The sequence below is a fragment of the Strongylocentrotus purpuratus genome, unplaced genomic scaffold (assembly GCF_000002235.5).
Source record: "Strongylocentrotus purpuratus isolate Spur 01 unplaced genomic scaffold, Spur_5.0 spur5_scaffold_21, whole genome shotgun sequence".
Taxonomy (NCBI): domain Eukaryota; kingdom Metazoa; phylum Echinodermata; class Echinoidea; order Camarodonta; family Strongylocentrotidae; genus Strongylocentrotus; species Strongylocentrotus purpuratus.
Genome location: NW_022145607.1, coordinates 27832787 through 27904875, shown reverse-complemented (window position 1 = coordinate 27904875; position 72089 = coordinate 27832787). Strand labels below are relative to the sequence as shown.

The 72089-nt window shown below is 36.7% G+C and overlaps 2 protein-coding genes across 4 annotated transcripts; both read left to right on the top strand.

Annotated features, from left to right (window-relative positions):
• The first annotated feature begins 17134 nt into the window (after window positions 1–17134).
• On the top strand, window positions 17135–39294 carry LOC100888628. The gene is made up of 8 exons (XM_030994297.1): window positions 17135–17280; window positions 31407–32081; window positions 32793–32953; window positions 33430–33695; window positions 34805–36378; window positions 37077–37232; window positions 38466–38639; window positions 39226–39294. The coding sequence occupies exons 2-8, from the start codon at window positions 31422–31424 to the stop codon at window positions 39292–39294; spliced, it is 3060 nt and encodes a 1019-aa protein (XP_030850157.1). The 5' UTR covers window positions 17135–17280; window positions 31407–31421.
• A 4272-nt stretch (window positions 39295–43566) lies between these two features.
• LOC105441706 lies at window positions 43567–68596 on the top strand. Of its 3 annotated transcripts, XM_030994101.1 has the most exons (11): window positions 43567–43803; window positions 49612–49779; window positions 51221–51388; window positions 54272–54439; window positions 55882–56049; window positions 57497–57664; window positions 58982–59149; window positions 60439–60606; window positions 61923–62090; window positions 66971–67359; window positions 68440–68596. In XM_030994101.1, exons 1-11 carry the CDS (start codon window positions 43717–43719, stop codon window positions 68543–68545), a joined length of 1926 nt encoding a protein of 641 aa, XP_030849961.1. In that variant the 5' UTR covers window positions 43567–43716; the 3' UTR covers window positions 68546–68596. The 3 variants fall into 3 exon arrangements, with proteins under 3 accessions (XP_030849961.1, XP_030849963.1, XP_030849962.1); XM_030994103.1 differs by lacking the exon at window positions 57497–57664; XM_030994102.1 differs by lacking the exon at window positions 58982–59149 and having other exon boundaries at window positions 68440–68595.
• The last annotated feature ends 3493 nt before the right edge of the window (window positions 68597–72089 follow it).

Genomic DNA, 72089 nt, shown 5'->3' with positions numbered 1-72089 from the left:
TGTAGGGGACTACACAAACACGTGGCGTAAAAATCTGTCCCAATTTTTACGATGTTGCATGCCATATTTAGAATATGAAAGCATTTGAAGACCCATGCTTTTCAGGGAACATGTTTTATCTGTTGTTCTTCCACACTTGCAAAATAACAATGATAACGTACACAAATTATTTTTCACCTCTTCCCAGAACTCGACCTTCTCTTTATTGAAGGAGGTTTGAAATTTGGTGTTATTTTTACTGTAAGCTTAAAGAATATCCTAGATGCAAAACCTACATTGTAAACAAAAAATCATCATGCATTCTTTTTACCTTTAATCACTATTCACCTTGACTTGATTTATTGAAAGATTTTATTTTTTGTGAGAGAATATCATGTTTAATTGAAATTTTATTGAAAAAAGCTCCTTTTGAAAAGGAGTAACAGTGATGATATGTATATACTAAAACTGTACTTAATTGTAGAGAAATAATTATTTAATCAAATGAAATATTTTACTTAATGTTTGTGTTTGTTGTGCTCTTGGTGGAAATAGGCTTGTATCGTGTGATATTTCTGAATGTTTTGTATTTGAGTATTAATATTCATAATCATATACAATGTACATGTATATATAGAGTAGTTGCGTACATGTACATTACAATACCAAGTTGATATGCAGCAAAAAGGATCGTTAATTCCAATTTCTGCCTGCATGCTAACTCCATGTATTTTTCAACATTTCATCAACAACAAAATATATGTTGATAAGGTTGAGTTCCTTCAATATATAAACAGAGGCTTTACTTATTCTGGCATAACTTCTTTGTTTCCGATCTTGATATCAGCCACTATGCAGACTATAACTTTGAAACTTTTGAATACTTCTGCTTTAGTAGCCATACCCGTCACAGTTAAAAATGTAGTTCCATCTACAATTTACATTACGATTTGAAAATTTAAAGTATTTGATAGCGCAAAGCTGGTTGAAATTTGCAAAAAAGGATACAAAATTTACAGATATCAAAATTTGATACATGTAATTATTGAACAAACCTTATAAATAATTTGTCAATGTACATGGATCCACCCAAATTACATTTCTGATGATTTCTCCCATGTTATATTATGAAGGGAAAAAAAAAGAACTTTTGTTTGATAGGTTCATAAGATTGCTGCCTGAATAATTCTATATGATTCTTATTTGAGACTGAAAAATTCTTACCATCTCTGCATTCTTACATATACATTTGATGTGAACTTGTGAAGTGCTCTTTCTCTTTAGTGGTGTTTTGCATCAAACTAGCAAAATAGGCTGAATTAACTTTTTGATATCAAAGCATTAATAAAACGTCTACTTTACCTGTCTCCAAGATTCTCAACATGTTATGTATTTTATTAGTAGCCATTTTTAGTTTTTGATGAAAAATATATTTTATTATCAGAAATGAGACCTGTCGAAATTATAAGAAAATGAAAGGAAATGCTCTTCTTGAAATCATGATTACCATTGAGTTACATATAAAAGCCATTGGGTTGTGTAAACATTGTTATGTAAAAAAAAATGGTATGCATGAGGGTGATTTTAAATAATAACTGGGTGTTCATCTTTCCCATTTCCACATGTGGCTTGCTTTAATAGTAATTTTCCTGTAGTCTTAATGTTGAACTGTAAATCCTGTAAAGGGACATCCAACCTTTCTAGCAAACTACTCTTAAAGAAAAGCAGAGAAGCAGACTATAGTCTTTCTGTGAAAGTTTGCACAAAATCAGTCAAATAGATACATATGTGCACTTCAATAGGCTGAATCGGTAATATCACTGTGATGCAGTGCCGGACAACTTTTCCATCTGTCTCAACATACAAAATTACTAAAATGTAAATTTTTCAGAAATGTATGACTTGAGAGGATTTTTTCTTTTAAAGGACCTATAATAATATGATATCCATTCATTGTTTTGAGTAGTGCCCCAAGGGAGAAGACACTTAGAAGAAATTAAGAAACTATTAACTAATGATACTATTTGTACATAATGAAAGGGAGAGACTAAACTGACGAAAATGCCAATTTGAGATTCACATATGTTCATTCGCACATGTAACTAAGTTATCTCATATTTCAAATATTCATAACTTTTTCATTATTGGTCTGATTTATTTCAAAATTTCACCATTCTGTGTTTCTTATTTTTGTTCTGCTTTCATACAAATAAACTTATTCCAAAGGTTGGATTACCCTTTAAGAAATTAATGCACAATATTAAATGCTGCATAGGAAAGTGAGTTGACAGTCCAGTCTCTTTCACCTACTGTATTTACTAAATCACATTTATTATTGAAGCAAATGCATACATCTATGCTATGGCCTGTTTTGTGTATAACAAATGATTTTTGTACTGTAAAACCATTTAATTGATGAAGCACAAGACATATAATTTTGCCATATAAATTATGAAATAAACGTGGCAATTGTTATTTTTCAAAACCATGTGTTCTCTGCACTGTTAAACGAGACATAAACTTGTACAAACATAATGTATAACAGACTGTATATGTTTTTAGCATTTATACAACCTTACAGTACGTACATGTAGCTTGATTCCCACTTACAATGTACTGTATATCTTCTTTTTGTCAACTCATATTTCTTTGTATTTTAACACATTTGCCTTTGTTTACCAAGTCTTTTATTTGTTTATGTTTGCTTTCTACCAACTTCGGGGAAGGGGGGGGGGGGGGGGGGGGGGGAGGGGTGGAATAAAATATGTATTTTATTATCAAGAAGAACTTGCATTGCAAGCTATACATTTTTGGGAAGGTTTTGATAACGTATAACATGGATTCTCAATTGATCTGACTGAGTTGAAATACATGTAAAGTCAACATAAGGGTATTCTGTGGTACAACTTATGGAGTAGAATTCATTATGGCAAACCAATTGTGGTTTTAGTAGGAGCTCTTATCCATTGTACTATTGAGTTGAGGTTGAATTTGAGTTTATTGGTTTCACATTTCATACATGTACGCAAATACAATACAGATAACAAAATATACATTGTTTCATAATCTAAAAAAATGATTATAGTAATTGACAAACTAATCAGATTACAAAGTTACACATATCATCAAAATTTGTTTGACAACTATTATCATTTCGAGCAAACCCAGACAAGAAAAGCACAGAACTGTGAAATGTGCAGGAACCCATAGAAAAGCATAGCATGTAAAGATTTGGTTCCTAGGTTCTATGAACAACAATTACCATTAATTTACTGGATATTCGTTGTTATGTCTTAAGTCTGATATTTTTCGGTGACATATCCATTATCTTTGTTATACTAGTAAGTTTTGAAATGATTCACCCTAATCCTACCTGGTAATGGAACTTTGCAGGAGAGCTACAAAATAAGTGTGTACTAAAAAGTTAGCTTTAATTTTTTTTTTCATTTGATAATTGATTTACTTCATGCATACCTTTTAAACCAATCACTACGTAGAGTTGTTGTTGATGTGATGTCTTATGTTTCTTTTTCTCTCAAACATTCCATCCAACTCGGCCATGCCTATTTCTCTTTATCGTGTGTCCATTATATTATATTATGTATATATTGTTTGAGAGTGGCAGCATTAAAATGTACACTACTATCAGCTAAACAAAATTGTAGAAATGTGTCTTTATTTTCAGTCTCTTATTATCAACACTTTATAGGCCACATCAATTATCTCTCTATGCCAAGATGTATTTATCATATTCATGGGATTAAGTAATTTGATCGTTTCCTGTGCAAGATTAATCCATACCAGTATTCAAAGGGTCATCATAGGGCAAATCAAGACCAGAAATGGGTAGTTTTTGCAAAGCCATTGTGTTGCACAAATCCAACCTAACGGCAATTACTACCTATTTTAGGTGTTCAAAAGTGTATGTGTGGCAAACGGGCGATTATGCAGAGAGGCAAAGGAAGCGAAAACGTGCTAAACTCTTAAATTAAGCAAATAAACTTCAGTAACTTTCCTGGAACTGAAACGCAGAAGACAACATTTTAGAACATGGTAAAGTGCACTATTACATGAAACTTATATTTCAGATTCTCAATCTTTCAAATAATGGCATATGTGTTACGCTGATACCTCTAGTAACCACTGGATAACATTTCACCTACGATAAGTATAAATAGTAGGGGAGAGAAGTAAAAGTGTCTTTTCATTGCTCTTACATTCATACCACACATTGTAAAAGTACAAAATTACCCTTCAACAAAATTTGTATTCTCCATATACACTGTACGAATTTAATATGAATACAAATATTTAACCAAATGTCAGGTGATGAGGAAATCATTTCACAATCTCTAAAGTAACATCATAAAAAAGAAAGGCAAACTCCGTGGCAACGTAACGTGTAATAATCTTTGGTATGAAATGAACTCGGTTAGAATAAGATCTAGGCTACATGTATACGATAGAACATATTCATAATACATTTCAGTTAGCACAACATGCAATAAACATACAAAATAAGCATGCAAATATTTATATAATGGTCCTACAAGGCTATATCAAAATTTTGCATTTAAACACCAATATTATACTCAAATTTCAGTATGAAATGATAAAAAGTTTGCTTTACTTGGTCGAGCTAAGTGGGAGGGATGGAGAGAGAGAGAGAGAGAAAGAGACTGAGGGAGAACTAGAGAGAGAAAGACACAGAGAGAATTAGGAGCCTGGGTGAAAGTACATCGAGATGAAGAGACAGTGTTGGACAAGACTTTTACGATCGCTTTTACGGAACTGAATCCACAAAGTGCCGAATCAGTCGGAAGCTTTTGCCGACATGCTTGACGATGCTTCCGTGTGTTTACTTCTTACATTTTTTTGCCGGGGGCCTTGGTTAGTTTCTTTCTTTTTCTCTTTAACATACTTTTTCAAATCCGCGCCTGGGTTCGGGGGTGGGGGGGGGGGGGGGGGGGTTAGGCATTGAATTACGATCAGATGAGCATCCAGAGGCCGCCTTAAGCCCCCATCTCACCAAACTAGTTCTCACTACGTTCTCGAAAATGTTTCCAATTAAACGGGCTCAAACAGCTGTGTGCGAACGGAGTTGAACGTAATAGCAACTGTTTGCGACCTGTTTAAGGACTTTATGGACGGGCTCGGACTGGACTATGATATATACGATCCTAGTTCGTTCATATAACAGTCCACAATACGTCCAATTCGTCTGTACCGCCCGTCCACAGTCAGTTCATATCAAGTTTAGATCAGATAAATTTGATATTTCCAAGCAGTCCAAACCATTTTTACTAGTTCGGAACTTGTTCTAACTAGTTTATAACCCAACCACCCCGTTCAGAGACTGTTCAACTCGTCCTCATCTCGTTCTAGTGCGTTCGAACGCGCTTCTATCGTGCTTTACAATCCCGGCCGTCCTGGTTCGAGTGCTATACAAACCCAGCGCGTTTTTCCTCATTGATGCTCGACCACATCAGCCGCCGGCAACACGTTCCTATAGGATCGAAGCACGGCAATTCCGTTCATAGTACGGCAATTCCGTTCGCCCGTCCATCTCGTTTTAAGTATACGTTGTCACTCCGTCCAATTGCAGAACGGGGAGAATTTTGAACAGGCAAACAGTATGTTCTAGACCACCCTTCCCGTCCAAGCCAGTCCGAGCCCGTCCATGAAGTCCTTAAAAAGATCGTAAAATAATAGTTGATAAGTGACGTTCACTCCGCGTTCACACACAGTTCGAGCCCGTTCGGCAACATTTTCCGGATCGTAGTGAGAACTAGTTTGGTGTGATAGGTGCTTGACTTGTACGTCTTCGCCGCAATGCTAAAGCGTTGAAGTTAAACGGGAATGAGGAATGGCGAGAACGCGCTGCGTTTTTATACCTCCCGAGTACGAGTCAGGACAGGATTTCACACGCTCTAGGAGCGCGTTCAAACGCACTCAGAACGAGATGGAGAGTTGAACTGCCTCTGAACTAGCCTTTTGACAAGGCCTCGTGACTCTGGCTAAGCGGCTGAGATGAGTCTCGATACCCGGAGTGAATGCGCGACCGAGTGACGAATATCTTCTCGCTCTTTCGATTTCGTTCACTTGGGTTTTCGCAATTAGTCTCGTTTTAGTCGCTCGGCGTCTATCAGACAAGTGGCCTTGTTTAAAGGCTACCTCTGAACGGGGTGGTCGGGTTAGAAACTGAACAAGTGGCGAACTAGTTAGAATGGGTTTGGACGTATTGGGAACGAGGTAGAACTACACTGTTGGTCGGTGGAACAATTATTTTTACCCCAATTTATTGAATGATTTTGACAATGATTTATTACTAATAGATCTAGATAATATAGTATACATTCTCAGATTGTATTGAATGGCAATTGGGGAGTGTTTGTTTTGCGTGACTGCTAAAGCATATGCTAATCAACTAGGGGACCAATAGGAAACATTCCTCTGTAGGACCATGCATTATGGTTCAAGGCATGCCCACATAGAAGATTTGTTTATGTTGAGGGTCGGGGCAAAATGCAATGAATGAATGAATTGAAAATTTATTGCATTTCCTTTGTTTTTTTTGTCGTTGTGGGGGCGTCGACGTACCCTAGCGCCCGCTGCGTACAGTCATGATTTATTGGCTAAGCAATGGCCTCGTTACTGTGAGCCCCCATGATCAAAACCGTGTCGATGTGCTATATTAGTACACTTTTATGAGGCATTAATCCCCATTACAGTCAGTTATGACTTAAGTACGTAGGTCCCCTAGTTGATTAGCATAGTACTATACACATGCTTTAGCAGTCATGTTAAAAAAACACTCCCCAATTGTCATTCAATAAACTCTAAGAATGTATACTATTATCTAGATTTATTAGGAATAAATCATTGTCAAAATCATTCAATAAATTTATTGAGGTAAAAATAATTATTCCACCATTATGACCAACAGTGTAGTTAATAATGGGTTAAAACCGACTACAGACTGGCTTGGACTGCCTAATCTACCCGATCTGAACTTATGAACTGGCAGTGGACCTGGGTACAAACGAGATGGACGTATTGAGGACTGTTTACGAACGAACTAGGATCGTATTATAGACATTTTTTACACATTCTGCCCCGACCAGGCGACCACAACCCGTTTTACGATTTTCTAGGACGGTTCTAGAACGTAGTGAAAACTAGTTTGGTGTGATGGGGCCTTAAGGACCCTTGGTGGGGTCCAGGGGGAAGAGCCCTCGGAAGCTCAAGGGTTGTAGGCATTTAATTACAGTCAGATGAGCATCCAGGGGCCCTGGTGGGTTACAGCCCCCGGAAGCTCAAGGGGTTTTAGGCAATTAATTACGGTCAGATGAGCAACTAGGGCCCCGCCTCTTGTTGGGTCCAGGGGCAGAGCCCTCGGAAGCTCAGGGAAAAATAGTTCCATTTCAGCAACATTTGTAAATCACTGGTATCTTTTAAACCACGTTTAATTTTGTTTGTTGGGGGGGGGGGCGGGGGGCGGAAGCAACTGCCCCAAGCCCCCTTTACCAGTACGCCAGTAGGAAGGAGCGTAGTGAACGAGAGGGGTAAAGGTGGAAATGTATTTTTTTTGCCTCAAAATTTCTTTTTATAAATCAAATACTTTGAAGTGCATTTCTTTGAAGTGCAATTTGTTTTGCCACAAAATTACTTTTTGTGAATCAATTTCTTTGGAGTGCATTCCCACCAACTTGGATGAAATAACTTTTTTCAATTACATTTTTAATTTGTCTTATATTATACCAGCTCTGTGTTTGTGTTCCTGTCTCTCTTTGTTCCTCTCTCAACCTCTCTCTCTCTCCCTCCCTTCGCTCTTCACCCCTTTCCTTCAACATTCCTTTCCTTTTCTCCTTATTTTCCCGCTCCACATTTTTCCTTTACATCTTTCTTCCCTTTTTGAGTTTAACTGAGTTTTTTCGTTGAATTATTTTGGACGTTCCTCCCCCCCCCCAAAAAAAAAAAATGAGGAGGGGGACGTGTGCCCCCCCCCCCTCACCCCCTCCCCGTGCCTCTACCCCTGTGTGAAAAGGCCGACTTGGCGCGGTAAACTTTGCAAGTTAGAAAACAGCCTACTGGGGCGGTATTCTGAACCCTGTGTTATCTCTAATACTAGTGTTGTATCTTTGAAGATAAGATAAAGTTGGTATTCTGAACATTGTTGTAACTTTTGTGTTATCTTTTGTTGTATCTTTTCTCTCATCTCATTGGCCGCGCCTGCGCTCCTACTTAGGTGCGCTTGTTATTGTGCGTATTATTAATAAAGTGGCATTTAATCCTCATTTGCATATGCGCACGAGAGATAATATGTCGAGATAATTGGTATTCTGAAAGTTGTATCTTTTATCTTATCTTATCTTGCATGGTATTTACAACAATATTTACAACAGGTAAGGGGTTGTTGTATCTTTCATGGTGACATAATGGCGGCAATATTTTTTGCTCAGACGGAACCAACTTCGTGCCAATAGACGAGTTAGAAGAAGATTGTGTGTTGACCGGAAACATCACAGATGAGAACTTTCTAAGATATTACATGCTAGGATATGACGATTTTAATGCTCTCATCTTAACCAATATAGTAAAAGCGTGATTTGTCTTCATGATCCACATTCAACAGCGCATAATGATGACGCGCGTAATACGTGCTCAAATAACTAATTACGCCCAAGATTAGTATGCGCGAGGCGCATCTTCAGATATGGCATAAAGTATTCCTATTGGTTGACCTACTTATCATGCTTATATAAAATAGATTTTGATTGGTAGGGTTCATAAAAATGGGCGTGTCATCAATGGTCAAAGATAAGATAGAGGCGGTCCTTCAAGAGATAACACAGGGATAAAACAATGTTCAGAATACCAACTTACAACAATATTAGCGCTGTGTTATCTCTGGAAGATACAACAAAAGATAACACAAAACTTACAACAATGTTCAGAATACCACCCCTGAACATCATTTTATCCCTGTGTTATCTCTCGAAGGACCGCCTCTATCTTATCTTTGACCACTATTGACACACCCATTTGAATGGACCCTACCAATCAAAATCTGTTTTATATAAGCATTTTAAGTAGGTCAACCAATAGGAATAATTTAGGCCATATCTAAAGATGCGCCTAGCGCATACTAATCTTGAGCGTAATTAGTTATTTGAGCGCTTAGTACGCGCGTCATCATTATGCGCTGTTGAATGTGGATCATGAAGACAAATCACGCTTTCACCATATTGGTTAAGATGAGAGCATTAAAATCGTCATATCCTAGCATGTAATTTCTTAGAAAGTTCTCATATGTGATGTTTCCGGTCAACACACAATCTTCTTCTAACTCGTCTATTGGCACGAAGTTGGTTCTGGGCAAGAAATATTGCCGCCATTATATCACAACGAAAGATACAACAACCCCCTACCTGTTGTAAATACTGTTGTAAATACCATGCAAGATAAGATAAGATAACAGATACAACTACTTTCAGAATACCAATTATCTCAACATATTATCTCTCGTGCGCATATGCAAATGAGGATTAAACGCCACTTTATTAACAATACGCACAATTACAAGCGCATCAAACTATGAGCGCAGGCGCGGCCAATGAGATGAGAGAAAAGATACAACAAAAGATAACACAAAAGTTACAACAGTGTTCAGAATACCAACTTTATCTTATCTTCAAAGATACAACAATATTAGAGATAACACAGGGTTCAGAATACCGCCCCTGAATACCAACTTTACAACAATATTAGCGCTGTGTTATCTCTGGAAGATACAACAAAAGATATAACACAAAACTTACAACAATGTTCAGAATACCAGTTTTGTATTGGTTATTATAACCATATTGGTTAAGATTAGAGCATTAAAATCGTGATATCCTAGCATGTAATTTCTTAGAAAGTTCTCATCTGTGATGTTTCCGGTCAACACACAATCTTCTTCTAACTCGTCTATTGGCACGAAGTTGGTACTGGGCAAGAAATATTGCCGCCATTATATCACAACGAAAGATACAACAACCCCCTTACCTGTTGTAAATATTGTTGTAAATACCATGCAAGATAAGATAAGATAAAAGATACAACAACTTTCAGAATACCAATTATCTCGACATAATTATCTCTCGTGCGCATATGCAAATGAGGATTAAACGCCACTTTATAAATAATACGCACGATTACAAGCGCACCAAAGTATGAGCGCAGGCGCGGCCAATGAGATGAGAGAAAAGATACAACAAAAGATAACACAAAAGTAACAGTGTTCAGAATACCAACTTTATCTTATCTTCAAAGATACAACAATATTAGAGATAACACAGGGTTCAGAATACCGCCCCAGGGGCGGTATTCTGAACCAGGGGCGGTATTCTGAACCCTGTGTTATCTCTAATATTGTTGTATCTTTGAAGATAAGATAAAGTTGGTATTCTGAACATTGTTGTAACTTTTGTGTTATCTTTTGTTGTATCTTTTCTCTCATCTTATTGGCCGCGCCTGCGCTCATACTTTGGTGCGCTTGTAATTGTGCGTATTATTAATAAAGTGGCATTTAATTCTCATTTGCATATGCGCACGGGAGATAATATGTCGAGATAATTGGTATTCTGAAATTTTATCTTATCTTATCTTGCATGTTATTTACAACAATATTTACAACAGGTAGGGGGTTGTTGTATCTTTCGTGGTGATATAATGCCGGCAATATTTTTTGCCCAGAACCAACTTCGTGCCAATAGACGAGTTAGAAGAAGATTGTGTGTTGACCGGAAACATCACAGATGAGAACTTTCTAAGATATTACATGCTAGGATAGGACTATTTTAATGCTCTCATCTTAACCAATATAGTGAAAGCGTGATTTGTCTTCATGATCCACATTCAACAGCGCATAATGATGACGCGCGTAATAAGTGCTCAAATAACTAATTACGCCCAAGATTAGTATGCGCTAGGCGCATCTTCAGATATGGCATAAAGTATTCCTATTGGTTGATCTACTTATCATGCTTATATAAAATAGATTTTGATTGGTAGGGTCCATAAAAATGGGCGTGTCATCAATGGTCAAAGATAAGATAGAGGCGGTCCTTCAAGAGATAACACAGGGATAAAACAATGTTCAGAATACCAACTTACAACAATATTAGCGCTGTGTTATCTCTGGAAGATACAACAAAAGATAACACAAAACTTACAACAATGTTCAGAATACCACCCCAGGACACAACCACAAGCCGCGCCCACTTCCGATAAACGGGCCAATCAGAATCCTGGACCTGCGGACACGGGGCGGACGCAGCATGCACAGTACTCGGCATGACAGCGGCATGTAACGCACGTGAAAATCTAGTCCAGCCTCTGTACCGTTTTCGTTTAGCGCACCCAATCAGCTGATAAAATAACACACCCTCAACGTTGAAAGTAGACCTAGCCATTCCTCTAAATCTGGGTCCTGAATACGGTCCAGACGAATCTGCCATTCTCCCCCGGAATTCCGGGGGAGATTAACTCCGCCCACAAAGCTATACACGTTCGATGTACGCTGATTGGACGAAAAACCTGACAATCACTTTGGCGCATTACGTAATGTTCCGCCGCCGTCACGAAGCTACTATTCTCATTATAAGGATTCCATACTTATTTAAAAAAATTAGGGTGGAGTGTTTATTACGTTAATGCATTTCAAATGTTTCTATAAATAAAAAATCCTCTGTTTGTTGAAAGAAATTAAAGTTTGAAGATTGTGGAGCAAAACATGAACTGACTATTGCAAATTGAAAACAAACTGAACTATAAATACTGACGTCCAGACGCCTGATATCGAGTTTACACAAACTGTGCTCTTCGGGTTGGCTTTATCGAGTTGGTTTTCTGAGATTTACATTTACATTTCATGATTTTTGGAACTGTTGTTATCATCGTTTGTTAACCATAATCTGTAAGAACGTCTGTGGATAATCATCATCGTTTTACGGAGGAGAAGATTGCCGAAGCTTTGAAATATGGAGCTATACGAAACTGGGACTGAATGACTCTCGAATCTAACATTCATTTATGTTTTATTTATTACAATGGATAAAACAGTGAATTAAGGGTATTCCGATTCAGTTAAAAGAACTGCTTTCCAACGGAGCCCTCCCTCACCACATGATACAATCAAAATCAGTCAACATAAAAACAAAACATGAATGCATGAAAACATCAATACAATTCAATATATAAAAAAAAAAAACATTTGTACATTTTGATTAAACTATACATGGAGCGCACATGAGATGCACGGCGAGAACCCCCCCCCCCCCCCCCCCCCCCACAGTAGTCAGATTGTCGTGTTTTTTTAAAGCATGTTAGAGAAATGTTTACATTGTTTCTTGAAATTGTGATTTGCAATTCTGGACGGACAATGGCAATTTCCGGTGAATAAAAAGGATCAATTTTTTGTATTCTGTTTTAGGAAATGGTATTTGTCGAAGGTTTTGGGTGCATGGTATATATGGCGAGCATTATATACGATAGGTCGCATAACAGACAATGGTCATCATATTACAATTAAAGTCACCAAAAACAATAGTGACAGAATTTGTGACAGAAAATACATCATTAATATTTTGTTATAGTATATTAAAGAAAATTGAAGAGTTGCATCACTGGATGGATCTATATCTACAAAATAGGACTGCTTTGGTGCCTTTTTACTTCTAAACACATCAGTTCAATCTTGTGACATTCAGTCCAAATCCGTTCTTCTTAAAGATGAAGTTGAGTTCTGGTCATGCGATTGCATTGTGAAAAAGACGGTGTGAAATCGACCAGAAAAGGTTGATCATCTAGCATATAAGAATTTGAGTGTATTGCTTCTATTGTATTGTTCTGGAATCATCAAAATGATAAGAAATTTGGCCAAGTCTTGGTAAAGTTACAAACACTGTACACAGAAAGATGTATATTGGACTACACGAACACGTGGCGTAAAAAACCTACCCCCGAGTTTTACGAGTTACATGACATATTTAGAATATAAAGGCATTTGAAGAGCCATGCTTTTCAGGGAACATGTCCTATCTGATGTTCTTCCAATCTTGCATAATAAGAATGATAACGCTCACAAATTATTTTTCACCTCTTCCCAGAACTCAACCTTCTCTTTAAGTAAGATATATTTCCTTTATGTGGCAAGCCACTCCTCCTCCAACTAACCGGCCTCTATGTTTAACCACACTTATCCAGGCACATAATTGATTTGATTCATACAATGTCATCGTTTAACTATGTTTCGGACTAACTGAACAAATCGTATGTTTTATTTTGTCAAAAAATACTGAACATCGTTTACCTAAGTTAAGCTTCTGATATTAACATGGGTAATTTCCATCCCTTTTCAATATGGAAATTTACCATTTCTTGTTTCTCCTACCCTTTACCTATATTTTGACCATATTTATCACAATTATTGTTTCCTGCATAATTATGTAGATGACTCATCATTTTAATTTTGGATCGGCGTGCGCTCTGCAACTAAAAACGTTATAAAAACAACGAGACCTTACTTCGCGCACGGGGCTTTACAGCTGATTTATCAAAAACGCAATTAATAAAATAAAAAAATAATAATATCGTAATTTGCAAGGCAATATATCATACAACCAGTTTGGGAGCACTTTTTACTCACAATTTTGAGGATATCTGCTCTCAAAATGTAGATTTCCAGACCCTTATCGGTAAGTTGATAATTTTTCGGAACGGACACAAAATAATGACTGCAAAATTTACCGATCTTTTCTCAATTTCGCACCCAATTCCAAAGAAAATTTCATCTCTGGTTAATTTATGTTCCTCTTTCCACTATAGGCCTATATATTAGATTTTCGAAATCTTACCGATTTTTGAGATAGCGAATTACTGAGGGCACACGCGAACTATGGTCACACGTCCATACCGGCCTGTAAGGATTTTTATCAAGGGGGTGTTTAGAAATTGGATGGCATCGTTAATGTGACCCCGCGAGGTAGCGAAGCAACCGAACAGGAAAGTGGTCGGAGGGGGTAATTCCATCCAACGTCGTGAATTTCGATATCCTTGCTTTAAAAAACCTGTGGTTTTCCTGCATTTCAAGTTTTCAAGTTTGTTTGTTGTTGCTCTCTCCACATTTTACAGTATAGAGACAGACATATGAAATAGAAATCATATAGCTATGGTAATGGTATATAATCAAGTTACAAAGAAACTCAATTCACATGTCCGATTAAGTACGGGAGCCTATTCACATACAAGCTATGCTTTTTATTTAGGCTCCCCACATTTTACATTGTTCTACCTTGCCCGTTATATCTACATATTTTGAAATTTCGTACTTATTTTCCGTACATTATATTTGATTTGAAATCTTTAATTGTTTTTCTTCTTGTGTGAAATCTACTCTTATAAAATATACGCCTGTATAAAAATAAGAAATTGAAAGAATATAAACTGTTTTTCTGTAAAATGTGGAATAAATAAAACTTCAAGTAAAATGTGAGGAACCTATATTAAAAAATGGTGCTTGTGGATTATAGGTTCCTAATAAAAATAGACATTGTAGATTATAGGCGTAGGAAGCTTTCTTGAAGTTGGGGAAGGAGCGTTGACTCGGAAGCTCTCACCCTGAAATCACATCACCAGCGCGATGTGTGAAGTCCCTTTATGCTGGGGTCCAGGGGCCTTGGAAGCTCTGGGATCCTAGATTCTCTCCGGTGCAATATAAGCCTAATTTTAGTGCATTTTATGACATTTTTTCAGAGCAATTTACAACCAATTTATGAATTTAAAAATACCAAATGGAAATTGTAGACATTATATGGGGAGTATAGCCATGTGAGATTATATAGTTTTTGTTCTTCGAGATTTAACAGTTTCCTCTTACCGTGGACAAGTGCCTTGCGGAGCAACTTCCAAAGTAGGGGGGCACCAACAAAAAGGGTACTTTACGGAAAAAGGGCACCTACAAAGGGAAACCTCAAAGCACAAATATACAATTATTGCCATATTGTACCCCTACATTGTGATTAGATTATTAGGGATGATTTCATCGTTTGTTTCTCTCTTTAAATTGCCCAAGATACTGCTTAATCATCATACTTTGCAGTTGAGTGTGATGGTATGAACATGACTTTTTATTCGTGGAATTCTGTCACACTTAATGTGAACCCATTCCCCATACTTTGAACATACCGAAGAGCTTTTTGATTTCGTTTCACTGGCTTACTACAACAAACACATGGATACTTGATGCCCATATCGAAACATGCAAATCAACATTGATTAAATAAAGAACAATATTACACCATTAAGATAAATGATGAACATCTATCATTATCATTGTTATTACTATCATTACTTTTTTTTTAATCGTTTTTTGTTGTTGATGTCATTATTATCATTATTATTAATAATCCTATTATTATTCGCAATTTAGGTTTATTCCACCTTTTAATTGGAACATGAACTATGCTCTACGAACGTCAAAATAAACATGTCCAAGATAGATATGATTTACATATTCTTCCTTCTCCATCCGTCTCTTTCGTCCGGAGATATCTGTTCGTTCCTATTTTCACCACTTCCCACTCAATATATTGCCTCATAAAAGTCTAAGTGAATGAAACAAGGCAACACTTACAATACTGTTCACAGACTAGGTTTTCCGTTATAATATTAACATGAATAATGCTCTACAAAATAAGACTTATTTCTAAGCGCGAATGGTTTATTATTTTAAGTCGAAGAGATTTTTCAACCGGGCACAAACCTTTCAGATTTAATAACGAATATCATGAGGCTCAATATTTCAGTATCGCATACTCTCTTAAGTTCTAAATCCTTCTTCAGACTTAAACTGTTTTAAGTATTTAAAGCTTCATTTAATCGAATATACGGTTAAAAGTTTTAATGAAAGTAACTTTTGCAAATAAATCATTTTGGACTTAAAAACTTCTCATACAATCTGATTGATGTCACTTGCGCGCTCACAGCCAAAAGTAAATCGTATCGGACCATCCATTAGACTTTTTGCCGCTCTTTGCACTCTCTATAGATGGAAATAAAATAATAAGCCAAAAGAATTGGGAATAGGCCCACTCTTTTTCTTCTTAAACCACGAATATCTTTCGTCCACTGATGTTCGTTCTTATTTTCCCCTCCCGACACCTAAAGTATTCCGACCCCCTGTTCAGATCATCATGTTCCCAAACAAGATTTCCCCTTTTCCCGTCCTTCGGGAAAAAAAAACACGTAAGAATGGTCCAAATTCCTAATACTAGCTCAATATACCCCAAAGAAAATATGAAAGTTTGCCCCGTATAACAAATACATATAAATAAAATTTGTCTGTGGCTCATCATTCCAACGAGTACGAGTCATGAACGAAAGAGAATTGTATAGAGACATATTTATGTGCCGTGTCAAATACCTGAGCGTTTTTATGTTGAATTAAGTGACCTTCATATCATTATAATTGATAGTATCATTATTTCGTTAAACGAGGTACTTTAATAAAAGTCAAAATATATATAGGCCTATGATCATATAATATAATCAAAAATTATATAATAATTCTACCTTTATTCAACGGTTTACAAATCATTTCAACTTAATTGACAAATGCAGGAGACCACCATCTTAAATTTACTGCTGATTTATTCATGCAACGAGAGATAATGGCAGTGATTGCAAGTCAGAATCTTATTGAATTCAGACAAGAATACAGTTTGCATGCATGTGAAGAGATCAGGGAGTTGGGCTCCCTGGTAGTAGGCCAAACACCAGTAAGTGGCTAAAACCATGGACTTCCACCCAATGTGTTTTCCACTGCATCGGGGCAGTGCGTGTAGAGTTTCAGCATGGTCCAAGGTTTCAGGCAGGGCTGACCTAATCCTAATACAAACAAAGCTCGACGATGTTACTAATGCATATTCATTGGGGCATAAGCGAAGGCACTACGTCAGCATACATTAGCGCGAACTTTTGACCCCCGACACTGGCAGATTCGTCTGGACGTTCGTGTGGACGGAAATTTGGGGATTGCGCGATCAGTGGAGAGACCGCGATGTGTGTGGGGGATAAAAAGAACGAACGGACTGAATCTGGACTAGTGAAAATCAAGCTCCAGTAGTACGGAGATCTAGCTAGCGAACGAGCCCGATCAACCATGGGGGAAAGTTGTGGGATGTTCGAAAGAGGTTTCACTCGCCAAGTGGACCTCGATGAGATGACATAGAGAGGCTATTACTCATCGATCACAAGGTACGTTACTGCTGAAATAATTAGCCGAATCTAAGCAAGAATTTGGCGAATGGGGAAAGAATATCTTTCAGAGGCATAACTTGAGCAGACAGATACTTTATTTGCTCCTAGAGGTAAGACCTGGCAATTAATTGTTGTATCATTCTGCCCTATCACTAACATTAAACAGGGAGCTGTTTTAACTCACCTGCATTAACATGACTGTCTACCTTCTCGGGCCCCGCGGAACGTTTTTCAAAGTGTGTGTGTGTGTGTTTTGTTTTTATTTACGTTCAGGTGGAGCGAAGCGTAAATTGTCGTGGGGTCCAGGAGGCGAAGCCCCCAGAAGCTCAGGGGTTTAAGGCATTCAATTACCCCTGTCAATGATCATGTCTGACTTTTTCACATTTCGTCCTTGCAGTAAATCCCTTAATTACGCCTAGTTAGCAGGCACAAACCCTGGTCAATCGTAAAAGAGAGTCTGCACTATACAACTACCATAGGCCATGCACTAAAGATGTTGACACAACCAGTAGGTATCTGGGCTAGGCTTCTCTCAAGGCACAATGATTTTTGATAAAGTGTCAAGTTAGGGTCTGTGCTTGCAGACTACTTTACGCCCACGCCTTCTTAAAGATAAAGTTGAGTTCTGGTCATGCGATTGCATTGTGAAAGAAAATGTGCGGAATGGATCAGAAAAAGTTGATCATATAATGTAGCATGTAAGTATTGGTGTGTAGACTTTAGATCTACTGGAAGATTCTGAAGTCATCAACAATCATAATAAATTTGTCCCAGTCTTGTAAGTCACAGCACTTTATACACAGAAATATGTATATAGGACTACATGTTGTCAGGCCTACTTACCTTGATTTCTGTATCTTTATATGCTCTTTACTCAGTCAGTTTACATTTTCTACCAAAATTGTTTCGCAAGTGACATTTATTTGTAATCTTGAACATTCAGTGTAAGACTGTAAGTTCCGTTTGATTCTGTGAGAATTCATATTATTATTTTTTTAACCAGAACTCAAGTTTATTAGATTAATTTATATTCTACTCTCAAAGCTAAAGACCAGTTATGGTCATGCAATTGCATAGTGAATGAAACGTTGTGAAATCGATCAGAACAGGTTGATCATCTAGCACAGATGTACTGCAAGGTCCTGGAATCATCACAATTATAAGAAATTTGGCCAAGTCTTCATGCATAAAGTTAGAAGCACTGTACACAGAAAGATGTATATGGGACTACACAGTATATACAACAGTATATCGATATACTAATTTACCAAATATATCAATTAGGCGGTTTCCCGTCAAAATTTGTATCGTCATGTAATATTCAAAACATATTCTTTCACATGATTGGTAACAAGAGCTTCCATTTCATTTTTTGAAATTGGGGCGTTTCCAATACTGGTCTTTACCTTTAACACCCAGTCAGTTTAGTAAAGCATATCGGCCTCCACCCAGATAAGGGCATTTACCCCCATCTACCATGTCTTTGACTTGCTGTGCACACGGCCTGCCTGTACCTACCATATTCCTTTGATATGCGCCATATGCCTTCCATTATAAATTTTCCGTTTCCAGGATCGCCATTTCGGAACATCAGGGCTCGGAGAGCTCGAGCCCTCCCCCCCCCCCCCCAGTCCCCTTTCCCCACTTTTTGACAAATGTATGTTTAAGAGAAATAAAAAGAAAGACGCTGTATCTTTAATGGTTAAATGGAGAACAACTGATGGTGCTGAAGGGGATTTGCACATTCATGTACCTTTCCAGAGTCAGAGAGTGCGTAGTAAGAGAGAAGAGACAACTAACAATTAGTAAGTTTGTAGAATCACCCACTGAGAAAAGCATAGGCATATCATTGAACTTGGAAGGAGTCACTCAAAATATCTCACAAATTAACCCAGTTAAAAAGGCCAAATTCTTAATCCAAGAAAGAGGATAAATCGGTAAGGTAAAAAGGAGAAGAAAACTTCTAAAGATAGTGGGTAAATTAAGATGCAAAACAAGTGGCAAAACAGGACATACGGTAAACTTTACCCTATAAGACCCACACGAACACAGAAACAAAAATCATAAATAAGAGTAATAAGAGTAAAGTTGTCGCCGTTAAAATAACAAAAAATACAATCAATGGTGAAAGGATAATCTTCCAATCAGTATTATTGAAATTTAAAAGAAAAGGAACTTGGAAGCGACATTAAAAATCAAATGAAATAATTTCCAATGGAATGCTCAATCCATAAATGCTTATGGCTTTAAATTTTAAAACAACATGATTACAAAAACACGCTTGTGACGAAGACAATTAGCCAGCTGGCCTTTGCCCACAGAAAACCTGGTGTGATGATTACAACAACATTACATTTCCAGACTATATATCGGTAACTAGAAACAGACAAGAGAGCTAGGCGACAAGGTTGAGCATTCTTATCAAAGACATTTACGTTTCAAGTTTGGAAAACACCAGAAGATACACAATCGCACCTTCTGACTTAACTGTGTTCATAACCCTTACAGGAAAATACTAGCATCTAATTTAGATGTAGTGTTTTACATTCCCAAAATCTGTTAATAATACAAATTTCCCTATGTATTAGTGTTGACATACATGTATAAAGAGGCAAACGGTGGACTGCCAAACTGCACCTTGATGTTTCGCTAGGACACGAGTATCTCTTTTTTCCTACCAAAAATGACAGGTGTTGTCAGAGAAAACCCCTTGTAAAAAGTAATTGCACAGGCGTCGTTGAGAGAGAGAGAGAGAGAGAGAGAGCGAATGGCTGAGAGGTTGAGATCACGTCAACTCAAAAGTTTGATTAATATTTTATCCTACCATTTTCATTTAGGTCATTGTCTTATTGTAAGTGAGCAATCGGATTTTCTGAATAGTATATATTATCCCCGCATGATGGTATACACCATTAGCGAATGAAAAATATTATGATTTTTGACCTTTCTACTAGGCAAAATAAGTCTTCCTCTCTCTTATTGAACCAATGATAATGCATTTGTTTTCCAAACAGTTTAGGTTTGTGTTATTTAACCTATTTCGGATTTCGACATAGATCTACTTGTACATTGAATCGACTTCATAAGCTCTACTGTAGAAAATATATTATTTCCTTATAAGCTCCCAAGGTTTTGGTCATTATCAATAATCTGTTTTGTATGCAATATCCCGCATCCGCTTGAACAATACAGGGTGAGTCAGAAAAAATGTCCCACTTTTTAAAAGTTGTATTGTTCGAAGTATGAATATTTAATTATGGTTTTCATGATTATGTCTTGAAAGAGTTATCCTCCCAGTACATTTAGGTACCATTTTCAGTTAAATCCCTTCATGCATGACTGAACATCAGACAATCTTTACAAGACTGCCATATTTCACTTGCGCCAACTTACTGGACGAGGAATAAAACAGTTTATATACCTCACTTAAGAAATCCAGCCATCTGATTGGTCGAAATTGCATTCATAAACTTTAACTATTCCTGTAAAATTCCCGGTAAAATTCCAAACCCATGTAATAGTTCTAAAAAATAGTTCTGAAATCCCAGTTACCATGGTTACTGGGAAAATAGTTCAGTCATGGTGAAATACCCATAGGTTTACATGTTAAAAAATGGTTTGAGCGATTGAGGATACCGTACGTGTGCGAAGAATTGGTCAGTATTTTCATACAAGACAAGACAATTCCAAACAAGACAAAAATGGCTGAAGAAACTCTCCCAAGATTTCAACTTATCAAATGAAATTATCCATAACCATGTTCGTCTAGTTGCTGAAAATGCTTGTGATCCTGAAGGTGATACTCAATAAGTGAGGTGTCATATGAAAGCGCATGTTTTTCTCCATATTCCTCATAGGGCCGGCCTACCCTCAAAATTGTAAAAATATCTTGCTTAGACTACAATCTAGATCTAGTACTCTCAAAGGGAGTCGGGCTAACTCGGACCAGGGGACAACTCGGCCCAGGTACAAAAACGGTCAGTGTTTGCATGTTTAGGTTTAGGGTAAGGTTTAGGGTTAGGGTTAGGGTTAGAGTTAGGGTAAAATGACAAAAAATGACCGTTTTTGCAGCTGGGCTGAGTTGTCCCCTGGTCCGAGTTAGCCCGGATCCTCTCAAAGACACACTCATAAAAAACAACCGTGCAGATAAACTAGAGAAAGGCCAAGGTGGTGTCATAAGTTGACTTTTTTTTTTGGCATATAAAAGTATTAATGACTGCTTTAATATTCGAGAAATGAGTTGTTTTTATACGCTCAAGGGAAGATTACAATTGGGCTATTGCCGTCGGCACGCCTCGGGCAATAGCACAATTGTAACCTTCCCTTGAGCGTATAAAACGCCTCGGGCAATAGCACAATTGTAACCTTCCCTTGAGCGTATAAAACGCCTCGGGTAATAGCACAATTGTAACCTTCCCTTGAGCGTATAAGAACAACTATTTCTCTCAAAGCAGTCATTAATACTATACTATTGAACGAAACAGTCAAACAGACATACACACACACACACGCATACAAATACAGACAACACACACGGCTACGATTGTCTCATAATTTCCCCTTTTCTGATTAAGCATGATTTTTATCAAGATCCCTGATTGTTTAAGTGGCATTTCCCTGACAATTTTTCCCTTTAGTACACATTCACTACCACCATCATATCATGATCATTGTCATCATCTTAATCTTCACTATCATCATAATCATCATTATTATCATCATCATCATCAACATCATCATCATCATCATCATGAATCCAATGCGCTATCTCAATACGTAGGTACAATCGTTGGTTTTTGTTGGTTAAAAATTACAATTTACAATGGATATATGTGCTTTTGTTGCACTTGCCTACAAAAGGGTTTGCCTGATTTGGCAGCAGACACTTGAGCCTCTGTTCAGTAGCAAAAGTACATACATTATGGTTCGTCCTCAGTTTACACCACAGCATAGGTCATTTTTGGCCACCGAGTATGCAAGAACTCAGAGTGTAGCAGTTGTGTTGCAAGAGTTCCGCCGCCGTTATGGAGCTCTCACACTCTGCCGTGTAGGCCTACCGTCCACCTGCCGGGCTATTAAAAAAACAACAGAGTCCAGAACGTTGGGTTTTGAGCGAACTTGTCCCCGGCCGCAAATTCATAAAATTAATCTTTTCACCGTTTCGTTGCCATCTTCTGACCGTTCTCACCGGGCGCATACCGGGTGTTGAACGTGCTTCTATCGTCTTCACCGCCCAGATTAACTTTTGTTAAAAATGTTGGCCGTTTCCATACCGGGCCCATACCGGGTATCGAACGTGTGCACCGGGTTTGTAGCAGCCACCTACCAGTCACTTAGCGTCCCCTCACCGCTCGGAGCGTCCTGTGAGCGAGTCCCCGGACTGCTGACGTCATGACACGACTGCCATAAATACCCCGATTTGAACGGCAACGGTCAGTCCGCTCTCCATTTTTCATCACCGTTCTGTAACGGGTTATGAGCGTGTTGTGAACGTATTCATACAGTGTGACCGTTTTCATAACGTATTCATACCGTCCTCATACCGTTCAACACCGTCCTCTTGCCGCTTACTTGCGGCCGGTGCCAGCCGGCCAAAGTTTTGAACATGCCCACAGCTTTCGCCGGGTCCCACCGGGTGTAAATAAGCGCCAACGCCCTATTAACGTGTTGCCCGCTTTGATAACGAACCACCGTGTGCCCTCGCCGTTCGCCACCATCCGCAGACATTTTCGCGCACGGTGGCACATGGTAGGCCTACACGGCAGAGTGTGAGAGTCACTTTACCCAGATATTCGGTGTCCGGCAGAAAGACTGTTCTTTTCAAGGAATGCTGCACCGTGCACAACTGTGCATCACTGACGTTTGCGGTATTTGTGTGTGAGTGTGTGCCTGTGTGCGTGTGCGTGTGTGTGAAAGTGCGTGTGTTTGTCTGTGTGTCTGACTGTCTATTTACAATGCACTGTTTTATTCCTCACCCAGTAAGTTGGCGCAAGTGAAATATGGCAGTCTTGTAAAGATTGTCTGATGTTCAATCATGCATGAAGGGATTCAAATGAAAATGGTACCTTACTGTACTGAGAGGATAACTCTATCAAGACATATCATCAAACTCACCCTGTAAAATTGCAGTTTTCACAGAGATTACGTTTCCATTCTTGGTGAATAGGTCCTTCCTCTAAGGAAATAGACGCATGGGATACCACTCAGCCAGTGGTTAAGAATATATCATTTGTGAAAGGCAATGCACATGTTTAAAGGGCATACAAATCTACATCATGGATCTGTTAAAAGTACTGTTATTAACAACCGTGATAAAGCAAAGGGGCGTAGAAGATAATTTGTTTGAAAAACATTTCGTGGATGAATAAAATACAACCTTACTGATAAAATGGGTCTCCAATCTCAAAACCTAACTATTCTTCAAATGGTAGGACGTATCTCACACACGTTTTCACAAAAAGCATTTGTTGCATTCAGGGAAAAGTAAGTATCTCGAGATTCAAATCGATTTGTCAAACAATGTTTGGCAGTACCGGTAATTGCAAAAAGGGCGTATTTTGAAGAATCGCATATAAACGCTCTTTTTTCTGATTTTTCCAATTTGTTTGTTGTTCATTGAATATCATGGTTGAACTAGCATGTATCTGTGATGATGTGTAGGCTATAGGACAATATGAGTAGGAAAATAATTATGAATAAATATTAAGAATCGATGAAGGAAAAAAAAGAAAACAGAAAATACATCTTTTGAACTATCAGATGCGCATCCCCGCTGAAGCGGTGTTACTTTGAAAAAAGGGGGTATCCATTTCCCCTCAAAGAAGTTTCAGTTTGCCAAAAGGGTGTATTTTTAGTTACAACCAGGAGTGAACACCTTCGATACTAATTTGAGAAACTTGCTGATTATTTAGTCTGAAGGATATTGTTGTCCGCGTTACAATTATTTTCGATGAGCGTCAATATTTTTTCCTTCAAAACATGCATACTTGCTTAGAGTATGAATATAAGCTTCAGTTAATACCTGAATTAGATTCATCAAACACTGTAACCCATCGATCGTCGGGAGTATCCTGTTCAATGATAATAATAGCTCTTACTCAACTTTGCCCAGAGGACGGGCATGAATGTTGCACAACCTGCTAATAGGAGACGAGGCTGTAGGTCCCGTGACCAAATTCTGGGAAAAAAGGTTTGAAAATGTTTTTGTGACCCCTGATGAATACTGAACAATTTTGACTAGGGCTGCCCCCTTGAAAATGTCAGGCATTTGTGGGAGGGGTCAACAAAGGTCAAACAGAGGTCAGAATTCAAATATATTCCAATCGTGTCCATATGCATCTCACATTACTAGTCTGGTCATATTATACCTCCGACCTGAGAAACTTAGAAACTATACATTTTTGGAATCCTCATGACCGGACGAGTAATTTGATATGCAATTTGATGTTAACTGTGTTGGCGAAATTGACCACCACTCAAAAGTGCGTTGTCCTTTCGACGTTTTTGACCATGGCGCCCTCATTTGAGGTCGAAGGTATAGCAAACTAAACATCCTTTGAATCCTCATGACCAGACGAGTAATTTGAGATGCATATCGACACGATTGGAATATATTTGAATTTTGACCCCTCTTTGAAATTTGAATAAATTGAGCTTGGTTTATTTAACTGTTATCATAATATGGGATATAAAGACATAATACTTTACTGAATCCATTATACAAACTTGTGTTTTCTACCCAGGCTACCCGGGTGCCAGTCAGTACAAATAATCTTTGACACCATTGCCCAAGTGGTACAGTATTTATTATCCCCACATGATGATGAACATAAAAGTGTGTGCTGGGTCTACAAAATAGGCGAATGAAGAAAGATATCATGATTGCTGACCTTCCTACCAGGCAAAATTAGTCTTCCTCACTCTCCCTCTTACTGAGCTATTGATAATTCATATGTTTTACAAAATGCTAAGGTTTGTAACCTTTAAACTATTTCGGGTTTAGACATAGATCTACGTGTACATCGATTCTGCTTTATCTCCGGTACAATTTTTAATTTTTTTTGTTACATCTAGGCTCCCCAGGTCTCGGTCATTAAAAATAATCTCTTGATACAGTATCCGTCCGCGTGAACAATATAATAACAGTTTTCAATGAATGTAAGTTTCCGTTCTGTGTAAATAAGTCCTTCCTTTCAGGATATAGACGCTTGTGATGCTTATCTGTACTAGTTTATAGGAGGGATTAGAGCACCCTGCAAGGTCACTGCACAGGTGGTTATCTCATCAACTCAGCTCTCAAATAACATAAGAAAAAGAGGATCATGGGGGACCAATGGTCACCGATTAGACATAGTTTTCAATATAGAGGGAGCAAGTAGCTACAAGTAGGACAGTGTGTGTGTGAATATAATGCAATCTTCCTGATAAAATAGGTCTGCAATCTCATAACTTAACTATTTGAGAGATAATAGAACGTATCTCACATTCTTTTTCACGAACAGTTTTGGTCGTATTCAGGAGAAAGGGAGGTTTTTCTAGAGACGTACCAATTTGTCCAACAATGTGTGGTAGTAATTCGGCAAATAGGGCGTATCTTTAAGAATTACATACACACGTCCTTTTACCGAATTTACAGCCGAGCATTATTTTGACAAATTGATACGCCCTTTTGCCTGACCGACATTTGCTCTGTGAAGAAAAAAATGTGTTATTTTCCAATTGTTTTGTTGTTAATGGGATATCGTGGGTCAACTATAGCATGTATCATTCTGATGATGTGTCATATATTTCAGTACAAATTGAGCACGAAGAGAATTGTGAATAGATAGTAAGAATCTTTTGAACAGAGAAAAAAAGAAAATACGTCTTTTCAACTATAGGATGCGCTCTCCCGCGTTAGCCCGGATTACATTTGCCCCGGGCGCCGTACGATAAATTAGTCTACGATTTTTCGTAGACATCGTATGAGGCTACGGGCTACGATGTTTGTGTTTACATTATCTACGAGCATCGTACCATTTATTGTATTGGCCCTCGGGTGCAGGCCGGGGCAAATCCGTACAGAGGCTGCTCAGAGATATTTGCAAGCAGTAGCCGTGCAGTCTCCGCACGGAAATCGTACGGAGCCCGTGCATCTTCCGTGCAAAATTTGCGCGGAGAAGGTGCGGTGACCGTAAAGCAACCTTGCGATAGCTGTGCGATTGCCGTGCGAATGCCCCATGAGTCTACGATCTCCGTACGATTTTTTTTGCCCCCATGTTTACCGAAAAATCGTACGTTTGCTACTCAATCAGTGCGAGGCCTCCGGGCGATGCCCGTGCGGGGATTGTGCAATGCCACCTACGACATGTATACGGGCTACGGGCTTACGATTTTTTTCAAATTTGTTTAACTTCTCGCGAAACAAAATCGTAAAGGCTGCGGAGCCCGTGAATCCGTACGAAAATCTCACGGCCGCCTCCTGCCTCCGCACAGAGGCCGCACGGAAAAGGGGATACGAGCAGGATACGGGCTCCGTAGACTAATCGCAGGCCAAATGTAATCCAGGCATTAAGCGGTGTTACTTTGATAAGAGGGCGTATCTTACTTACACCCATTTCTCTCAAAGATGTTTCCGTTGGCCAAAAGGGTATATCTTTAGTTACAACCAGGAGTAAACACCTTAATTTGATACTAACTTGAGAAACTAGCTGGTTATTTTTTCTGAAGGTAAATTTTGTCCACGTAACAATCATTTCCGATGAGTGTCAACGTATTTTTGGACATTTAAAGACAAAACAACCATAGAAACATTAACATATGCTCTCACACAGGATAAAGTTCACTTTAAAAAAAATATATAACGTGCATACATATTAGAGTATTTAAAACAAAATGACAAACAATCGTGGAAGTAAGAAATGCGAAAAGAGATTATATTCTTGTACGTCCCGGAAATATTTTATTCCAATATTTATGAAGTCGGGGAGACAGTGCATTCAATACAGTGTTAACTAATTACAAACAGAATGATACAAAAATGGGAATTTATCTGGTATTCAAAGCCCAAATTTATTTTTGAGTTCATCTAATTACAATATCATTTTAAACCAATTTTAGGTTAAGTTATACATTCCAGCAATTGCTTTATTATTATAGATTATAAAAAACTCATTCCGATGAAAATCCTAGATAAATTTATTGTTTTATAGATTGCCAGTTCAATTAGAGTTTTCACAAATCGCGCTGTAATACGTCATACACTGTTAAAACTATACCATGCCGTGCAACACTAATTGATCAAACTTTATGCAAGAATGATTTATGTATTATTTCATACATGAGTCGTGAAATATAAACAAAATTAGTTTGACATTTATTGGGAATCGTTGTTCAATACGTGAACAACATAACCTTTCATACAAAATAATCAACTAACTTCTCAAATTAATATCAACGCTGTAATTTAAGATTTAAACAATTCAAAATTAATTCCGAAGAGAATACATCGGTTGTGTGTTTAGATGTATCATTCTCACCAATAATATGGTAATGGTAGAAAGGGGGTGGGGGGGGGGGGGGGTCCTGGCTTTAAACAAACATACGCCCTTTTGGTAAACTGGAACTTCTTCGCTGGAAAAGTGCACGTGGTGTAAGTGAAGATAAGCCCTTTTGACAAAACAACATCGCTTAAGCAGGAGATCGAATTGGTTTGTTAAAGAAGTTCAAGTTCAAGTTCAAGTTCGTTTATTTATTTCATTTCCATAAAAAACACAGCAAATGCGAATAAACATACAAGTATAAATACATACAAGGAATGGTCAGTTATTACAATAGTTTAAAATGAAATTGGAGAACATAGGAAAGGCCCATGGTGGCTTTGTATAAAAAGTTCCCCGAATATTATAATTTATATTATTTATATTATTGAGCATATATGAGTTCGAGATATCACAAAATACAGCGATAAACACAAAATACAGCAATAAACACAATATAAAGACAAAAAACTACAAACATATGTATGAAATAATCTAAAATTGGAGGCGGGGGGGGGGGGGGGGGCAAAAAGGTTTGGAAGGTAAATTTAACGGTACTCAGAATAAAAGGTCTGTTTCATTTTTGTTTTAAATATTGAACTGTTTTTATAAAAGCGGAGGACTTGAGGAAGAGTGTTCCATATGTTTGGCAATTTTTTTTTTTTTTGTTCAAATGGATTTCTATATCAAATTAACGATTCTTTTCCTGCTCAAAGTTACCTGAAATAAATCCTTTAAGTCCTTAAAGAACCAGACAATAACATTCCAACCACTATCTTCCATGAATAGAAAGAAAGGAAAACAAGGAAAATTCAAACTCATGTTTCTGCGAATGTGATGTTTCAAGATTCACTCTTTTGCCGCTTGATTACTTTATATGTTGTGGTGTGGCTGGACAAGCGATGTTATCTTAAACAAGTCAAAATGTTGATATCCCCCCATCAAAGAAGCACCCATTAAGAGAGATAGATAGAAACAGAGATGAGACAAGGCAATGGCAGACACGATGTAAAGTAGCGTACTATGGGGTAAGATTGGAACTTGCTTTCCCCTCAAGTGATGATAACAATAAGAGGAAGAACAGTTAAAAAAATAAGAGATAAATGAAAAATGAAAACGGAGAAAGGACGAGAAAAGAAAGACTGATACTCTTGTCACACTTGTTTTGCTTAAAACCCCGTACTTTGCTTAGCCCCGTACTATCCTTAACCCCGGACTACCTTGCGCACTCTCTCCCTATATCAGCCTTGTAAATAGCCATTTCATTTTCCAAGTAATACCGTTGCCCCCCCCCCCCCCTGGGTTTGAGATTTGGTTGTTGATTCTTATCTCAACCCCTCACTTTTGTGTGTGTGTGTGTGTGTCTCTCTCTCTTTTTTAATTTTTTTTAAACAATTTTGTTTTATTTCTCCAAATGTGTAATACAAACCATAACATACAATTGAATAAAAATAAACGTGTTCAATATTGATGCTTTTACATAAGCATAATTAAACACAAACTTATTTTCAGTATATATACCTTAGCAACAGAGTAAACGTAGAAGTACCTAAACATATGTCAATTGTAATTGTAAATGTTATTCATTTATATAAAATTAAAAAAACTTAAACAAATCTGGAGATAATTTCTTGCGCACACACGCACACAGACACACAGACACACACTCATCTCTATCCCTCTTTCTCTCTCTCTGTCTCTCTCTCCCTCTCTCTCTGTCTCTCTCTCTGTCCTTCACTCTCTTTTATACACACACACCCTGTCTCTCATGCATACCTCTCTCATTTGCGCTTCAATATCGTCGGTAGTCTTTAAATGGTTATGGTCACATGACGTCACATTGCCTTAAAAGGATGTCACATGTAGCAGTCAACGTTCTCGTCGTGCAAATCTGAAATTTGCTATTGATATGTAATGCTTTCTCCGTTTCACGTGGAAAGAGATTTGCATTCACTCGTCTAGTTCTGTGGCAAAGCCCCTCAAGTGTTTTTCTTCTCGGACCTACGCTCGACGCACTTTTTTCATAGAGCGCGAATCTTATAGCAAACAAATGCTTATCTTATATTAACTGTAGAAATTAGACAACTTAATGCTCTATTATACGTTATTGTATCACTTAGACGTACTTCCTCATATTTGATGTACATGTCATTGGATTCCTAGAATTCTCAACTACAATTACTCTAAGCCTACAAATCAGTGTGCCTCCTTCAACCTATTGTTCATAATCATTATCAAGAACTAAACAAGAAACCTATCGGAATAGAAGCATGTCGAGGCATAGCCCCCCCCCCCCCCCCTCCCCAACTCTCTATCTCTCCTTCCTTCTCTCTCGCCCACGCATACACGGAGAAATACACACACAAGCGTTATCGTCGCTCTCACTCTAGGGTGCGTTCAATCAACATTTTTTCATCCTAGAATCATGACTTTTAAAGACGTTTAGTTTAAAACACGTTTCGTTCAAGCGATTTTTTCATCGGTCGTAGAAATAAACGTGTTTAAAAACACAAACATGAAACGCTGAAAAAAAATGCGTTTTGTATCACGATTCTGCAGAATCACGGTCGCTAAAATTCGATTGAACGAACGGAGATCTCAATCATGATTCTATGGCGTCATAGTCGTGAACTGCTCCGGTTTGGGCAAAAACCGCGCGCCTGCTTTTCATGCAATTTGCGTTCATTATACCATGCTCTTTATCGTGGCCTGTTCCGTTATATTATTCTTTGTTTTCCTTCTATCATTTTCTCTTTCTGTCTGTCCTTATGTTATTCTTTGTTCCTTCTATCACATTTTCTTATGTTATTCTTTTTTTTTTTCCTTCTATCACCTTATATTATGTTATTCTTTGTTTTTCATTATAATGATTCTATCACTTTCTCTTTTGTTATTCTTTGTTTCTTCCTTCTATTCTGATGTTATTCTTTGTTTTTTTGCTTATATCACCTTTTCTTATGTAATTCTTTGTTTTAAGCATTCTATCACTTCCCCTTTTGTTATTCTTTGTTTCTTCCTTCTATCACCTTCTCTTATGTTATTCTTTTAAAAAAAAATAATTCTATCACTTTCTCTTATGTTATTCTTTGTTTTAATCATTCTATCACCTTCTCTTATGTTATTCTTTTTTTTTAAAATAATTCTATCACATTCTCTTATGTTATTCTTTTTTTTTTAATCATTCTATCACTTTCTTTTATGTTATTCTTTGTTTTTTCCTTCTTGTACGAATATTTCGGGTACATGTCGTTTTTACAAAAAGTCATTATTCTGGAAGGTTGGACATTAAGTAAGTTTGTAGTAAGATTCATAATTCCTATTATGAAGAAAAAATGTTTTAAGAAGAGGCTGGAGCTCAAAGCGGTTTATAGACAGATTGAATCACTGAAATACAACCCCCACCCCGCACAGTCCCTATTATGGACAGGCACTATATTCTTGAAGATTATCACTTGATCATCTCCAACTTTGATTTGTACTAGAGACTCAAAAGTGTTAGTCACTGCTAATATAGTAACTATATATATATTCAAAAGGTCTATTAATTGTTATCCAAATATGTTCAATTTCACTGATTTCTGTTGTTTCTTTAAATCTGTCGTACAGCATCTGGATGTCACCATGCCTGTGTCTGTCGGTGAGTGGCGTGTCAGGATTGGCACGTTTATACGTCGGCGGAAGAAAAAATATGACTACAATTACTTTTGGAATAAACTTGTCAACTTGATCAAAAGAGCCAAGAATGTTCAGTCACCCGAAGAAAACAACTCAGAATGTAATACTTCGCCTCGCTCTCCTAAGACTCGGTCACAATGTGACGGTCCTAAGTGTGATGCTGTCAAGGAGAGTGGATCCTCATGTGATGTAAAAAGCCCCGGACCTGACGAGGTTTCTAACTCTGAGTCTTCGTGTGCTGAAAACAATGGTTCTCCAACGGCAAACGAGATCAACCCTGTCCCTGATACCACTGAAGTGCAAATTCCAATTCCCCGACCCTGCGTAGATGATGAATTGGACAATAGACACATAACCATCAATCTAGTGTCACATGAATACCCCCCTAATTCTACTCAAATAACAGACCAACCTGAAGTTGCAACATCAGAGTCATACTCATATGTACATGTAGCCATCGCAGGTGAGACAGATCGTATCCAAATATACAAGGAGAAGACATCCACCTCTGCACCGTCGGGGATAGAGAACCAATCACCGGGCTTGTCACCTAAACCCAGGAAAGATACAACTAGAAACTCCGATCAAACAACAACATCTAACATGGTATAATTGAGATTTATTATGTATTTTCCCAGAACCACTCCATCCCCCTTTTTTGTTTTTGTTTAAGAAGACAAAAAATGAGATAGACTAATAAACGAACAAAAAACAAACACCGAAAATGTAAACGACAATTCTTCGTCTAAAATTGTTTTTTTAAACGGGACATGTAACTAGCAAAATTGGAGCTATATAAGATGTTTTTATAGATGACAGTTTGATTATTTCAATTGCTGTAGACATTTTTAATTTGACGTTCATTGCACTATAATCATTCGTAAAAGTGTCCTTTATCCTTTCACAGAATTCGTATTCTCTCGCGATTCTACTTTTAAAAAAAATAACGTCTACTTTTTCTTTTGAAAATTGTATTCTTTTCATATCATGAATCATCTTGTCCAATGGCTACATGAACACTATTCCATCACCTCTTTGTGATATTTGTTGTTTTATAAATGTTAAAAGAAACAAGAAACCATTGATAAAAATCCCCCGTCAGGAATATAATGTGGCACAAGGATATTATCTCAGTATGGCTTGTTCATAATAATAATAAATAATAATAATAATAATAATAATCTTTTAAAATCCACTTATTAAGTTAAACCGAAAATGAAAATTCTTTTTGCCCAACTGATCGTGAGCCCGGCAGCCACTGAGCAGCGCCAGAGTTAAAAGTTTGTCTTTTATTCGTAATTTTCCCTTCGTTCTTAGGAAGTAAGGGAGAATCACGGGTCATCGACTTATCCGGTCCTCCGATCAGGGACAACCACCAGTGAAGCATATGCAATCAAAGGAAATGACTGTCCAGACATGACCAACATACTCCTATTGAGATCCGGTGACGTAGAACGAAACCCTGGTCCAAATGATAAGTAAGCAGCATGAACGAGCAACTTTGGAACATTAAAATCCATTGTTTCATATTCGGTTGAACCCGAATCCGAGTCTACGATTACGTTTAATGAAGGACAACTTAAAAAGACTAATTTTCTTTGTTAAACCCGATTCTGAACAAGCCTTTAAACTAACCGTCGGGTTTCAATTCTCGACTATAATACAGGTCATTGAGTTTGCTGGTAAAAATAATTTTTGGATTTGATGAATGAAATCAAAAGGGAAGAAGTTTTGCATATTCTTGTTATATTTGACAAGTACATGTCGTAATATTTTGCAGTGTTTGTCTTGTAGTTGCATTACAGGTGACGATATCAATTATTATAATGCAATGCAGTGAAACACTGTATTCGCAAGTCAAAGGAGCAAAATGAAAGTTCTTTTAATACTAAATTTCGCAAATATCTAATAAAGCGCTATGAAATTAATCATTCTTCTTATGTCTATAATTTAGCCCTGGAAGTCTGACCGAGCTCGAACTCTATCTCCTTGCCGACGGTATGGATTCATCAGATTTCAGGAAGGTCGGACTAGCTTTAGGATTCTCTGAGGCTCAACTAAGTCGGTTCGAGAAAGACAAGCTTGGCGACTCCATGCATGCTACCTATCAGATGCTTTACGAATGGCGGAAGACAGTACGTGATAGCGAGGCGAGGGAGAGATTGGTCGACACGTTAGAAAGCATTAAGCTGTTACAACTTGCTGATAGCGTACGAAAAGGTAATACTAATAATGGTGGGTTCATGTATAGCTATAGAAATGTATGTACAATTTCCACAATCAACCAAGGAGAGATATTTGGGTACCTGGCAGGAATTAACTCCTTAAAATGATAGTGCACTGTAAAGGCAACAATATTAAAGAATGGGTAATAATTATCGAGCGTGTCCAGTTAGACATGAGCGTTATACAAGTACCCATTTTAATTATTAGTATTTTTGCTATTATTATTATTCAGCATTATGTGCTATAAAGTTAATAAGTAAAATTGCGTCTTCTATAAAAAAAAAAAATTGCAGCAAAGTGAGGAGTTTTGGAATATTGGATTAATTTAACATTTACTATAAGGGTGTCCTCACTTTCGTTGGATACTGTATATATATATATATAGAGAGAGAGAGAGAGAGAGAGAGAGAAAGAGAGAGAGAATGTATCACGTTTGTATCCCCACTAGAGTTTGGATCAGATTAGATATGTAAAAAATTGCACATTTACTCTCAACTCCAGAATACGCGCTAACGTATGGGACCAAATGCCTTACATTTTCATATCCATATGGATAAACAGTTAAAAAGGAGGAATCTCCGTCAAGAAAGCACGTTATTATGAAAGACGCATTTGATTAGTTCATGGATTATACGAATATCAATCCAGGAGCGTAGCTTTCCAAAGTAGAAATCGTTTTCATCTTCTTTAATTATGAAATATACAAGATGATGCACATTTCAATAGGACAGTTACCGCAATATTCGCTCAATAAAAGATGATCTAAAACCCGACCAATTAACCAAAAGGCCTGACATTTTAGTATTGACCCGAGTAACCCTTCCCTGGGGCAGTGGACATCAGGGCACAATGTCAATCCATTACTCACTGTGAGAGCCCCTATCTAGGAAATAAATAATTTCTCAGCCATTGATCATGATCCACTTGCAAATTTAAATTGAGATTTGGGATGTAACGTATGCTGATATTACATTTTCTGTGATTCATGGTTAATGTCCTTTTTTTTTTTGCTGCCGCTTTTTATATTTGTTTACGTTTAAACAATAGAAGCATTATTTTTTAAAGTAATTTTAGAGACAACGTTCTTCACCATCTCATCACAGGTCAGGTTGGTGATGACATACCCTCAATGACAGAGGCGGAAATCAAGCGGGTTGCTGAAGATGTCAAACGCTATTTGGCAATTCACCTCTGTCAGATTCAAGCCGATCCACTGAACAGCGAGCTCCTACTTAAATTTGAACGGATCTTCACTAATCTAACGTTGATGGAAGAAGACAAAGGTACCAACCACAAGACACCGCTTCTATACGGCGACCTCCTCAAGACGAAGGTTAACGGAATCTATCCCAAACGCTTGTTGTTGGAAGGTGAGGGCGGTGTGGGGAAGACCACTTTCTGCGCCAAGATCGCTTGGGACTGGATCCACGGAAAAGGTTACCAAGATTTCAAACTGGTTTTTGTCGTCCTATTTCGCGAGGCAAAGGACAAGACTGTTGGAGAGATAGTCAAGTCATATCTCCCAAAAGAAAATCCTGTCACAGCCAAGAAGCTAAACAAGTACGTCCTCTCAAATCCAAAGGACGTCTTTCTGGTCCTGGACGGCCTGGATGAGTTTGCTGTCGATCTTAACAACATTCAGCAAATCGCTCTGATCACTCTCAATCAGCTGTTCGAGTCAGGGACAGTACTAATCACATCACGGCGGTGGAGATCAGATGAGATAAGGAAAAATGCCAATCTCAGAAAGGTGTTTGCTTTCATTGCCGTAGAAGGTTTCTCTGCTGAAAACCTCTCTTCCTACATCACCAAGTTCTTTCATCAAGACACAGCTTCCTCTGAAGATCTGAACCGATTCATATCGAACAACGATGTGATCAGAGAGAACATGGCCCCCTATCCCATATACACAGCCATGCTGTGCATCATGTGGAAAGAGTTTGATGGAGAGCGCCGAGAGGCAATGTCCAAGCTGCAAACATTTTCCCAGCTCTTCAATGAGATGATTGGCTTTCTGGTTGATCATTATCTATCGAAGCACATTCCATCTTCAGGTATCGTTGAAGGCGAATTGAGGGAGAATCGTTCAGATATTCGTCATCACCTGCTTCAGATTGGCCACATTGCCATCAAGGGACTTCTCGAGAGACGGTTAGTATTCACAGAAGAAGAGTTTCAAAGTTATCCCGAGTCCATCGATGTAGGTTGTAAAGTTGGTGTGCTCACCAGAGAAAAGAAAGTTCTTCCGAGGAGAGACAGAAGAGCTAATCAAAATATAGCAGTTCCATTGGTGCAGTTCCCTCATAAGCTCTTCCAGGAATATCTATCAGGAATGCATCTTGCATCTCTGTACAACCCAAACCGTAATGAGTATGACAGGTTGATAGCGAAAATCATAACGGATGCAGGGGAATACCGGTACCTACTGTACTTCACATCGGCCCAGCAGAAGGAGGTCGGATTGGATATCGTATCTCGTCTCACAGCAGGAAAAAGACAGCGTAGATATGATGATAACTTCGTCATAGATGTAGCATACGAGAGCCAAGACCAAGCAGTGGCCAAAGCAGTGGCGGATCATCTCTCCACTGAGTCCAGCAAGACACTGAAGATCACCGAGAAGATGCAGGCACACACAGTATCAGGGCATATCTTCATTATGAATCATCGTGAAGTGGTAAGGAAAGTAATGTCGAATTGTAGCAACGTATACATATCGTCTTTGTATGATCTCTTTGACTCAGTCATAAAGTTTCTATTTGATTTAAATTTAATTCTCTCAGACTTAGGATGACGTCGTTTGCTTTGAACACTTGACTGTATACATATACCCTGTATACGAAAGATGCTTTGAATCCCGACATGCGCTATGAGGCAATGCATTCTTTACAAACTTCTGTTAATTCTAAATGTTGGAAAGAAGCTTGATAGAAGAAATTTTATTTAACCATGGAGCATATTTCAAAACAAACTTCTATGGATTTAGCATGAGTTCAACTCTGATAATATTTTGAATTTGAAAACTGCAATGTACACGAAAAAACATTTACTATTATTATTTACTTTTTTGATTAGTATTAGGACTTGAATCTGTAAATAGGACTTGTGATATATTGCAGCACAACCCGTATTGCATGTACATGTTTTTGCAGTAAAACCTTGCTCAATAATATAACACTTTTAATACCTCGAATCCCAAAAGAATTTGTACGTGCATACTGTTCAAACCAGTATGATAAGGACACATACGGAAAATGGCCAACAAAATAAATGGAAATCAGTATCAATTAAGTTAATTATTTAGGATAATTCAGTATCATTTTCATGCGTTTATGTTTCTAGCCTTACAATCTTAGTTATGCATGTACCTTGTAGGATGATCTGATTATTGAGAAGTCATGTGGACGAACGGCTTCAGAGGACCTGGCTGAATTCATGTGCTCATCAGGATCACTGAGATCTGTTAAGATCGCTGGTACTATGCATGATGTCTTCTACCCGGTGCTTGCGAATAAAGCAGTCCATTCCAAGGTCATTATAAATATGTGTATTATCCACGTTGTCGTATTTTTGGTACGTTATTCTTTTAAAATAATTAATGCCATATTCAGTCAGGATAATATTTTTCCTGATGTCACAAGATTGGATTGCATAGGCGAATAATGGGAAACATAATTTTTTTTTTAACAATGCATGTAAATTTAAAACGTCTTGATGTTACTCTTTTTTTTAAAGAAGAAGAAATATTTCATTAAAACTATTCATATAATTTTATGTTTGATGTTACATTTCATGATTTGAGCAAGAGGGTTTCCAAATAAATTATTTTCGTCATCTTTAATGGCTCTAATCGTAATTACCCAATTCTTCCTTAGTTTAATAGAAGACTAACATCAGTGAATGGAAAAGAAGGAAGGAAACAAAATATCAATAGTCGAAATATTTTTTTCTCTATGGTCAGCAAATATGGGAGAGCTTGTGGGTTTACCAAATCTAAAAAGACCCCCTGCTCTCTGGCAATCCTGGATCATCCTCCACTATATTACAATGCCGTCGTAAAGTATCACATTAATAGTGTTTAATGTACGATAACACAACAGCGTTTTCAGGCTCTCACCGTAAATGTCGCCTGTTTATCTTCAACGGCAACTGCTTCACCCATCTATACCCCTTCTCCCACAGTCAGCCGGTCATAATATGATCCAGATCACGATGTCTCATTTGTATCTCTTATCCGTTTATTTAAACTTCAATGACTTTTCATTATTATAACCGTGGTGTCATACCATACAGTACTGGTTCGTGTTGAGTCTTTATATCATACCGAATGATCACACAGTTACGAGGTTAATATTACTATTACGATGTCTCATTTGTAACCGTTCAGTGACTCCCATCCTTAAAACCGTCGTGGCTTACCATACTTCTTATAAGCTATTCTACAACCCCTCCCTTTGCTCAATAGTACAATCATATTCCTGACTCGATCAGTCAAAAATCTTTTCACCTAGCTTTGACTAAACATATCAGTAATGTATAACCACTACATGTACTACATCAGTCTAAAGAAGAAATCAGTAACTATTTAAATGACAGCTTATTGAGGTGTCAAGACTTGTACATCATTACAATATAAATGTGTATTATTTTTTAGTTTTTTTTTTTTTTTTTTTTTTTTTTTTTTGGGGGGGGGGGGGGTTGTTTTTCATTGTTAGCAACGATATTAGTACAATTTCATTTGACATAATGTTACTATCATAATAGATTGAGACTCTTAACATCGCGATCCGGGATCTCAGTGAACGTCCCTCTGCATCACGTGATCTCGCTCAGTTCATCTGTAAGATGCCTCATTTGAAGGACCTGATACTCGGTAATAATGACGAGGTCTTGCTTCACGATGACTTCTACTCAACATCTTCGTCGATGGCATCATCTGCAAAGGTATTGATTTAAATATATTTTAGGTTTTTTTAAGCAAATCGCTACATGTTTTTTTTTTATACTGGAGGCAGTTGGGTAATGAGCAAAAACTTTGTTGGGGGGCAGAGCACTTTTTTTTTTCTCTCGAGTTTTTGAGGCAAAATTTAGCGCCGATTCAGTCGGTCGGTGAATAAACGATGGGGTGGGGGGAGTAAGAGCACATTATTATTTATTTATTTTTTCGGTCAAGGGGGTGGGGGAGAGACAGGCATTTGTTTTTGTTTTAAAAAAAGTTAAATTTACGTTATTATCCTATTTCTTTTAACGTTTTTTTTTTGGGGGGGGGGGCCTAGGGGGGGGGGGGTCGGCCCGGGAAAAATCGCCACGTGGCTCTGCGCCTGCATTTCAACAACATTTGTACATCACTGGTATCGAATTAGTAATAAACCACATTTGAATATTATGGGGGGGGGGGGGGGGGGTCTACAGCTCACACAAGCCCCCTATCAGTACGCCGGTGACTGGAGGTGTACTCTTTCCTATATACCGTAGTCAAACGCAAGTTTACAATTTTACTCTACCTATTGGTACACCGTTTAAGAGGAAGCAGGTAGGAAAGGTTGAACGTTTCAGGAAGTGGATGCGAAGAGCTTATACCAAAACAGAGTGAAGATTATAAAATTGATAGTGAATAATACCGTGCGACCCAGAAAATAACAACCGAGAAATATCAATGTTTTATCATAATTTAGACATATTTATAATCAATAAATGACACATATTAGTAAAGCTTAGATCCTCCTCTTTCATTTGATGCATCTCGTATGATGCATATTTATCACATGAGTGATTAAAAGTATATTGAAGGAAGGAAACCAAAAAGTCATTTGGCGGGCGGTATCTGAATTTCAAAGTGAAATTCACATTTCTAGAAAGTTCATTTTCATATGACACCTCTGATCAATCAGGAAAAGGAAGCCAGGAATAACAAAGTTCTGTTTGTTTAAAGTGATGCTTGCATTTCCATAATTTGATTAAACGTATTCGTTTTTACTGGCTGCCTGTCATAATACAAAAACAGAGTGAGAATTATAAGAATGATAGTAAACAATATACTATTTGGTACTGTGCATGATGTCTTCTACCCGGTGCTTGCGAATAAAGCAGTCGATTTCAAGGTAATTTTAAATATGTGTATTATCCACGTTGTCGTATTTTTGGTACATTATTCTTTTTAAATAATCAGTGCCAACATACAGTCAGGATAATATTTTTCCTGATGTCACAAGATTGGATTGCATAGGAGAATAATGGGAAACATTATTTTTTTTTTAACAATGCATGTAAATTTAAAACGTCTTGATGTTACTTTTTTTTTAAAGAAGAAGAAATATTTCATTAAACTGTTCATATGATATTATATTTGATGTTACATTTCATGATTTGAGCAAGAGGGTTTCCAAATAAATTATTTTCTTCATCTTTAATGGCTCTAATCGTAATTACCCAATCTTCCTTAGTTTAATAGAAGACTAACATCAGTGAATGGAAAAGAAGGAAGGAAACAAAATATCAATATTCGAAATATCTTTTTCTCTATGGTCAGCAAATGTGGGAGAGCTTGTGGGTTTACCAAATCTAAAAAGATCCCCTGCTCTCTGGCAATCCTGGATCATCCTCCACTATATTACGATGCCGTCGTAAAGTATCACATTAATAGTGTTTAATGTACGATAACACAACAGCGTTTTCAGGCTCTCACCGTAAATGTCGCCTGTTTATCTTCAACGGCAACTGCTTCACCCATCTATACCCCTTCTCCCACAGTCAGCCGGTCATAATATGATCCAGATCACGATGTCTCATTTGTAACTCTTATCCGTTTAGTTAAACTTCAATGACTTTTCATTATTATAACCGTGGTGTCATACCATACAGTACTGGTTCGTGTTAAGTCTTTATATCATACCCAATGATCACACAGTTACGAGGTTAATATTACTATTACGATGTCTCATTTGTAACCGTTCAGTGACTCCCATCCTTAAAACCGTCGTGGCTTAACATACTTCTTAAGCTATTCTACACTATTCTACACTATTCTACAGTGAATAATACCGTGCGACCCAGAAAATAACAACCGAGAAATATCGATGTTTTATCATAATTTAGACACATTTATGATCAATAAATGACACACATTAGTAACGCTTAGATCCTCCTCTTTCATTTGATGCAACTCATATGATGCATATTTATCACATGAGTGATTAAAAGTATATTGAAGGAAGGAAAGCAAAAAGTCATTTGGTGGCGGTATCTGAATTTCAAAGAGAAATTTACATTTCTAGAAAGTTCCTTTTCATATGACACCTCCGATCAATCAGGAAAAGGAAGCCAGGAATAACAAAGTTCTGTTTGTTTAAAGTGATGCTTGCATTTCCAAAATTTGATTAAACGTATTCGTTTTCACTGGCTGCCTGTCATAATACAAAAACAGAGTGAGAATTATAAGAATGATAGTGAACAATATATACTATATCTTTTATTTCATATGCAAATTCAGAGTGCTACGGAATTGCTGATGGAGGGTCATTTTTTATCATTTGTGAATACTGATGAGACTAAATAGAATAATTAAGAAACCTACACAAAAACAATCGAATCTGTTCGTCCCTGTTTGTATTATTTCTGTAACCCTTTGGAAACTGCAATGTGTTCCATGGATATGTGTTGTTACACTTTTCTGTTATGTAATATTAGTTTTTCAAAGTACTATTTTAATCAAATATAAGAATAACGTATTGCTTTTGTGAATAAATAGGAGGGGTACCGTAACATTGTGTAATGTTGAAAAATATGTCTAAGTATAGTGTAATGTCAGCAATTGTATATCCAACATACCGTTACTATTGTAACAGATCAGGACTTGACATCCACTTGTGTATCACACCCCCTCCCCTGATCATTTCGATGTGCAAATGCAGTAGAGTCACTTAGATTTCATACCGAATGGGGGAAATCCCCTCCTGTCTGACAATCATGGTCCCATCACTGTATCATGATGTCAATAACATAATCAGGGTGTTCATGTTCCCGCCGATTAAGCGCACACATTTTCCTTCAAGAGTAGTCTGTTTAAAGGTACTATGTCCTATCTGTGAAATCTGAACGTTAGCAGTGTCCTCATATTCAAATTATGCAAGGAAACCCATTTACTTGCTAGACTTTACTGTCAGACACTATTGAGTGACTGACTGGCTTTTTTTCTTCTTTGGTAATAACATACATGAAAAGAGTTGTAAAGGGTACATGAGCATTTGTCTACATCAATAACCCACTTCTTTTGATGGCCAAGATTAAACTGATTAAATCTTTGCGCAGCATAAAACATATGACCATTCGGTACAATTGTCTGAAAATCAAGACTATTACTTTTGGGCTCTATAGCCCTAAAGTCGATTTGACAACGTTATTTCCCCATTTGAAAATTTAGTTTTAAATTAGTATTATCTTTCTAAATGCAGTTGGAATGTAACTTTTTCACTTTTGGGCCTGCAAATGGGACATAGTACCTTTAAGGACTAATTAGCGACCGTCCTGACTTCTTGTTTTATTCTCCTTTATTCTGTAAGACTCTAGATTATGAACCAAGTCCTTCATTCATATTTCACCACTATTTCCTCAGTCACAAGGTCAATATGATCTAGAAAATATCATTTTCTTTATCCATTGTGCCCATCACTACATCTTTTGTATTACTGAAGGTGAACTCTTTCCTATATAGTCAAACGCAAGTGTACAATTTTAGTCTTCCTACTGGTACACCGTTAAGAGGAAGCAGGTAGGAAAAGTTGAGCATTTCAGGGAGTGGATGCGAAAAGTGACCTTTAATACAAAAACAGAGTCCAGGTTATAAGATTGATAGTAAAACAATATATACCTTTTTTCATTTCATATGAAAATTTGGAGTGCTACGGACGTGCTAATGGAGAGACAGCTATTTCAACTATGAATGCTGATGAGACTTAATATTTGAATTTAAAATCCTACAAAAAAGAATAATCGAATCTCTTCGTCCCCGTTTGTATTATTTTTATAACATGTCAGAAACTGCAAAGTGTTCCATGTATATTTGGTGATACACTTTTTTGGTATGTGAAATTAGTTTTTTCAATGTACTATTTCAATCAGATGTCAGAATAACATATTGCTTTTATAAATGAATGAGGATGGCAACTGTATCATGATGTAAAGCGTAAACATATATTTAAGTAGCGTAATGTCAGCAATTGTGTATCCAATACAATGTTATTATTATTACAGATTAAGACTCGACATCCAGTATGTGGATCATCCCCCCCCTCCCCCTTCACCCATTTTTACGTGAACATGTTATAGGGTCAGTAAGATTACCAGATGATATGCCAGGGGAAAAAAATCTCATCCTTTCTGACAATCATGGATCACCAACTATTATTTCGTCGATAACAAAATCAGGATGTTTAGGTTATTCCCTAAATAAAGCTTTCTTCATGAGTAGTGTGATTAAGGAATGGTTTACGACCGTTCTGCCTTCTTGTTTTTTCTATTTTGTTCTGTAAGACTTTAGACATGAGCCACGTCTTGTATTCATATTTACCCACAACTCCCTCTGGCAACAGGTCAATATGATCTAGAAAATATCATTTTCTTTATCCGTGATATCCAAAGTCCAAATTGGATCATTACAGAAAAACCTATTGATCACCTCTGTCATTACCTATCAGTTATTACTCAATACCATTAATGCATTATATGGGTCTCAAAAGATTCCAGGAACTATTGAGAAGTGTGCTTATTTCAGGTGACAAAAATTGTAGCTCATTACAAGATACAATGTGATTGTTTTAAGATGTTTTAATAGTTGGCAACGACATTTATATGATTTTGAACAAATTGCTGAATGTTGAGTATAGTTTTGATGGGTGTTGTTAAATATTCATTCAACATAATGTTGGTATCATAACAGATTGAGACTCTTGTTACCCCTGGTTGGGATCTCAGTGAACGTCCCTCTGCATCCCGTGATTTCGCGAAATTCATATGTAACATGACTCATCTGAAGAACCTGACACTTGACGGACGGTATCACGATGACTTCTACTCAAAATCGTCTTCGATGGCATCATTCGCAAAGGTATTGATTTAATCATATTTATTAGGACTCTTAGCAAATCACTACATTTTCTGTATACTGGAGTTGAACTCTTTCCTTTATAGTAAAACTCAAGTATACAATTTAAGTCGGCCTATTGGTACACCGTAAGAGGAAGCAGGTAGGAAAAATCGAACGTTTCAGGGAGTGGATGTGAAACGTGAACTTTCTGTCATAATACAGTGTACAAAAACAGAGTAAAGATTAACAGATTGATAGTGGGTAATAATTATATACCATTTTTGGACAACATTTTCAGGCAATTGCATTTTGATGTATTAGGGCAGTTGCTGGACACGGAACAGTTGTCATATTTCAGCGCAGAACGTAAGATCATTCCGAATTTGAGTGTGAGTTTTTGGTTTGAAGTCTTCCATTGAGCATGCATATACATGCCTACACATGTTAATGGAAGCATTACTGCACTGACTTTAAATTTTGAATTTGCATGTGAATGACATAACGTTTTTGTGACAATGGGGATACACTGGAAGCAAAGGATGGGCTTTCACATTGCCTGCATTCTTATCTTCTTGGGATTGGTAGCAGCTATTATCATTAATCCAAAAGAACTCCCCACTACCAAGTCGTTGGTGAATGTAGCTCGTGGGTTGCCTGGCAACCATAGACGATACTTGAAATCCTGTATTTCATACTACAGTAACTCTACCGCTTATTTTAACATTGAGATTATGTGTTGTGGTGATGTCAAGTCGAACCCAGGTCCTCTTGAAAATAAGCAATTTGAAGCTCGACCTATCAGCCAGTCTGTAAATCGTACCTATTCTACCTCGTCTCTACTAGATATTCGCGCTTCTGCTCATGTGCCTAATAGGCTCCCTGCCCCCGTTTGGAAACGAATTAATGACTTGGGAATTTGCCGAAAACCTCCAACCCACAGAGGTGTCCGTTCTGGTACAAAAAAACAACGTAGAATCACAGTGCTCTTGTCAAAGAAGAGAAACACGAATTGCCATCAGTCCGAGGTTAATAACCAAAATTTGATAAGAGTAAAGATAAATAAATGGAACACACCTACACTAATGAACACGAATGCCAGATCGTTAATCCCGAAACTTGATGAGCTATCAGTTATTTTATTAAACAAGAAAGTGGATGTATGCTGTATTACTGAAACCTGGTGTCAATCTACTATCCCAGACTGTTCGTTAACTATTGATAATTATCACCCCCCGATCCGTTGTAACAGGGACCATACCACTGGTGGTGGAGTCGCTTGTTATATCCATACATCTGTGCCCTTTAGTGTGCTTTCTGAATTGTCGGAAAATCAAGTAGAATCGATATGGATCAAGATGCAACCAAAGCGCTTACCAAGACGGTTTAACCCAATCATTCTAGGTACTTTGTATCTTCCGCACAACTCTAAAATTGAACATGACCAAATGTTGCAACATATTTATTCTTCCTTGGACAGTATTTTATGCAGATACCCTAGCGCAGGTATCATCCTGATGGGTGATTTCAATCACATGCCTGATGTATACTTGAAACGAAATTACAAATTAAAACAAATAGTGAAGAAGCCTACACGTCAGGGAGCAAAACTTGATCTAATCTACACCAATATGGCTGAATACTATAAGGATCCTGAAATAGAAGCTGCTCTTGGATTATCAGATCATAAGGTTGTGATTTGTTCACCTAAGCCGTCATTCTCGGCACCGTTCGCAAGGAAACGGATAATGAAAGTTAGATGTATTAGTGAAAATGCCAAAGCCTTGTTCGAGTCTGACCTCCAGAAGATAAATTGGAACCCATTGTACCGAGCTTTGACATGTCTTGATAAGTATGAGAAATTCGAAAGCTTGCTTATCTCATTGATTGAAAAACATTTCCCATTCAAGACTGTTTCGAGGGTTGAAAGCGAACGACCGTGGGTAACTGACCATTTCCGAGAATTGGTCAGTAAGCGTCAACGAGCTTTGTTTTCCAATAATTTGAGTCTATACAATTTGCTGAGGAATAAAGTCAATCGCATGAGAAAAACCTTACGCAAAAAGTACTACCAAACTAAAGTTGATCAGATAAATAATAAGCATCATCACAACTGGTGGGAAGAAGTTAAGAACCTCACTGGTCAGAAGTCTTCGTATGACCCATTATCCAACCTTTCAAATGGCATCGCAAACGGTGACAGAAGTATTTTAGCCAACATGATCAACTCCTTCTTTGCTTCGGTCTCGGAAGACCTTCCGCCGTTAGAAGCTACTGGTACGTCATCATTCCTCGAGCATAATATTTCACCTGATGCATATATCATTCCTCCTCATGACGTAGAAAGACAGTTGAGATATATTAACGTGAGAAAAGCACCTGGTCCAGATGGGATTCCTTCCTGGATTCTCAGAGATTTCTCCCCTATTCTAGCGGAGCCGGTTTGCTCCATTTTCAACGCTTCCATTGCCGAAGGGTTTGTACCGTCTATTTGGAAATCTGCAGATATAATTGCCTTACCCAAGACAAACCCCCCTGTTTCCATCGAGAGCGATCTGAGACCGATCTCCCTAACACCAGTGTTAGCAAAAATATTAGAAAGTTATGTGTGTAAATGGGTTTGGAATGATTATCTCCCCCATGTTGATCCAAACCAGTATGGGAACATACCAGGGTCCTCAACTGTACTTGCCTTGATCAATCTCCTTAACAATTGGTCATTTGAAACAGATGCTAAGAGAAAGGCTGTGAGGATTGTGTTGGTAGATTACAAGAAAGCTTTTGATAGGATAAATCACGATTTACTTCTTAGAAAGTTGGGAAATTTGCAGGTGAATCCTACACTTGTTAATTGGATAAGAGCGTTCCTCTGTCAAAGAAAGCAAAGAGTTAAAATCGATCAAATAAGATCTAAGTGGCTGACAGTTAATGGGGGTGTCCCACAAGGGACTAAAATGGGACCACTGTTGTTTATAATTATGATAACGGATTTAGGTTGTAATCTTCCCGTTGTCAAATATGTTGATGACACAACATTGTATGAGATATGTCCATATGGTGAAAATGGCACGATTCAGAATACCCTCAATGAACTTGCACACTGGTCTGACTTAAATGATATGCAGATAAATCCAATGAAGACCAAGGAAATGGTTATTTGCTTCATGAAAGACGATCCAAACTTACCATATCTTACCATCGGTGGAAATCAAGTAGAGAGGGTTCAGGATGTTAAGCTACTCGGTTTGTACCTCAATAACAAACTTAACTGGGATACCCACGTGAAAGAAACCTACACTAAAGCAGCAAAACGCTTGTACCTTCTTGTTCAATTACGAAGGGCAGGTTTAAATCAGACTGATATGTGCAGATACTATGTGGCATGCATTAGATCGGTGTTAGAGTATGCTTGCCAAGTATTTCATGGAGGTCTGACCAAAGAACAATCCGAAATGTTAGAGTCAATCCAAAAAAGGGCAGTTAGAATCATTTCTCCTGGACTATCATACTCTGACGCCCTTGTCTCTCTTAACCTCCAATCTCTTTCTGTACGTAGACAAAAACTATGCCTTAATTTGTTTACCCAAATTCGTAACCCCAGTCACATGCTAAACCATCTTCTTCCTGCTCCAAGAGAAACAAGATACTCTCTTCGGAACAGCAAAGACCTGTACCCTCCCAAATGCAAAACTAATAGATACAAAAATAGCTTCATACCCTGGTGTCTGTTTAATCTACAATGATCTTGCCAAATTTAATGTATTTTTATTGTCCTTTTTATTGAGTATATTCTCGTTAATCAAATTTAATAATTTTAATAAGAAGACATCAATCCTATTTTATATATTTGTGAATATCATACGACACCGGTTTAATAGTGTCTTCAAATTGTGTACTGGGTATTAAATTTAATTAATAATCATTATTGCCAATTTTATATTGAATTAAAATACCGTGTAGACATTTTACTTAAATTACACCCTTGTTTATTATATGAATTTTAAAATAATTGAAAATGTAAAAAATTTGATATCAATCGAATTTGTCTGGATTAATTTTTACGAATAATGCATTATACCACCACTCAATTTGGGTTTACTGTCTCTCTCTTTCTTTCAAAATCTTCCTCAATTTTAACTGTTCTGAACAATATGTTGATGTCAGTCGATATATGATTATTGGTCCATATATTTATGTTTAAATCTTGTTTTACATATCTGTTATTATTATACGACACCGGTGTATTAGTATCAAACTTGGGAGTACATGTACTCAAGCTTTGTACAGGGTATTATATTTAATTAATAATCATTATTGCCAATTTTATATTGAATTAAAGTGCTGTGTAAACGTTTTACTTAAATTACACATTTTCTTATTATATGAATTTCAAAATAATTTAGAATGTAACAAATTTAATATCAATTGAATTTGACTGGATATATTTTTTTTAGGAATAATGCATTATACCACCACTCAATTTGGATTTACTGTCTCTCTCTTTCTTTCAAAATCTTTCTCAATTTTAATTGTTGAACAATACGTTGAAGTCAGTTGATATATGATTATTGGTCCTGTGAAGTCCTATGTACCTTATAATTATGCTTAAATGCGATTGCTCTTGAGTGTTTTTTCTTTTTCTTCTTTTCATATCTATGTATTTAAAGTGTCAATTTATACAGTTTTATTGTACAAAGTATATATACATATAACTATACTGTGAACCATTTTTATGCCTGCCTTTTTACTGTATGAAATCCAACTCATGGTTGCAATAAATGAATGATTTATATAAAAAAATTTGTTCATTTCATATGAAAATTCGGAGTGCTACAAACGTGCTAATGGAGAGACAGCTATTTCAACTATGAATGCTGATGAGACTTAATATTTAAATTTAAAAAACCACAAAAATGAATAATCGAATCTCCTCGTCCCCATTTGAATTATTTCTATAACATGTCAGAAACTGCAAAGTGTTCTATGTATATTTGTTTTTACACTTTTCTGTTATGTTATATTAGTTTTTCAAGTACTATTTCAATACAATTTTAGAATAACATATTGCTTTTATAAATGAATGAGGATGGCAACTGTATCATGATGTAAAGCGTAAACACATATTTAAGTAGCATAATGTCAGCAATTGTGTATCCAAGACAATGTTCCTATTATAACACATTAAAACTCGACATACAGTATGTGGATCATCCCCCCTCCCCCTTCACCCATTTCGACGTGAACATTTATAGGGTCAGTAAGATTACCAGATGATATGCCAGGGGGAAAAAATCCCCTCCTTTCTGACAATCATGGATCATCAACTATTATTTCGTCGATAACAGAATTAGAGTGTTTAGGTTATTCCCCCAAAAGGCTTTGTTCATGAGCAGTGTGATTTAGAAATAGTTTACGACCTTTCTGCCTTCTTGTTTTTTCTCTTTTGTTCTGTAAGACTTTAGATCACGAGCCACGTCTTTTATTCATATTTACCCCCCCCCCCCCATTCCCTCTGTCAACAGGTCAATATGATCTAGAAAATATCATTTTCTTTATCAATTAAGCCAAAAGTCCCAATTTGATCAATATAAATAAACCTATTGATCACCTCTGTCATTATGGGTCTCAAAAGATTCCAGGAACTATTGAGATGTGTGCTTATTTCAGGTGACAAAACTTGTAGCTCATTACAAGATACAATGCGATTGTTTTAAGATGTTTTAATAGTTGGCAACGACATTTATATGATTTTGAACAAATTGCTGAATGTTGAGTATAGTTTTGATGGGTGTTGTTAAATATTCATTCAACATAATGTTGGTATCATAACAGATTGAGACTCTTGTTACCCCTGGTTGGGATCTCAGTGAACGTCCCTCTGCATCCCGTGATTTCGCGAAATTCATATGTAACATGACTCATCTGAAGAACCTGACACTTGGCGGTCGGTATCACGAAGACTTCTACTCAAAATCGTCTTCGATGGCATCATTCGCAAAGGTATTGATTTAATCATATTTATTAGGACTTTTAGCAAATCACTACATTTTCTGTATACTGGAGTTGAACTCTTTCCTTTATAGTAAAACTCAAGTATACAATTTAAGTCGGCCTATTGGTACACCGTAAGAGGAAGCAGGTAGGAAAAATTGAACGTTTTAGGAAGTGGTTGCGAAATTGTACAAGAACAGAGTGATTACATCACAATAAATGAACGGTTTAAAGATTGATAGTGAGTAATATTTACCGTTTTTTTCATTTTATATGAAAATTCGGAGTGCTTCGAAATTGATATTAAAATGGAGAGACAACTATTTCTTTTCTGAATACTGACTTAATAGTTTAATAAACAAACCTACACAAATACACAATCGAATCTGTTCGTCCCCGATTGTATTGTTTTTGTAACATGTTGAAAACTGCAAAATATTCCATGTATATTTGTAGTTACACTATTCTGTTATGTAATATTAATTTTTCAAGTACTATTTCGATCTAATGTCAGAATAACGTATTGCTTCTGTAAATGAATGAGGATGGCAACTATTTCATGTAGTATGTAAACATATATTTAAGTAGCGTAATGGCAGCAATTGTTTATCAAATACAATTTTACTATTATAACGGATTAAGACTGGACATCGAGTATCTGGATCATCCCCCACCCCCTCACTTATTCCGACGAGAGAATGTTGTAGGGTTAGTAAGACTACCGAATCATATGCCCGAGGTAGAGAAGGAAACCCCTCCTTTCTGACAGTCACTGATTTACAACTAAAATGTCGATAAAATAATCATAACGATAACATAAACAGTCCTGTTTAGGACTACACATCCTCAAGAAAGATTACCGAGAGTCCTTTTCAGGACTCCTCAATCCTCTCTCTCATATGGTGCACCCGCAAGCCTACTGTATAACATAATCAGGGTGTCCAGGTTCTCCCCCGAATAAAGCTAAATTTTTGTAGTGTGATTGAGGAATGGTTAACGAACGACCGTTCTGCCTTCTTGTTTTATTCTCTTTTGTTCTGTAAGACCTAATATCATGAGCCACGTCTATCATTCATATTTAACCATTACTCCCTGTGTCAACAGGTCAGTATGATCTATAAAATATCATTTTGTTTATCTGTAATGCCCATAGTCCCGATTGGATCAATATAAATAAACCTATTGATCATCTCTGTCATTACCTATTATTTATTAATCAATACCATTAATGCGTTATATGGGTCTCAAAAGATTCCAGGAACTATTGAGATGTGTGCTTATTTCAGGTGACAAAACTTGTAGCTAATTACAAGATACAATGTGATTGTGTCAAGATGTTTTAATAGTGGCAACGACATTTATATGATTTTGAACAAATTGCTGAATTTTGAGTATAGTTTTGATGGGTGTTGTTCAATATTCATTCAACATAATGTTGGTATCATAACAGATTGAGACTCTGACCATCAATTCTGAGGATCTTAGTGAACGTTCCTCTGCATCACGTGATCTCGCTCAGTTCATCTGTAACATGCCTCATCTGAAGAACCTGACACTTGGCGGTCGGTATCACGATGACTTCTACTCAACATCGTCTTCGATGGCATCATCCGCAAAGGTATGGATTTAATCATATTTATTAGGATTCTTAGCAAATCACTACATCTTTTGTATACTGGAGTTGAACTCTTTCCTTTATAGTAAAACTCAAGTGTACAATTTAAGTCGGCCTATTGGTACACCGTTAAGAGGAAGCAGGTAGGAAAAATTGAACGTTTTAAGAAGTGGATGCGAGAGTGTACAAGAACAGAGTGATTACATCACAATAAATGAACGGTTTAAAGATTGATAGTGAGTAATATTTACCGTTTTTTTTTTTTCATTTCATATGAAAAAATGGAGTGCTTCGAAATTGTTATTTAAATGGAGAGACAACTATTTGTTTTCTGAAAACTGACTTAATAGTCTAATAAACAAACCTACACAAATACACAATCGAATCTGTTCGTCCCCGTTTGTATTGTTTTTGTAACAAGTTGAAAACTGCAAAGTATTCCATGTATATTTGTTGTTACACTATTCTGTTATGTAATATTAATTTTTCAAGTACTATTTCAATCTAATGTCAGAATAACGTATTGCTTCTGTAAATGAATGGGGATGGCAACTATTTCATGTAGTATGTAAACATATATTTAAGTAGCGTAATGGCAGCAATTGTTTATCAAATACAATTTTACTATTATAACGGATTCAGACTGGACATCGAGTATCTGGATCATCCCCCACCCCCTCACTCATTTCGACGAGAGAATGTTGTAGGGTTAGTAAGACTACCGAATCATATGCCCGAGGTAGAGAAGAAATCCCCTCCTTTCTGACAGTCACTGATTCACAACTAAAATGTCGTTGATAAAATAATCATAACGATAACATAACAGTCCTGTTTAGGACTACACATCCTCAAGAGAGATTACTGAGAGTCCTTTTCAGGATTCCTCAATCCTCTCTCTCATATGGTGCACCCGCAAGCCTACTATATAACATAATCAGGGTGTCCAGGTTCTCCCTCGAATAAAGCTCAATCTTTGTAGTGTGATTGAGGAATGGTTAACGAACGACCGTTCTTGTTTTATTCTCTTTGTTCTGTAAGACCTAATATCATGAGCCACGTCTATCATTCATATTTAACCATTACTCCCTGTGTCAACAGGTCAGTACACTCTTAATGTCAGCGAGTAAATTGTGCCGAGTAAAACAAGTTGAGTAACAAAATGAGCAATTCAGTACTCAAGCTGGAGTAAGACCTTGATTTTAGTGGTACTCGTCACCCGAGTAATTTGTTACCTTCGATAAAGAGTAAATCAATGACTCAACATTGAGTACGAATTTCGTTTGTATCAATTTTGAGTAAACTACGGTTGGGTATTACGCTGCGGCAGGTGATAAATAAATCAACATTGATCTCTTACCCGAATTTACCTCGGGTGCGAGTGAAAGTTGGATCGATGGAACGTGCAACTAGCTGTCAATATGCATGTGACACCTGTTCTACACATTTTTACATAATAACAGCTGTATGTTCCTTTGTCTACCTATTAAAGGAACTGGATATTTTGTACTCTTTCATTGTCCGTCATGTGCATGTCTCGTGCATGCATGTGCGCGTGCAGAAAGATGCGAAAGAACTGAGATACACTCTTAGAAAAAAGGGTGCAAAATAAGAGTTTGCACCCTTTACATAAAAATGAACCCTATTGAAGGAAAAGGGGTTAAAAAAGGGTGCAATATAAGATTTTGCACCCTTCCCACAAAAATGAACCCTATCGACCAAAAGAGGGTGCAAAATAAAAGTTTGCATATTGCATGCATATTCATGATTACTTTCCACGTGTTCACATAAAAATACATTTATCATGATTTGTTAAGCAAATTATGACAATGCACATCAATTTTTTGATTTTGTATTTTCCTTTGGCAATCATTAACCAATATATTATTTTGTCTGATCATGTTACAATTACATTCACGTTTTAGCAATAGATATATTGATTATATGATTACTAACCAAGAAACATCATGCATGTTTTATATGTATTTGTGTACAAGCAAATTTTACAAGTATTCCTCGATGATGGGTGCAGGATTGCACCTTTTAAAGGGTGCAGGATTGAACCCCTAAAGGTGCTGCTATTGCATCGGTTTGCACCCCTAATGGAGTAAAAACATGTACTTAACTTAGTACATGTTTTTACTCAATATTGATTGAGCAACTAAGCGTTACCCAGAAAACATACTCAATATTTGAGCAAAAAAATCGCTCAAACTATTTGAGTCAAAACATGTACTCGTTAATTATTGAGTAAAATTTGGCTCAACTCATGAGCAGTTTCTTACTCGACATGAGTTGATTACGTTTCTACCCAGTACTGAGTAAAAAAGGAAACCGCTAAACAAAGAGTAAATATTGAGTAAAGGTTGACTCATTCAAACTGAGTAGAGATTTAGTCTTTTATTGAGTAATATTTTTACTCAACAGATGGGTAGATTTGTTACTCAACACATGCTGAGTAAAGTTTACTCAAAAGTCGGGTGATTTCCTTTTGACCACCCAAAAGAGTAACATTTTGACTCAAATTGAGCAGTTTTTTTTTAGAGTGTATGATCTGGAAAATATCATTTTGTTTATCCGTAATGCCCATAGTCCCGATTGGATCAATATAAATAAACCTATTGATCACCTCAGTCATTACCTATCAGTTATTAATCAATACCATTAACGCATTATATGGGTCTCAAAAGATTCCAGGAACTATTGAGATGTGTGCTTATTTCAGGTGACAAAACTTGTAGCACATTACAAGATACAATGTGATTGTGTCAAGATGTTTTAATAGTGGCGACGACATTTATATGATTTTGAACAAATTGCTGAATGTTGAGTATAGTTTTGATGGGTGTTGTTAAATATTCATTCAACATAATGTTGGTATCATAACAGATTGAGACTCTAACCATCAATTCTGAGGATCTTAGTGAACGTTCCTCTGCATCCCGTGATCTCGCTCAGTTCATCTGTAACATGCCTCATCTGAAGAACCTGACACTTGGCGGTCGGAATCACGATGACCTCTACTCAACAACGTTTCCGATGGCATCATCCGCAAAGGTATTGATTTAATCATATTTATTAGGACTCTTAGCAAATCACTACATCTTTTGTATAATGGAGTTGAACTCTTTCCTTTATAGTAAAACTCAAGTGTACAATTTAAGTCGGCCTATTGGTACACCGTTAAGAGGAAGCAGGTAGGAAAAATTGAACGTTTAAAGAAGTGGATGCGAAAGTGTACAAGAACAGAGTGATTACATCACAATAAATGAACGGTTTAAAGATTGATAGTGAGTAATATTTACCGTTTTTTTTCATTTCATATGAAAATTCGGAGTGCTTCGAAATTGATATTAAAATGGAGAGATAACTATTTCTTTTCTGAATACTGACTTAATAGTTTAATAAACAAACCTACACAAATACACAATCGAATCTGTTCGTCCCCGTTTGTATTGTTTTTGTAACATGTTGAAAACTGCAAAATATTCCATGTATATTTGTAGTTACACTATTCTGTTATGTAATATTAATTTTTCAAGTACTATTTCGATCTAATGTCAGAATAACGTATTGCTTCTGTAAATGAATGAGGATGGCAACTATTTCATGTAGTATGTAAACATATATTTAAGTAGCGTAATGGCAGCAATTGTTTATCAAATACAATTTTACTATTATAACGGATTAAGACTGGACATCGAGTATCTGGATCATCCCCCACCCCCTCACTTATTCCGACGAGAGAATGTTGTAGGGTTAGTAAGACTACCGAATCATATGCCCGAGGTAGAGAAGGAAACCCCTCCTTTCTGACAGTCACTGATTTACAACTAAAATGTCGATAAAATAATCATAACGATAACATAAACAGTCCTTATTAGGACTACATATCCTCAAGAAAGATTACCGAGAGTCCTTTTCAGGACTCCTCAATCCTCTCTCTCATATGGTGCACCCGCAAGCCTACTGTATAACATAATCAGGGTGTCCAGGTTCTCCCTCGAATAAAGCTTAATTTTTGTAGTTTGATTGAGGAATGGTTAACGAACGACCGTTCTGCCTTTTTGTTTTTTCTCTTTTGTTCTGTAAGACTTTAGATCACGAGCCACGTCTTTCATTCATATTTACCCACCACTCCCTCTGTCAACAGGTCCATATGATCTAGAAAATATCATTTTCTTTATCCATTAAGCCCATAGTCCCGATTGGATCAATATAAATAAACCTATTGAACACCTCTGTCATTATCTATCGGTTATTACTCAATACCATAAATGCATTATATGGGTCTCAAAAGATTCCAGGAACTATTGAGATGTGTGCTTATTTCAGGTGACAAAACTTGTAGCTCATTACAAGATACAATGTGATTGTGTCAAGATGTTTTAATAGTGGCGACGACATTTATATGATTTTGAACAAATTGCTGAATGTTGAGTATAGTTTTGATGGGTGTTGTTAAATATTCATTCAACATAATGTTGGTATCATAACAGATTGAGACTCTAACCATCAATTCTGAGGATCTTAGTGAACGTTCCTCTGCATCACGTGATCTCGCTCAGTTCATCTGTAACATGCCTCATCTGAAGAACCTGACACTTGACGGTCGGTATCACGATGACTTCTACTCAACATCGTCTTCGATGGCATCATCCGCAAAGGTATTTATTTAATCATATTTATTAGGACTCTTAGCAAATCACTACATCTTTTGAATACTGGAGTTGAACTCTTTCCTTTATAGTAAAACGCAAATGTACAATTCAAGTCGGCCTATTGGTACACCGTTAAGAGGAAGCAGGTAGGAAAAATTGAACGTTTTAGGAAGTGGATGCGAAATTGTACAAGAACAGAGTGATTACATCACAATAAATGAACGGTTTAAAGATTGATAGTGAGTAATATTTACCGTTTTTTTTCATTTCATATGAAAATTCGGAGTGCTTCGAAATTGCTATTTAAATGGAGAGACAACTATTTCTTTTCTGAATACTGACTTAATAGTTTAATAAACAAACCTACACAAATACACAATCGAATCTGTTCGTCCTTGTTTGTATTGTTTTTGTAACATGTTGAAAACTGCAAAGTATTCCATGTATATTTGTTGTTACACTTTTCTGTTATGTAATATTAATTTTTCAAGTACTATTTTAATCTAATATCAGAATAACGTATTGCTTCTGTAAATTAATGAGGATGGCAACTATTTCATGTAGTATGTAAACATATATTTAAGTAGCGTAATGGCAGCAATTGTTTATCAAATACAATTTTACTTTTATAACGGATTAAGACTGGACATCGAGTATCTGGATCATCCCCCACCCCCTCACTCATTCCGACAAGAGAATGTTGTAGGGTTAGTAAGACTACCGAATCATATGCCCGAGGTAGAGAAGAAATCCCCTCTTTTCTTTCAGTCACTGATTCACAACTAAAATGTCGTCGATAAAATAATCATAACGATAACATAAACAGTCCTTTTAAGGACTACACATCCTCAAGAAAGATTACCGAGAATCCTTTTCAGGACTCCTCAAACCTCTCTTTCATATGGTGCACCTGCAAGCCTACTGTATAACATAATCAGGGTGTCCAGGTTCTCCCCCGAATAAAGCTAAATTTTTGTAGTGTGATTGAGGAATGGTTAACGAACGACCGTTCTGCCTTCTTGTTTTATTCTCTTTTGTTCTGTAAGACCTAATATCATGAGCCACGTCTATCATTCATATTTAACCATTACTCCCTGTGTCAACAGGTCAGTATGATCTGGAAAATATCATTTTGTTTATCTGTAATGCCCATCTTTCCCGATTGGATCTATATAAATGAACCTATTGATCATCTCTGTCATTACCTATTATTTATTAATCAATACCATTAATGCATTTTATGGGTCTCAAAAGATTCCAGGAACTATTGAGATGTGTGCTTATTTCAGGTGACAAAACTTGTAGCTTATTACAAGATACAATGTGATTGTGTCAAGATGTTTTAATACTGGCAACGACATTTATATGATTTTGAACAAATTGCTGAATGTTGAGTATAGTTTTGATGGGTGTTGTTAAATATTCATTCAACATAATGTTGGTATCATAACAGATTGAGACTCTAACCATCAATTCTGAGGATCTTAGTGAACGTTCCTCTGCATCACGTGATCTCGCTCAGTTCATCTGTAACATGCCTCATCTGAAGAACCTGACACTTGACGGTCGGTATCACGATGACTTCTACTCAACAACATTTTTGATGGCATCATCCGCAAAGGTATTGATTTTATCATATTTGTTAGGACTCCTAGCAAATCACTACACCTTATGTATTACTGGAGGTGAACTCTTTCCTATATAGTCAAACTCAAGTGTACAATTTAAGTCGGCCTATTGGTACACCGTTAAAAGGAAGCAGGTAGGAAAAGTTGAACGTTTCATGGAGTGGATGCGAAAAGTTACCTTTCTGTCATAATACATGATCAGAGTCCAGGTTATAAGATTGATTGTAAACATTCCATACCTTTTTTTCATTTCATATGAAAATTCGGAGTGCTACGGACGTGCTAATGGAGAGACAGCTATTTCAACTATCAATACTGATGAGACTAAATATATGAATTTAAAAACCTACACAAATGAATAATCTAATATCTTCGTTCCCGTTTGTATTATTTCTATAACATGTCAGAAACTGCAAAGTGTTCCATGTATATTTGTTTTTACACTTTTCTGTAATGTTATATTAGTTTTTTCAATGTACTATTTCAATCAGATGTCAGAATAACATATTGCTTTTATAAATGAATTAGGATGGCAACTGTATCATGATGTAAAGCGTAAACATATATTTAAGTAGCGTAATGTCAGCAATTGTGTATCCAATACAATGTTATTATTATTACAGATTAAGACTCGACATCCAGTATGTGTATCATCCCCCCTCCCCCTTCACCCATTTCGACGTGAACATGTAATAGGGTCAGTAAGATTACCGGATTATATGCCAGGGGGGGGGAAATCCCCTCCTTTCTGACAATCATGGATCACCAACTATTATTTCGTCAATAATAGAATTAGAGTGTTTAGGTTATTCCCCCCAAAAAGCTTTGTTCATGAGTAGTGTGATTTAGGAATGGATTGTGACCGTTCTGCCTTCTTGTTTTTTCTCTTTTGTTCTGTAAGACTGTAGATCACGAGCCATGTCTTTCATTCATATTTACCCACCACTCCCTCTGTCAACAGGTCCATATGATCTAGAAAATATCATTTTCTTTATCCTTTATGCCCATAGTCCCGATTGGATCAATATAAATAAACCTATTGATCACCTCTGTCATTATCTATCGGTTATTACTCAATACCATAAATGCATTATATGGGTCTCAAAAGATATCAGGAACTATTGAGATGTGTGCTTATTTCAGTTGACAAAACTTGTAGCTCATTACAAGATACAATGTGATTGTGTTAGGATTTTTTGATTGTGGCAACGACATTTATATGATTTTGAACAAATTGCTTAATTTTTTAATATGAATTTTGATAGGATGTTGGTAATCATTCATTCAACATAATGTTTGTATCATAACAGATTGAGACTCTTGACCTCTCTGGTAGGGAACTCAGTAAACGTCCCTCTGCATCACGTGATCTCGCTCAGTTCATATGTAAGATGACTCATCTGAAGGACCTGACACTCCTCCATCAGTTTCACGATGACTTCTACTCAACATTGTCATCGATGGCATCATCCGCAAAGGTATTGATTTAATCATATAATTCAAGACTTTTATCAAATCACTACATGTAAGTGTATATTTTAAGTCTCCCCATTGGTACAACCGTTGAGAGGAAGCAGGTAGGAAAAGTTGAACATTTTACAAAGTGGATACGAAAAGTGAACTTTCTATCATAATACAAAAACAGAAACCAGGTTATAAGATTGATAGTGAATAATATATACCATATTTTTCATTCCATATACAAATTCAGATTGCTACTGAAGTGCTAATGGAGAGACAGCTATTTAAATTGTAAATACTGATGAGACAAAATAAATTAATTAAATATCTTCAAAAATAAACAATCAAATCTCTTTGTCCTTGTTTTTAATATTCATGTAACATGTTGGAAACTGCAAAGTGTTTCTTGTATATTTGTTGATACACTTATCTTTTATGTGAAATTAGTTTTTCAAAGTACTATTTCAATCAGATGTCAGAATATATATTGCTTTTGTTAATGAATGAGGATGGCAACTGTATCATGATGTAAAGTGTAAACATATTTTTAAATAGCGTAATGTCAACAATTTTTTATCCAATGCAATGTTACTTTTATAACAAATTAAGACTTGATATCCAGTAAGTGGATCATCCCCCCCCCCTCGACCCCATCACTAATTCTGACGTAAAAATGTCGTAGGGTCAGTTAGATTACCGAATCTTATGCCGAGGAAAAAAAAATCCCCTCCTTTTTGACAGTTACTGATCCAAAACTATATATGTAATGTCGTCCATAACATAATCAGGGTGCCCAGGTTCTCCCCCGGAAAAAGCTGACATTTTCTTCAAGAGTAGTGGGATTAAGGAATGGTTTACGACGATTCTGCCTTCTTGTTTTATTCTTTTTTGTTCCGTAAGACTCTAGATCACGAGCCACGTCTTTCAATCATATTTAATCATTACTCCCTCTGTCAACAGGTCAATATGATCTAGAAAATAATATTTTCTTTATCCGTGATATACAATGTCCCAATTGGATCATTACAGAAAAACCTATTGATCACCTTTGTCATTACCTATCAGTTATTAAAAAACACCATTATGCATTATATCGGTCCCAAAAGAATCGAGGAACTATTGAGATGTGTGCTTATTTCAGGTGACAAAACTTGAAGTTCATTACAAGATACAATGTGATTGTATGAAGATGTTTTAATAGTGGCAACAAAATTTATATGATTTTGAACAAATTGCAGGATTTTGAATATATTTTTGATAAGTAGTTGGTAATTATTCATTCAACATAATGTTGGTATCATAACAGGTTGAGACTCTAACCATCAATTCTGAGGATCTTAGTGAACGTTCCTCTGCATCACGTGATCTCGCTCAGTTCATCTGTTACATGCCTCATCTGAAGGACCTGACACTTGACGGTCGGTATCACGATGACTTCTACTCAACAACGTCATCGATGGCATCATCCGCAAAGGTATTGATTTAATCATATTAAATCACTGCATCTTTTGTATTAATTGAGGTGAACTCTTCCCTATATAGTCAAACTCAAGTATACCATTTTACTCTCCCTTTTGGTACACCGTTAAGAGGAAGCAGGTAGGAAAAGTTGAACGTTTCAGGAAGTGGATGCGAAAAGGGAACTCTCTGTTATAATACAGTGTACACAAATAAGAGTGAAGATAAAAAGATTGATAGTGAGTAATATATACCATATTTTCATTTCATATGAAAATTCAGAGTTCTACAAAATTGGTAATAGAGAGACCACTATTTCAATCGTGAATACTGATGAGACTAAATAGTTTAATTAAAAAACCTACACAAATACATAATCAAATATCTTCGTCCCTGTTTTTATCATTTCGGTAACATGTTGGAATCCGCAAAGAGTTCCATGTATATTTGTTGTTACATTTTTCTGTTATGTAAAATTAGTTTTCAAGTACTATTTCAATTAAATGTCAGAATAAAATGTTGCTTTCGTAAAGGAATGAAGTTGGCAACTGTATCTGATGATGTAAAGTGTAAACATATTTTTAAATAGCGTAATGTCAACAATTTTTTATCCAATGCAATGTTACTTTTATAACAGATTAAGACTTGATATCCAGTAAGTGGATCACCCCCCCCCCCTCACTAATTCTGACGTGAAAAGTGTCGTAGGGTCAGTTAGATTACCGAATCTTATGCCGAGGAAAAAAAATCCCCTCCTTTTTGACAGTTACTGATCCAAAACTATATATGTAATGTCGTCCATAACATAATCAGGGTGTCCAGGTTCTCCCCCGGATAAAGCTGACATTTTCTTCAAGAGTAGTGGGATTAAGGAATGGTTTACGACGATTCTGTCTTCTTGTTTTATTCTTTTTTGTTCCGTAAGACTTAAGATCATGAGCCACGCCTTTCAATCATATTTAATCATTACTCCCTCTGTCAACAGGTCAATATGATCTAGAAAATAATATTTTCTTTATCCGTGATATACAATGTCCCAATTGGATCATTACAGAAAAACCTATTGATCACCTCTGTCATTACCTATCAGTTATTAAAAAAACACCATTATGCATTATATCGGTCCCAAAAGAATCGAGGAACTATTGAAATGCGTGCTTATTTCAGGTGACAAAACTTGAAGTTCATTACAAGATACAATGTGATTGTGTGAAGATGTTTTAATAGTGGCAAAAAAATTTATATGATTTTGAACAAATTGCTGGATTTTGAATATATTTTTGATAAGTAGTTGGTAATTATTCATTCAACATAATGTTGGTATCATAACAGGTTGAGACTCTAACCATCAATTCTGAGGATCTTAGTGAACGTTCCTCTGCATCACGTGATCTCGCTCAGTTCATCTGTAACATGCCTCATCTGAAGGACCTGAGACTCCGCGGTTACTATCACGACGACTTCTACTCAGCATCGTCATCGATGGCATCATCCGCAAAGGTATTGATTTAATCATATTAAATCACTGCATCTTTTGTATTAATTGAGGTGAACTCTTCTCTTTATAGTCAAACGCAAGTATACCATTTTACTCTCCCTTTTGGTACACCGTTAAGAGGAAGCAGGTAGGAAAAGTTGAACGTTTCAGGAAGTGGATGCGAAAAGGGAACTCTCTGTTATAATACAGTGTACACAAACAAGAGTGAAGATAAAAAGATTGATAGTGAGTAAGATATACCATATTTTCATTTCATATAACAATTCGGAGTTCTACGAAATTGGTAATAGAGAGACCACTATTTCAATTGTGAATACTGATGAGAGTAAATAGTTTAATTAAAAAACCTACACAAATACATAATCAAATATCTTCGTCCCTGTTTGTATTATTTCTGTAAAATGTTGGAATCCGCAAAGTGTTCCATGTATATTTGTTGTTACATTTTCTGTTATGTAAAATTAGTTTTTCAAGTACTATTTCAATTAAATGTCAGAATAATTTGTTGCTTTCGTAAAGGAATGAGGTTGGCAACTATATTATGAAGTAATTTTTAACACTAATTTAAGTAGTGTAATGTCAGCAGTTGTATATTCAACATAATGTTTAAATTATAACAGATCAAGACTAAAATAACCGAATCACATGTCCGGGAGGGGGGATCCACAACTATAATGTCGTCGTTAACACAGTCAGGGTTTTCCGACCCCCCCCCCCCCCTTATTTCCCCAATTTCCTTCAAGAGTAGTGTGATTTAGGACTGATTTGCGACCGTTCTGCTTTTTTGTTTTATTCTATTTTGTTCTATAAGAATCATTAGCCAAGTCCCTCATTCATAATTACCCTCTACTCCCTCAGTCAACAGGTCAATATAATGTATATTGTCATTTTCTTTCTCCGTAATAGCACATTTCCGATCAAACATAATTATTTTCATCACCTCTGTCATTACCTATCAGTTATAAATAAACACGATTATATTGGTCTGAAAAAGAATCCAGGAACTATTGAAGTTAGTGCTAATTTCAGGTGTCAAGACTTGTTCATCATTATACAATATATTTTACTGTGTTAATAGCATTTCATTGTGGCAGCGATATTAATATAATTTATACATATTGCTGAATTTTGAATATATTTTTTGATGGGTATTTGGTAATTATTCAAAGGTATTGATTTGATCATATATTTTAGGAATCTAAGAAAATCGCTACATGTTTAGCTTGACTAGAAGTCTACTCTTATCTGTATAGTCTAACGAAATTGGACGATTTTACAGTCTAAAGTAGGCCTACCTCACAGTTAAGAGGAGGCAGGAAGGAAAGGTTGAACGTTTCAGGACGTCGATGCGAAAAGTTAACGTTCTGTCATAATACAAACGTTATAAGATTGATGGTAAACATAATATTGTTCAAAACTATACTTCATCCAAATATATCATCAAATGGCAATGGACGACTTCTATGATAAACAAGGATTGATCACTTCTATTTAATTTTTTCAAAACTTTATCCAGGAGGGACTGTTAAAATGTTAACATTAGGCAATCATTGTATCAATGCAGCTAGGTTACACTGGTGATAATCAATAAGAAAATGTACTTGTAGCGCCTGTAATTCAGTTTTCACTAAATTAATCGACAGATTGAGACCCTTTTGTGATAATGACAATAATAATAATAATGAAAATAATAATAGTATTAATATTAATGATAATAATAATAATAACAATAATAACAATAACAACAATAACGATAAAAATGATAATATAATAACGATAATAATAATGATAACAATTTAATTTAAACAGCTCCTTTTCCAGAGGTTACAATACGTTGTGTGTCGGCAAGGATCACTTAACGGGATAAATAACGGCGAATCGAGAGTAAGGGCAAGTGCCCCATCCACTCCTTCGGCAAAACCAAATCTGGCATAATTTTACAAAGAAGAATAGGTCCGTTATTATGCATTCCCCCACCCACAAAGGCATTTAAATGTGATAAGCCTTGCCTTTTTTTCTCCATCTCACCATATATCGAATATTTAGAGGTGCTAAAGACAAATTCCCATAATGCTAACAAAGAAATAAAATTAAAGTAAATAGACTCATTAACTTAGTACATCACATTATATTACGAAGGAAAGAGGTATTTTTGATTGCTGGTCAGATAATTAACAAGAATGAGGGCATCTGAGAAAAGGTAGTGACCCCCACCCCTTTTGTTGTTGTTGTTGCTTGTCATAGATTTTCGGGCTAATGCCTCCCGCTAGATTATCTTTGATCCGCCACTGCATAACCAAGCCCTCCAAATACTCGTCTTTATTTGTTAGCTTTATCTCTTGTATTGATATTCATTAAGTTAGTTGCGGTTGTTAATGTAGTGGAACATCCAAATAAAGCGAAAGTTCTCTAAAGGGATACAAATATACAAAACACCCGTCTGTGACACTTGTAAAAGGAAAGGTAATAGTTTGTAAAAATATGATCTGTAAAAGAAAACACACTACAAATCGCTTTGATATATACTACTACATTACATTCTTATTCTCAGGTGTTTTAATGCATTCGGGTGTTAAAATACATTTTCAGGTAATTTCATATAAATCATTTAAGATATGCATCAAATATCCGACATAACCATGATGGCAAGGAGCAAAAGGGTGATATACCCATATAATGTCTTGTTTCACCTTTTTTTTTTCTTTCAATGGCGTACACGGCCACTTCGCCCGCCTTCCTCCCGATATGTCTATGCATTATAACACATAAGAATACGAATCTGTAAAGACAAAACATTACTTCAAACGCTTAATTTCTTGGTGGTCTATTTGTACCTATATAAAGACACGTTTAAATGGTCTAATATTAAATATATGTTAATTCCGCAGTAAATTTTTACATGGACATTCTTTAGTTCACACTACACTGAACTACACTACATCGATAAAGATTTAAAGGAGCTACACAAAGAAAATTTACTAACAACTGATAATTAGAACAAATTACATATGGATGGAAAGATTTTCTCTTGAAAAACACGAATAATTTGCTGAGAAATCATATAGATATCAAGGAAATGCGTAAAATGCAATTTTTCAAGACCCTTCTTAGACCCCCCCCCCCCCCAAGCGACCCCAAACGTAAACCAAACACACGAGCGTAGCGAGCTCTGAATAGTGACGTCACACCCTGGACAAACAGCTCGGTACCGGCCGCATACCGGAGTCGCGCGTGTATTAGTCTGCAGCTAGACAGCCGTGTCCAGGGTGTGACGTTACAATAGTGACATCATACGAACGACTGCTGAAGGCAGTAAATCTGGATCTCAAAACTAACATTTTTGAAAGTTGATTTCTGCGGGCCCCAAACATATTTTGAAGAGGAAATTTGTAGTATTTGATCAGTAAGGCTTCCCCTTCGCAATAATATGAATTTTGCATCAATTCAATTCACTTTTGCTTCTTGGTGTGACTCCTTTAAATGTACTTATCGTGATATAAAAATTACATTTTTAAAAATCACTTTCAATATTACTATTTCAGACTCTAATACATTTATGCCAGTTTTATTCATTGTATTTGATTATTGCATATACGAAGTACGGAATACCTGATTAGACTGATTTGAAATTATTTAGTAGATGTTTATCTGATATAACTTTTGGCTAAATTAGACTGGTCCTCGTTCCATTGAATCTATAAACAGTACTTGCCTCTAACATATTTATAATGAAAAATAATGAATGATATACATGTATTGTGTGAAAGAAAGAATGGATTCCTTATAACCTTTACTATGTATGATTTTACCATGTAACTTATACTTGCATTTGCATAAGCCTTCTCGCATTTGCTCGGCGCATGTCTTTTTTATCATTGTTTATAATCTACAAACCTTGGTGTTGTCATCGACTCGAACTTGACTCTAAATCATCATGTATCTCACACATGCAAAGCCATTAGATTCCAACTCCGCACTCCTTCGCACATCCAAAGATTCCTGATACATAAGGCTACTGAAACCATGGTTCATTCCCTCATCTCTTCTCGCTTAGACTTTTGCAATTGTCTTCTAATACATCTTCCTGACTACCAGCTGCAACGCCTCCAACAACTCCAGAACTCAGCGGCCAGACTTGTAACGGTCACTAAAGGCACCACTCACATCTCACCCATCATCCAGGCACTGCACTGGCTTCCTATCCGCCAACGCATCATCTTCAAAGTCATTCTTCTCGTCTACCAAGCTCTCAACTGCACTGCACCCTCATACATACAAGACCTAGTACACCTCTACAAACCACCACGACGACTCCGCTCTGCCCACACCCAACTTCTTTGCATCCCACGTTTACGGCACTCCTGGGGAAGGCGATCATTTTCAAGTTCTGGCCCTGAACTGTGGAACTCACTCCCTCCTCACCTCCGAAATGAGACCTCCTACTCACAGTTCAAGTCTTTGTTAAAAACGTTTCTGTTCTCAAAATATTAGTTTGTTTAATTATGTCTTACATTGTACTACCCTTATATAACTTGTATTACTGTAATGTGCTTTGTATTGTATTTTATTATTGTATTATTGCAAATTATGTCCTGAAGCATGTTAAACTGTAACTTATATGTATTTTGCTTTCTTTCTTGAATTACTTGCCCACAATTATACAACTTCCACACAACTGCGCCAGGAGTGTCATTTTGACAGACATGGCGCATTATAAATGTTCCCTATTATTATTATTTTATTATTACTCATGAGGCTAGCAAAATCAATTTTCATGTTTGTGTCACTTTTTTCATGAAACTTAAGAACGCAATTATATATCTACCAACAATCGAACCAACTACATTTATTACGGCACTTTAATTTCCTTTGTTATGTACAGGATCACGACCAGAGTCGTAACACGAGCTCCACCCTGACTGAGCTGACAGTGTATGATCGCACACTAAAAGGATGGCAGGATTGTGGTTCGATGTTTGACAATGTGAAGACGGTTACTATTCGGGTAAAAGGGAGGACGCTCAACTGTGACGTCATCCAGAGGATCCATCTACCAGGAGCAACAGAACTCACCATTCGAACAGAAGAGTATGAAGACCAACCGGCTGGTTTCCACGAGGAGCCCACTTCACTACCCGATGCCCTCCTGAATATCTCCCCTCAGCTTGTCAAGGTGACATTCAGCGATCTTGACATTAGCAACAGTAAGATGGAACTAATCTTACAAGCTTTCAGATCACCTCACAACCTCAAACATCTGAAGACTCTCAGGTAAGACATCTTGTCATTTATTAAAACGAGTATCTTGACATATTTTTCCTTTTGATTTTCCTCTCTCTTTCTTTCTCTTTCTCTACCCCATCCTTTTCCTCTGTATATGAATTTTGTTCTCCAAATGATTATATATCAGTATTTTGTTATCATGAAGAATGGAAGAAAAATGGTTACAATGTTACATTAGGCATAACAACCGCTATTCATAATACAACATCGGGATCGATATTCATAATACGAGAAGTATTATACGTATACGCATTATCCCGTTATGAATAGCGACCCTCATTTCGTATTATGAATAACGGTCCTCATGAGTAGTGGCCCCCAATATAAATTATAAATAGCGTCCCATCATCACGTTTATGAATAACGACCCCGATTTCGTAATATGAATAGCGGTCCTTATGAGTAATGACCCTCAATGTGAATTGTGAATAGTGACCCTCATCTCACATTATGAATAGCGGTCCTGATGAATAACGGTCCTTATGCCTTTATGAATAGTGACCCCCTTTCAGTTTATGAATACCGGTCCTTCACATATAGGAAGTTACACGTCATGAAAAGCGGTCCGTGTGAATACGAATCATTATGAATAGCAAGGTTACCCCTGTGTCTGTGTCTGCCTCCCTCTCTCTCTTTCTCTCTCTCTCTGAATAGTGCATAACTGAAAATTAGAAATTGTAATATGTGCCAAGACAAGCATAAATGTGAAATGTTATCTTATCATGTTTATTGTAGAAATCGACATGGCTATCACTAATCATTACTCTGGTACAGCTAACGTAGTCGAGGAAGATTAAAGGTTGACATTGATAGTAAAAAAATTAAACAAGTTACTTACTGCTAAATGATACACAAATGTTTTATTTGAATTGAATTCACTGATAACAAGACTTAATTGAGTAGCCCTAAGTGCTAATGATGAACCAATCGAGAAGTCTAAATGATTAAAAATAAATTACATAATTATTACCAGCTATATTCCAAACATTGTTAGCTCCGATAACATGCCCCCATTCCTAATCAATTAACATCGACAAAACTGTATTCCGTTTAACTTGATATTGGTAGATTCATTAGATGCGGGACAGATTTGAGCGTGAATGATGTCACCACTGCCTGCAATGAAGACCACGTCATAGAGGTGGAGGTGGAGCACGGCAAACCACGTGGGTAAGTCAAGACTTGCATCGCCCTTAATGGCTGCATGACATTTATGTATGATTGCATGCAAGGGTGTCAATCCGGGGGACAGGGGGGGGGGGAATGTCCCCCCACGATTTTTTCCTAGGGGGAACATCATATCAAATGCCCCCCATGTTCTACACTGTCGCTCATAAAGGTGGAATTTTTTTTTTATTATTCCAATTCATGGAATTATTTAAAAAATAATTTAAAAATAATAGATCTAGATAATAGTATACATTCTCAGATTTTATTGAATAATAACTTGCCAATGTGTATTTTGCGTGACTGCTAAAGCATGTGTATGCTACTATGCTTATCAACTAGGGGACCTATGCCCTTAAGTCATAAATGACAGTAATGAGTATTAATGCCCCACAAAAGGGCACTAATATAGCACATCGACACGGTTTCGATCCTGGGGCCTCACAGTTACGAGGTCATTGCTTTGTCACTGAACCATGATTGTACGCAGCGGGGGCTAGAGTAGGGGGCAGTTTCAATAAATTAAAAAAAACACAGAAAATGCAATAAATTTTCAATAATTTATTGCATTTAACCCCGGTGCCTAACATAAAAAAAATTCTGTGTGCCCATGCCTTGAGTCATAATTCATGGCAGACCTGAGGATTTTTTTATGTTGGGGACCGGGGTAAAATGCAATAAATTATTGAAAATTTATTGCATTTTGTGCATTTTTTTTTAATTTATGGAAACTGCCCCCTACCCTAGCCCCCGCTGCGTACAGTCATGGTTCATAGACAAAACAATGGCCTCGTAACTGTGAGGCCCCAGGATCAAAACCGTGTCGATGTGCTATATTAGTGCCATTTTGTGGGGCATTAATCCTCATTACTGTCATTTATGACTTGAGAGCGTAGGTCCCCTGGTTAATAAGCATAGTAGCATACACATGCTTTAGCAGTTCCGCAAAACACACATTGGCAAGTTATTATTCAATAGAATCTAAGAATGTATACTATTATCTATATCTATTATTTTTAAATAACTTTTAAAATAATTCCATAAATTGGGGTAAAACTAAAATATTCCACCTTTATGAGCGACAGTGTATTAGAAAAGAAGAGGGACCACCAGGAACAACGATTTTGTATACAAAATCTCACGAATTTGTCACAAAAAAAAATTAAAAATTATTGCCTCTTACCCCCCCCCCCCCCCCCCCCCCGCTTCTGTATTATGACATTTTCTAAGTAATATATTCAGATAACAGATTAGTCCAAGTAATTCTGTTAAACGTAAGGCAGTATGATATTTGGGCTCTCTCTTCTTTGCCCTCCGTTTACCGCTCTATGTGCTAATGTTGATGTATTGCTGCTTCTACGTTGATGCACACATGTTAACTTTAATATCTCTCTCTCTCTCTCTCTCTCTTCTCTCACGTCAGTGAATATTTTCAGTAATCAGGTAGATGGACCCGTACTCGATCTGACAAATCAGACGGATCAGACGATCTTTCCTCGAAAAGAAGAAATATCTGCTGAAGTGAAAACTACATGAAAACACCATTATAGACGTATCGGATAATCGCTCAACGTTTAATTTAAAATCCCGACTAAGAATTATAGTTTGTCATGCAATCGAGTTAGTTACTCACCCAATGAATCACGTTGATATTCATTTAATATTACATGATTGTTTATTCTTTACATCGGTTTTGTGGCTCTTTTTCTTTCATTGAAGAAATTATGATTTTGAATTCTCTTCGAAATGTTACTCTCAGTGCATTCGGTAGTTCATTCATTAAATGTACTTTAAAGAGCGTTACAGGGATTTGCACGGCAAATTTCAAAACTTGTAAAATATCATAATTGAAACTATCCTAAAAGTACGGTGGCAAAGTTGTAATTATGAGAAAAGATTACAGTAATTTTTCCTTCCGAATTTAGACTCGCAGCGATTTATTTAACACATTTGTTGTGTACAAAATTGGGGTTTCAATTTTCACATATTTACACAAAAGTCTTTTGATCTGAAATTTGTGCACAAACTTTCATAAACTGATATTGCTGTAACAGATTAATTTTTAAAAAGGTTTCCACGTGATTGCAAATCCCTGATAGGAGCTTTAAACATATACATGTATAATTAAATTAAAATGTATTCTCATGGAAGAAGAGCCTGCTCAGTGAATCTGGACATTTGACAATTCTTCAGAGTTAGGACGTCTGTTAATAAGGTGATGATTTGACGCGAGCTGTCATTGTGAAGGGAATCGGATAGAGTTAAAATGTAATAAAAATGTGGTTGTTAATGCCTGACAAAATTAGAATCCATCAGAGTGTTCAGTGTCATGGACGGATGAAATACCAACAGGCAACACTAAATATCCAATCAGACTTAGGACATAGAGTTATTCACGCTATAGTCACGTGACTTTTCAAAATACCAGTACATCTTTACTCCTAATAACTACAACAATGTTGCCTGCCTTGTTACTCAGCTGTAAATATAGTGCATTCCTAAGATTTATTTTATACATAACTACATTCGGAATGGATAATATGTTATCGTTCAGAATTATTTGTGTGAGTAGCGCAGTAGAGTATATTTATATAGTGGCTGCGCTATATAAATTGATTTAATTATTATAATTGCAATGGAGCTCAATGCACACGAGGCATATAATTTGAAGAGCGTTACAGGGATTTGCACGGTGCAAATTTCAAAACTTATAAAGGACCCGAAATGTTGTAAAATATCATAATTGACAAAGTTGTAATTAGTAGAAAAGATTACAGTAATTTTTCTTGCCGAATTTAAACTGGCAGTTTTTATTCACCACATTTGTAATGTACCAAACTGGGGCTTCAATATGCACATATTGACACAATCTTTTTATCTGAAATTTGTGCATATAATTTCATAAACTGATATTGCTATTAAAGATAACTTTTGAAATAGGTTTCAGAGGGATTGCAAATCCCTAGTGGCTTTAAACACATGCATGTATAATGAAATTAAAATGTGTTCTCATGGAAGATGAACCTGCTCAGTTAATCATGGACATTTGACAAATCTTCAGGGTGGGATGTCTGTAAATAAGGTGATTACTTGATGTGAGCTGTCATTGTGAAGGGAATCGGATAGAGAGTTGTAATGTAATAGAAATGTGGTTGTTAATGGTTGCCTGACAAAATTAGAATCCATCAGAGTGTTCAATGTCATGGACGAATGAAATATCAACAGGCAACACTAAATATCAAATCAGGCTTAGGATAGAGAGTTATTGACGCTATAGTCACGTGACTTTTCAAAATACCAGTACATCTTTACTCCTAATAACTGCAACAATGTTGCCTGCCTTGTTACTCAGCTGTAAATATAGTGCATTCCTAAGATTTATTTACATAACTACATTTGGAATGGATAATATGTTATCGTTCATAATTATTTGTGTGGTTAGCGCAGTAAAGTATATTTATATAGTGGCTGCGCTATATAAATTGATCTAAATGACTGCGTCAGCGACTGGCGTAGGCATTGACGCACCGTGCGAGAGTAATACCGTTACA

What these genes read in the sequence shown, in the direction of transcription:
- LOC100888628 (XM_030994297.1), top strand. Translation starts at nt 31,422, where the DNA reads ATGCCTGTGTCTGTCGGTGAGTGGCGTGTCAGGATTGGCACGTTTATA. An exon ending in TTATGAATCATCGTGAAGTG is followed by an intron (nt 36,379 to 37,076) that starts GTAAGGAAAGTA and finishes TGTACCTTGTAG; the next exon opens with GATGATCTGATTATTGAGAA. An exon ending in ATAAAGCAGTCCATTCCAAG is followed by an intron (nt 37,233 to 38,465) that starts GTCATTATAAAT and finishes CTATCATAATAG; the next exon opens with ATTGAGACTCTTAACATCGC.
- LOC105441706 (XM_030994101.1), top strand. Translation starts at nt 43,717, where the DNA reads ATGACTCATCTGAAGAACCTGACACTTGACGGACGGTATCACGATGAC. An exon ending in CGATGGCATCATCCGCAAAG is followed by an intron (nt 59,150 to 60,438) that starts GTATTGATTTAA and finishes GTATCATAACAG; the next exon opens with GTTGAGACTCTAACCATCAA. An exon ending in AAACATCTGAAGACTCTCAG is followed by an intron (nt 67,360 to 68,439) that starts GTAAGACATCTT and finishes TGATATTGGTAG; the next exon opens with ATTCATTAGATGCGGGACAG.